The sequence below is a fragment of the Triticum urartu genome, chromosome 5A, assembly GCF_056163025.1.
Source record: "Triticum urartu cultivar PI428250 chromosome 5A, HENAU_Tu73, whole genome shotgun sequence".
NCBI classification, from domain to species: Eukaryota; Viridiplantae; Streptophyta; class Magnoliopsida; order Poales; family Poaceae; genus Triticum; species Triticum urartu.
The window spans coordinates 545,767,873-545,839,484 of NC_141877.1; the positions used below are offsets into that span (position 1 = coordinate 545,767,873).

At 44.4% G+C, this 71,612-nt stretch overlaps 3 protein-coding genes and 1 non-coding gene across 6 annotated transcripts; 2 read left to right on the top strand and 2 right to left on the bottom strand.

The window, feature by feature from the left end:
• The first annotated feature begins 6,727 nt into the window (after window positions 1-6,727).
• On the top strand, window positions 6,728-10,360 carry LOC125537885 (organic cation/carnitine transporter 7-like). The gene is made up of 6 exons (XM_048701211.2): window positions 6,728-6,870; window positions 7,499-7,767; window positions 8,500-8,737; window positions 8,903-9,440; window positions 9,534-9,736; window positions 9,815-10,360. Exons 2-6 carry the CDS (start codon window positions 7,499-7,501, stop codon window positions 10,037-10,039), a joined length of 1,473 nt encoding a protein of 490 aa, XP_048557168.1. The 5' UTR covers window positions 6,728-6,870; the 3' UTR covers window positions 10,040-10,360.
• Window positions 10,361-10,654: 294 nt separating this feature from the next.
• On the bottom strand, window positions 10,655-10,727 carry TRNAE-CUC (transfer RNA glutamic acid (anticodon CUC)). The gene has a single exon. It is a non-coding gene; the product is annotated as a tRNA-Glu (tRNA).
• Window positions 10,728-10,900: 173 nt separating this feature from the next.
• On the top strand, window positions 10,901-15,165 carry SRF5 (STRUBBELIG-receptor family 5). 3 transcript variants are annotated; one of them, XM_087521639.1, is made up of 16 exons: window positions 10,901-11,089; window positions 11,189-11,327; window positions 11,440-11,547; window positions 11,655-11,720; window positions 11,821-11,892; window positions 11,988-12,059; window positions 12,238-12,309; window positions 12,399-12,467; window positions 12,718-12,783; window positions 12,864-13,084; window positions 13,208-13,473; window positions 13,754-14,019; window positions 14,096-14,216; window positions 14,300-14,436; window positions 14,513-14,669; window positions 14,772-15,165. In XM_087521639.1, the coding sequence occupies exons 1-16, from the start codon at window positions 10,993-10,995 to the stop codon at window positions 14,904-14,906; spliced, it is 2,064 nt and encodes a 687-aa protein (XP_087377765.1). In that variant the 5' UTR covers window positions 10,901-10,992; the 3' UTR covers window positions 14,907-15,165. The 3 variants fall into 3 exon arrangements, with proteins under 3 accessions (XP_087377765.1, XP_087377766.1, XP_087377764.1); XM_087521640.1 differs by having other exon boundaries at window positions 11,476-11,547; XM_087521638.1 differs by having other exon boundaries at window positions 11,476-11,547; window positions 12,864-13,473.
• Window positions 15,166-15,269: 104 nt separating this feature from the next.
• LOC125510419 (ARM repeat superfamily protein) lies at window positions 15,270-20,371 on the bottom strand. Its single transcript, XM_048675589.2, has 8 exons — window positions 20,124-20,371; window positions 18,753-19,509; window positions 17,924-18,118; window positions 17,741-17,843; window positions 16,976-17,598; window positions 16,011-16,709; window positions 15,730-15,911; window positions 15,270-15,621 (listed from the first exon to the last, which is right to left on the bottom strand). Exons 2-8 carry the CDS (start codon window positions 19,377-19,379, stop codon window positions 15,561-15,563), a joined length of 2,490 nt encoding a protein of 829 aa, XP_048531546.2. The 5' UTR covers window positions 19,380-19,509; window positions 20,124-20,371; the 3' UTR covers window positions 15,270-15,560.
• Between the last annotated feature and the right edge of the window lie 51,241 nt (window positions 20,372-71,612).

A 71,612-nucleotide genomic window follows, 5' to 3' on the forward strand; every position in this document is an offset into this window, starting at 1 on the left:
CAAGTCTCCTAGGATATCAGCGACATAGTCCAGATTTCCAAAACGGATCTGGTGACCAGGGGCCTAGCTGTCGGTCTGCTCCAGGTGGCCAACTGAGTTGGCATGCAGTGCGAAGCCGCCGAATACAAAGATCTGGCCGGGGAGAAAAATCTCCCTTGCGGCAGCATTGTTGTAGATGATTGATGGAGCCATCGAGCCTTTCGATGACGGCACAGTAGAACTCTCAATGAAAGCACCAATGTCGGTGTCAAAACCGGCAGATCTCGGGTAGGGGGTCCCGACCTATGCATCTAAGGATCGATGGTAACAGGAGACAAGGGACACGATGTTTTACCCAGGTTCGGGCCCTCTTGATGGAGGCAATACCCTACGTCCTGCTTGATTGATTTTGATGAGTATAGGGGTTACAAGAGTTGATCTACCACGAGATCGTAATGGCTAAACCCTAATTGTCTAGCCTGTATGATTATGATTGTGTGTCTATGGACTAAACCCTCCAGTTTATATAGACACCGGAGGGGGCTAGGGTTGTACAGAGTCGGTTTACAGAGAGAGGAATATTCATATCCGCATGCTAAGCTTGCCTTCCACGCCAAGGAGAGTCCCATCCGGACACGAGGGAAGGCCTTCTATCTTGTATCTTCACGGTCCATCTGTCTGGCCCACATCACGTAGCCCGGACACCCGAGGACCCCATAATCCAGGACTCCCTCAACAGAAATGGTAGGTATTTCCCTTAGTGATGAGACAAAGTTTATCGAACCAGTAGGAGAACAACGCAACACTACCTGAACAGCACCTGCACACAAATAACAAATACTCGCAACCCGACGTATTAAAGGGGTTGTCAATACCTTTTGGGTAACGGCGCCAGAAATTGGCAAACAGACGTGATAAAAATATGATAGATGGAATAAATAGATCTCGAATAAAATAAAGTGCAGCAAGGTATTTTTGATTTAATAGATCTGAAAATAAAAGCAAATAAAAATATATTGCAAAGGCAAATATGATAAAGAAGAGACCCGGGGGCCGTAGGTTTCACTAGTGGCCTCTCTCGAGGAAAATACCAAATGGTGGGTAAAGGAATTACTGTTGGGAAATTGATAGAACTTCAAATAATAATGACGATATCCAGGCAATGATCATTTTATAGGCATCACGTCCAAGATTAGTAGACCGACTCCTGCCTGTATTACTCCACACATCGGCCGCTATCCAGCATGCATCTAGTGTATTAAGTTCATGGAGAAACGGAGTAATGCAATAAGAACGATGGCATGATGTAGACAAGATCTATTTATGTAGAAATAGACCCCATCTTGTTATCCTTAATGCCAATGATACATACGTGTCGGTTCCCCTTCTGTCACTGGGATCTAGCACCGTAAGATCGAACCCATCACAAAGCACATCTTCCCATTGCAAGATAAATAGATCAAGTTGGCCAAACAAAACCCAAATATCGGAGAAGAAATATGAGGCTATAAGCAATCATGCATAAAAGAGATCAAAGAAGACTCAAATAACTTTCATGGATAAAAAGATAGATCTGATCATAAAGTCAAAGTTCATCGGACCCCAACAAACACACCACAAAAAAGAATTACATCATATGCATCTCCAACAGACCATTGTATTGAGAATCAAAAGAGAGAGAGGAAGCCATCTAGCTACTAACTACGGACCTGTAGGTCTACAAAGAACTACTCACGCATCATCGGAGAGGCACCAATGGACATGATGAACCCCTCCGTGATGGAGTCTAGATTGGATCTGGTGGTTCTGGAACTTGCGGGGGCTGGAATTGATTTTTGTCGACTCCCCTAGGGTTTCTGGAATATTGGGGTATTTATAGAGCAAAGAGGCGGTTCGAGAGGCCACCGAGGTGGGCACAACCCACCAGGGCGCGCCTGGGCCTCCAGGCGTGCCTTGGTGTCTTGTGCTCACCTTGGGCTCCCTCTTCGGTACTTCTTTGGCCCACTGGATGTCTTCTGGTCCAAAAAATCCACAAAAAGGTTCGCTGCGTTTGGACTACGTTTGATATTGATTTCTTGTGATGTAAAAAACATGCAGAAAACAGCAACTGGCACTTGGCACTATGTCAATAGGTTAGTACCAAAAAATGATATAAAATGACTATAAAACATCCAAGAATGATAATATAACAGCATGGAACAATCAAAAATTATAGATATGTTGGAGACGTATCATTAATGCTAGTTGGTGTATCCGGTGGAAGATTATATTTTTAGATCCTTAATGATAATTAATAATCCTTTGATCTTGATCATGAATATGCTTTGTGAGTAGTTACGTTTGTTCCTGAGGTCATGGGAGAAGTCTTGTTATAAGTAATCATGTGAATTTGGTATTCGTTCGATATTTTGATGAGATGTATGTTGTCTCTCTTCTAGTGGTGTTATGTGAACGTCGACTACATGACACTTCACCATTATTTGGGCCTAGGGGGAGGCATTGAGAAGTAATAAGTAGATGATGGGTTGCTAGAGTGACAGAAGCATAAACCCTAGTTTATGCGTTGCTTCGTAAGGGGCTGATTTGGATCAATATGTTTCATGCTATGGTTAGGTGTACCTTAATTCTTCTTTTGTAATTGCGGATGCTTGCGAGAGGGGTTAATCATCAGTGGGAGGCTTGTCCAAGGAAGGGCAGCACCCAAGCACCGGTCCACCCACATATCAAATTATCAAAGTAACGAACGCGGATCATATGAGCATCATGAAAACTAACTTAACAACAATTCTCATGTGTCCTCGGGAGCACTTTGCTTTATATAAGAGTTTGTCCAGGCTTGTCCTTTGCTACAAAAAGGATTGGGCCACCTTGATGCACCTTGTTTACTTTTGTTACTTGTTACCCATTACGAATTATCTTATCACGCGAGTATCTGTTACCGATAATTTCAGTGCTTGCAGAGAATACCTTACTGAAAACCGCTTGTCATTTCCTTCTGCTCCTCGTTTGGTTCGACACTCTTAGTTATCGAAAGGACTACGATAGATCCCCTATACTTGTGGGTCATCAAGACTCTTTTCTGGCGCCGTTGCCGGGGAGTGAAGCACCTTTGGTAAGGAAACATATATATAGTGTGCTGAAATTTACTGTCACTTGTTACTATGGAAAACAATCCTTTGAGGGGCTTGTTCGGGGTATCTTCACCTCGACCGGAAGAGCAAAGAGTTTCTCCTCAACCTACTGCACCTACTAAGAATATTTATTATGAAATTCCTTCGGGTATGATAGAGAAACTGCTAGCTAATCCTTATGCAGGAGATGGAACATTACATCCCCATATGCACCTAATCTATGTGGATGAAGTTTGTGGATTATTTAAGCTTGCAGGTATGCCCGAGGATGTTGTCAAGAAGAAGGTCTTCCCTTTATCTTTGAAGGGAAAGGTATTGACATGGTATAGACTATGTGATGATATTGGATCATGGAACTACAACCGGTTGAAATTGGAATTTCATCAGAAGTTTTATCCTATGCATCTGGTTCATCGTGATCGGAATTATATATATAATTTTTGGCCTCGTGGAGGTGAAAGTATCGCTCAAGCTTGGGGGAGGCTTAATTCAATGTTATATTCATGCCCCAATCATTAGCTCTCAAGAGAAATTATTATTCGGAACTTTTATGCTCGGCTTTCTCATAATGATCGATCCATGCTCGATACTTCTTGTACTGGTTCTTTTATGAAGAAGGATATTGAATTCAAATGGGATTTATTGGAAAGAATTAAATGCAACCTTGAAGATTGGGAACTCGATGAAGGTAGGAATCAGGTATAAATCTTAGGTTTGATTGTGTTAAATCTTTTATGGATACTGCTACTTCTTGAGCTTGCATTGGTTTTTCTCTTGAAGAGGAAAGGGTGATGCAGCAAAGTAGAGTAAGTATTTCCCTCAGTTTTGAGAACCAAGGTATCAATCCAGTAGGAGACAACGAACAAAGTCACCGAATAACTGCACAAACAAACACCAGCTTGCACCCAACGCGATAAAGGGGTTGACAATCCCTTCACGGTTATTTGCAAAGTGAGATCTGATAGACATGGATAAACGGTATAGTAATATTTTTGGTTTATAGACCGGGAAGTAAAAAATTGCAAAAGAAATAGGAAACTAAAATTGTAGATTGAAAACTTATATGATGGAAAATAGACCCGGGGGCCATAGGTTTCACTAGAGGCTTCTCTCAAGATAGAAAATATTATGGTGGGTGAACAAATTACTGCTGAGCAATTGATAGAAAAGCGCAAAGTTATGACGATATCTAAGGCAATGATCATGAATATAGGCATCACTTCCATGTCAAGTAGACCGACTCCTGCCTGCATCTACTACTATTACTCCACACATCGACCGACTCCTACTTGCATCTAGAGTATGAAGTTCATAAGAACAGAGTAACGTTTTAAGTAAGATGACATGATGTAGCGGGATAAACTCAAGCAATATGATGAAAACCCCATCTTGCTATCTTCGATGGCAACAATACAATACGTGTCGGTTCCCCTTCTATCACTAGGATCGAGCACCGCAAGATTGAACCCAAAGCTAAGCACTTCTCCCATTGCAAGAAAAACCAATCTAGTTGGCCAAACCAAATCGATAGTTCGAAGAGACTTGCAAAGATATCAAATCATGCATATAAGAATTCAAAGGAGAATCAAATAATATTCATATATAAGCTGGTCATAAATCCACAATTCTATCGGATCTTGGCAAACACACCGCAAAAAGGTATTACATCGAATAGATCTCCAAGAACATCGAGAAGAACATGGTATTGAGAATCAAAGAGAGAGAAGAAGCCATCTAGCTACTAGCTATGGACCCGCAGGTCTGAGGTAAACTACTCACGCTTCATCGGAGAGGCAATGGTGTTGATGTAGAAGCCCTCCGTGATCGAATCCCCCTCCGGCAGGACGTTGGAAAAGGCCCTAGATGGGATCTCACTGTTACAGAAGGTTGCGTCGGTGGAAAGTGTTTTCGTGGCTCTCCTGGTAGGTTTTGAAACATTTGAGAATATATATGCGGAAGAAATAGGTCGGTGGAGTCATGAGGGTCCCACAAGGGTGGGGGCGCGCCCTCCGTCCTTGTGGGTGCCTCGTGGCTTCCCTGACGTGTACTCCAAGTCCTCTGGATGTCTTCTGGTCCAAGAAAAATTATCGTGAAAGTTCTTATTCTGTTTGGACTCCGATCGGTATTCCTTTTCTGCGAAACTCTAAAACAAAAAAACAGGAACTGGCACTGGGCTCTAGCTAGGTTAATAGGTTAGTCCCAAAAAATCATACAAAATTGCATAATAATGCATATAAAACATCCAAAACAGATAATATAATAGCATGGAAAACAATTAAAAATTATAGATACGTTGGAGACGTATGAGATACCGATGTTTTTCGTGAATTTAGTACTAAATATGGACTTGACTCTGAGATAGTAGCTTCTTTCTGTGAATCATTTGCTACTCGTGTTGATCTCCCTAAGGAGAAGTGGTTTAAGTACCATCCTCCCATTGAAGTTAAAGTAGTAGAACCTATTAAAGTTGAAGAAGAAACTATTACTTGTAATGTTGATCATATTGTTCCTACTGCTTATATTGAGAACCCACCTTTTTCTATTAGAATAAAGGATCATGCTAAAGTTTCAACTGTGGTTCGTAAGAGTTATACTAGAACACCTACACCCCCTGAACAAATTAAAGTTGAATCTAGTATTGCTATGGTTAAAGATCTCTTGGTCGATCATATTGAAGGGCATGTTATTTATTTCTGTGATGAAGCTGCTAGGATTGCTAAACCTGATACTAAAGATAAACATAGAGTTGTGGTTGGCATGCCTATTGTTTCTGTTAAAATTGGAGATCATTGTTATCATGGCTTATGTGATGTGGGTGCTAGTGTGAGTGCAATTCCTTATTCCTTATATAAAGAAATTATGAACGATATTACACCTCCACCAAGAGGGTCTGAACCTGGGTAAACATCGTCTCCCTTGTTCCTGCTACCTCCTACCCTGAGGTCTGACGATTTTGACACCGACACATGGATGGATCTCAGCCTTGCCTGCAGAGCTCATGCTTAGTTTTTAGGTATTTTTAGTCTGTTTAGGGTTTGTGTCCTGTTTAGGAAGGTGAGGCGGCGGCGACTCCCTGAAAATGGAATAAGGTTCTCCCCGCCTAGCCCCCGTCTTGTAGGCGTGTCTCGCGTAGTCGGAGGCGTGTGTGGCGGTGTATCTCACACAGAACTCATGAAATTCGATCGGTGTTTGTCTTCAGTGGATCTGGCCTTTGTTCGTGTGCGTTCGCTTGTCTACAATTTAGATCATTTCTATCTAAGCTTCTCTTCATCAGCGACCGCTGTTGTTTTGGTACGCTAGTCGTTTGGGGTCTTAGCACAAGGACTTCCCAACTGTCTACTACAACATTATTTTCCCTACACCGGTGAGGGAGTGTGATGACGACGATGCGCCTTCGGCTCGCTGCAATGCTTTTAGTCGTTGCTAGGTGACGGTGTACTATGATGGATGTAATTTTTGTTACTCCTTGATGAATATTACTAGATCAGAACTTTTAGCAAATTAAATAGAGGCATAGAGTTTTCTCTAATGAAATAAATTGATATTTTTTAGTCCTTTTGGGTACAATATCCTTAGGCGTAAAGCACACTCATGGTAACCGCTACTTAGGCGTAAAACGGACGTTTTCTTTCCATTTTCGTCGTCATCAGAAAAAAAAAGGAAAAATAACGAGCCGCCCACACCCGACCCGGTCGTCGCGTCCGTTCCCGGCGACTTGGAGGCCGCCGGCGCCGGCCCCCCTCCTACCTACCCCGACGAGGTACTCTCCCCAACGAGCTCCCTCCGCCCCTCCCCGTCTCCCACTCTCTCCGCCCCAGCCGCCGCGCTCCGTCCTTGTAACACGCTCGATTTGAGCCGGCTCCCGTCCGGCGACGCGCTGCCGGCCCCAGCGAGCAGTCCGGCCTGAATGCGTGACTTGTTCAGCCGAGGATCCGTCGCCCGGACGTGTGACCTAGGTTGCCTAGATTTATAAATCTGATCCGGTGGTCTGGTTATCTTTCTGTTAGCTGTTGACTGTTTGGCAATCTAACTGAAAATCGTTGGGTTAGTTTGTCAGCCATTGTATTCCTTTGGTAGTAGTACGTACAACTTTAGGTCTATTTCTGTGTTGAGCAAGGGGGCTGTCTACACTCTGACAGCATGAATCCCAGAGAGTAGAGTGCTGGTTGGTACTGTCTGGAATTTGCTGTCTTTTGGATTATCAAATCAGAGAAATATGGTCCTTGAGCTTATTTTTACTTCTGATGATGGAGGATCCCAGACTGCACGAATCCCATTTTACTTCTGATGCCGCCTTAATGGAAAAAGAAACTTCTCTGCCAATGCAGTATGATAGCAAACATGAAACCGATTAATCCATGTATCATGTCTGTTTGTTTATTTTTCAGATGGAGGACGGTGTGTCAACTTATACTGTCGATGAGGCGCTGGTGTCCATGGGGTTCGGAAAGTTCCAAGCGTTCGTGCTTGCCTATTCCGGGATGGCCAAGATCTCAGAGGCGATGGAAATGATGCTTCTGTCGTTTGTTGGGCAGTCGGTTCACGCTGAATGGGGCCTTTCTGCACAGGAAGAGAGTTTCATCACAAGTGTTGTATTTTTAGGGATGCTCGTAGGAGCATACTGTTGGGGCTTAGTTTCGGACAACTACGGGAGAAGGTAGGTCCTTTCCTGCTTTTCCATTGTTTATTTATTGGAAATTTGTCTTTCAAATACATCTACCCTAACAGCGGAATTTATGCTGTGGAATTTAGCTAGGCATACACAATTGAGCCAAGTAATGTTTTGGAATGATTCTTAATTAATACTATGGGCATAAAAATATATTCTTTCACTTGATAACTTTAGTCTAGTTTAGTTGAGTTTGACTAATTAAGATGTCTTCCAGGAAAGGCAGGCTGATATAATCCCTGTCTATGGTAGAGCTTGCCGGCACGATAGGATAACTCTCAAGTTGAGAGCCAAGAGGTTGCTATATATGGGATGTAGGTTGGGAATCTCCATACCAGACTAGTTACGTTGAATCTGCATACCAGACTAGCTAAGTGTAACTAATTAGGATGTCTTCCAGGAGGGGCAGGCTAATTAGGATGTCTTCCAGGAGAGGCAGGCTAATATAATCCCTGTCTATGGTAGAGCTTGCCGGCACGATAGGATAACTCTCAAGTTGAGAGCCAAGAGGTTGCTACATATGGGATGTAGGTTGGGAATCTTCATACCAGACTGGTTACGTTGAATCTGCATACCAGACTAGCTAAGTTTAACTAATTAGGATGTCTTCTGGGAGAGGCAAATAAATACATTTTTAGGATATCTATTTTTGTCTGTAGTTCATATTTTGCATGCTGTAAGTATATTCTTCCTCATTGTTGCTACTTCGTACTTCTCCAGGGTTGGGTTCAACTTCACAGCCCTTGTAACCGGTGGGGCAGGTCTTCTCAGTGCCTTCGCGCCAAACTATTCATCTTTGATTGTACTAAGATTTTTTGTTGGTGTTGGACTGGGTGGTGGACCAGTTCTATCTTCTTGGTTTCTAGAGTTTGTCCCTGCTCCTAACCGAGGAACTTGGATGGTCATCTTCTCAGCATTTTGGACCATTGGCACAATACTGGAAGCTTCGCTTGCTTGGGTAAGTTCCTGCATTTTTGCAAAAGTAATACCATTGTCTGAGTGATCTGGTGAATTCTTGTTGGCACAATAGATCAAACCACACGAACATTCACTCTAATTTGTAACTGTACTATTTAAAAAACAGACACGGCAATTTGCAGGCACTAATCCGCTTAATTTGCAGGCTGTGATGCCAGCTTTTGGCTGGAGGTGGCTGCTAGCGCTCTCATCATTGCCATCATTTGCCCTACTACTCTTCTACCCATTGACACTCGAGTCACCAAGATACCTATGCATGAAGGGCAGAATAGCTGATGCAGTGCATGTTATGGAAACAATGGCACGAGTAAACCGTGTAGCTCTCCCTTCTGGACGGCTTAGTGCTGGCAATCGAGTGGAGCTCCACGAGATGGCAGATTCTGCAGAATCTGCACAGTTGGTTTCAGCTAGGAAAACCAACTCTGTCGATCACGCCAGCAAACCTGGGATTGGGGGCCTGAATGCCATCTTAAGGCTTTTGTCCCCAAATCTAATTAGATCGACTCTTCTTCTTTGGACTGTATTCCTCGGTCTCGCCTTCTTGTACTACGGTCTTGTTCTGCTAACCTCAGAGCTGAGTCATGGAAATATGATCTGTGGCTCAGAAGGAGCAGTAACAGTTGAAACAACCCACTCAACTGATGTTAATCTCTACAGGAATGTATTCATCACTAGCTTTGGAGGTATATATGCTTTCTCCTATGGCCAATCATTTTTCCTTTGACCTATCCTTCCCTAGAGTATACTTCTCATTCACGGCATGTTGATCGACGCAGAGGTTCCTGGCCTTATTCTGTCAGCCGCCATCGTGGACAAGTTCGGACGCAAGCTCTCGATGTCCTTGATGCTTTACGTCAGTTGCCTGTGCATAGCTCCTCTCATGTTTGCTCAGACGGAATCCCTGACAACCGTCTTCCTGTTCGGAGCGCGCATCTGCATCTCCGCCAGCTTCATCGTCCTGCACATCTACGCCCCTGAGGTTTGTCCATGCCATAGCAGCACCCTGTATTCTGCTAAATCTCTTTTGTGAAACGTCTCACACCGTCGCCTCTTGCAGATATACCCAACTGCCGTGAGGGCGACAGGTGTGGGGTTCGCGAGCTCCATCGCCCGCTTCGGCGGGATCCTGTGCCCGCTTGTGGCCGTCGGCCTGGTGCACGCGTGCCACCAGACCGCGGCCATCGCGGTGTTCATCACGGTGATGCTCGTGTCGGCCGTGGCCGTGTCCTACTTCCCCCTGGAGACGAGCGGGCGGAAGCTGAGCGACCACATCGCGGCATAGGGCGGGATACCTGACAATGACATTGCTGCTGCTGCAGCAGGTGCTGCTGTGAGCATTTGACTCTCCAGATACACAGGGTACTACAGAGCTGGCGCCAGGGACGGAAGCCGTTCAGTTTCTTTCCTTTTTTTAGGCCATTGTTTCCCTCTGCAAGAGCATATACATATATAGAGAATAGAAAGGGAAGGAGTAAAGGTGATTTCGGGTTTCTGGATGTTATTGTTGAATTACCCTGGTTTTCAGTAGATGATAACTATGTACAATGATATTATGACTTCTTCGAGGGGGAGATACAATGCTGATGATATGTAATTTCCGTTTTGCCTGCGCCTGCATTTGATTTTATCCAAACCCACCTGCTTCATCTAGCAGAGAAATTAGTTTCTGCATTTTGGTCCATCAATCATTGTATTCCTCCATTATAATTTTTTTTCCTTAGTTTAATTTGTGCACACAATATGCTCTCTGACTCCTACCATTTGACGTATTTCCCTGCTTTGCAAAAAAAAAAAAACTTGTTAGCATGATTAAAATGTAGGAAAGAAAGATTACTAACATGGCTAAAAATGTTGCATTTCTACAGTAGCTAAAATGAGAAGGAAAAAATATTAAAAATTCCGTCGCCGGGACTTGAACCCGGGTCTCTCGGGTGAGAGCCGAGTATCCTAACCACCTAGACTACGACGGAGCTTGTTGACACTGATCTGGGTTAGCTCTTGTATCAATTGGACCATACAGGTCAGGTGAGACGCCCCATGGGAGAGAGATGGGACCTTCAAAACGAGGGGCTTCCCGCCACTCTCGCCGCCCGGCCGGCGCCATCTTCCCCACCCTCCTCCCGCCTCCCTCCCAATTTTAGAAACCCACATCCACATGCCCATGAGCGAGAGGAGGAGAGGTGACCTCCTCCTGCATGCTCCCCCCTGACAGGCCCGGTCCTCTGCCCACCCGCCATGGCCCGTCCACGGCGGCCGTTCGCCGCCCTCCTCCTCCTCCTCCTCCTCTCCGCGGTGGTCGCCGTCGCGGTGGCCAAGACCGACCGGGCCGACGGTGAGCGAGAGAGACCGGGAATTTCTCTCCCGTTTCCTGCCTTGTGAACATTACAATGCTGAAGAACATTTTGTGCGTTTTACCGCCATGTTTCACCAGTGGAGGCGCTGAACGTGCTCTTCACCAGCATGCACAAGCCGTCCAAGCTGGACAACTGGAAGGCCGACGGCGGCGACCCCTGCGACGACGACGACGGCTGGAGAGGGGTCGACTGCAGCGACAATTCCGTCACCAAAATGTAATAACCGCCAAACAAAGGGGATCAGGAAATTTCCTGCTCAAGACCATCGTGAAATCTCAAGCTTCCTTTGTCATCCATCCCCTTCTTCCTCACACAGAATGTTTAACAGCTTTGTTTTGTGGCTTGATCGCTCTGCATGGAGCAGTGACCTGTCGGGGCTCGACCTCACCGGCAACCTCGGCTTCCAGCTGTCCAGCCTCAAATCAGTAACCAAATTGTGAGTCATGCCCAACTGTGAACCCAAATCTTCTCTCCGGTTCATCGACCGCCGCCGCCGTTGGTTGCGCAACTTAGTTCAGCTTTCCCTTCTTTTGCGTAGCACAGCGATGTGAGCGACAACAAGCTCAGCGGCGAGATCCCCTACTCGCTCCCACCCAACCTGGTTCAGCTGTAAGTTCATTTTCCTGGGCTTTTTTCCTTCCATAGTTGCTGTTGGCACGGGTAATCCCAGTAGTTAAACCAGTGTGTTTTATGATATGTTGTGATACAGAAACCTGCAAGGGAATGCGTTTACCGGCGGGATTCCCTATTCGGTATCTCAGATGTCTGATCTAGAGACACTGTAAGAACCTATTTCATGCTGCCGTCTTTTTTTCCGATGATGATTGTTTTTCCTGAATGGATCGGTCACCAAACTGCCTTTTCAATGGACCGCAGAAACGTCGGAAGCAATCACTTAAGCGGGCAGTTGACGGACATGTTCACGCAACTTCCAAAGCTCTCGACAATGTAAGTTATGCATACCAAATTCAGTGTTCATTGTAGTATTAACCCCTTGATAAATTTACCACAACTCTACTAGTTTGTTGGTAATGTCGCGGTAACAGAGATTTAGCCTGTGATGCTTGATTTGACCAGAGCTCATTAATTTTCTTCTTACAGTAAGCAATTCTATTTGTGTCATCAGGGATCTCTCTGACAACCGCCTCTCCGGTAACCTGCCCCAGAGTTTCCAGCACCTGACAGGCCTCAAGACACTGTAAGGCAACTGGATTTTTAGGAACTTCGTTGGCTATTTCTCCTTTGGATCAACAAATGACTGTCAATCTTTTCAAAATATATATCCAGGAACTTGGAGAGCAACCAGTTCACTGGCCATGTCGACGTTCTGGCCAAACTTTCTTCTCTGGAGGATCTGTAAGTATACCCCGAGTAAATACTGCCACCTCAAACCAATTTTATCGCCATGGTTAAAAGTGTATGCTTCTGGTTAATTACTTCAACATGGAAATGCAAAAGAAGCAGTGTTGTTAATATAAATGCATGTAAAAATAATTCTTAATTTTGCTTACTTTACTTGAAAAGGTACTGATTCAAATCCATATATTTGCATGAGTGTGATGATTCAGAACTAAGCTAGAACGGTTTTCCTCCCTTTGTGCTCAAGGAATCTGCAGAACAACAAGTTCACCGGGTGGATTCCAAGTAAACTGAAAAAAATCGACAGCCTCAAGTAAGTGGTACCTGCACCCAACATTGCTCCTTTTGCACTACAATTTCATCAGTTCTGACAGTGCTAACTACATTCTCAAGGACTGGTGGGAACCAGTGGTCATCCGGGTCGGCTCCTCCTGGGATGGAGAAGGGGTCTTCGGCGGGAGCCTCATCGAGCGAAGAGAGTGACGTCGGGATCAACGGTTTCTTTATCGGAGCAATGATCATAGCTGTGCTCCTTGCAGCTGTTATTCTCTTGTCAGTGTTGCAGATGAAGCGATCCTCTCCCATCTCGTCTCATTACTACATGGACGAGTCAGGTCAGAACCGACAATTTACGTTCCTTTCGACAAGAGCACGTTTACTGATGCAAACACTAGTGTTTGCAGGTACTTCTACATTTTGGCTTGGGATAATAAGGGTTCTTGTCTTCCCTTTTGCAGGCCATTCTTCAATAGTCAGCATGAAGCCGCTGGAAAAATCGACGTCGATTGACAGTGTAACACTGCCTTCTGTGCCTTACAAGACGATGAACGACAATAAGTTTCAGATCATGCTAAACAATTCTAGGCGGATCTTGGAACCGATCAGCCTGCTGACCTACTCATCGTCAGAGCTACAAGCGGCCACTGGCAACTGGCACGGTAGCAGGATAATAGGCCAGGGAACGGTCGGCCGGGTTTACAAGGCAAAATATGCCAACGGACAGGTAGGTCCTCATGATTTCCCTCCAAATTCAGAGAAAAATAAACTATCCCACAATATCATCTCGAGAAGTCAACGTTGCCTAGAACTTATAGTTTCATCTACAAAATGGTGTCAGATATGCATATAAAACATGTTGCAGCAAAATGCTGTTGAACTGAATGTTTTTGGCAGTTTATTTCTGTCAAGTGGCCTGACGAAAAATGCTTGGAGAGTCAAGAGGCCTGAACATGATGACCATGTCCCGTAATCGAAGCTTATTGTTTACCGTGATGATTTTTCAGGTGCTGGCTATCAAGAAGTTTGACCCGCTGAGCTTCTCAGAGAGAAGCGACTTTGTGGAGCTTGTCACCTGCATTTCCAGGCTGCGCCAACCGAGCATCTGTGAGATTGTGGGCTACTGCGCGGAGCCCGGGCACTACATCATGGTGTATGAGCACCATATGAACGGGTCCCTCCATGAGTTCCTGCATTTGTCAGACGATTACAGCAAGCCTCTCACCTGGGATACCCGCGTTCGGATCGCTCTCGGTACAGCTCAGGCTCTGGAGTAAGTTGACAAGCAACACTGAAGCATAGTGAGTTCATAAGATAATTAGGATGCTAAAGGTTTTGTTTCTGTTTAGGTACCTGCATGAGATCTGCTCGCCTCCGATCATCCACAAGAACATAAAGTCATCCAATGTCTTGCTCGACGCCGACCTCAACCCTCACCTCTCCGACTGCGGCCTCGCATTCTTCTACGAGGTTTGCTTGTTTGCGCCATGAGATAACGATTTTCACTTGCTCGTAGAATGAGGGCAATCTTCTGACATGGAAATTCTCTGCAGGATCCAAACGAGAGCTTGGGGCCAGGGTACAGTCCCCCGGAGTGCACAAGGCCATCGGCTTACACGATGAAGAGCGACGTGTACAGTTTTGGTGTGGTCATGCTCGAGCTATTAACCGGCCGGAAGTCCTACGATAGGTAAAGCAAGCAGTTGTTTCCTGCAAAATTCCTGTGAACTGAAATGGTAATATGTGAGCTGTTGTCTGATCCCCAGCTCAAAGCCGATAAATGAGCAGTCCTTGGTCAAGTTTGTGACGCCGCAGCTCCACGACAGCGATGCCCTGGGATCGGTGGCAGACCCGGCCCTGCGCGGCCTGTACCCGCCCAAGGCGCTGTCCCGCTTCGCCGACGTGATCACCCGCTGCGTCCAGGTTCAGCGCTCTCACTGAAATCCTCAGAAAAACTGATCAATTCTCGCATGTAAAATTAAATCTGAAAACTGCTCTTTGTTGGTGGCTGCAAAATGCCTGCAGTCTGACCCACGGTTGCGGCCGCCCATGTCAGAGGTGTCACAGGAGCTCACCGGCTGCGTCCAGCGCAGCGCCAGCAGCAGGAGGGGCGGCGGCCTCTACAGCGCGTCAATGCGCAGCGACATCTCGGATTGGTGATGCCCGTCCATCTGAATATACTTACTAGAACAGCATATGAGGGTAAGCAACACTGGTTAAGCTAGACAATGTAAAAAGTGAGTGTATGTGAGTGTGGGTGCTACATTTTTCTACTGTAGTGAAATGTGTCATGTTTGAAAATGTAGTGAACATGTAACTGCACTGAGTTCTTCTTTCCCCGTGTGTTTACCCATGTAAAGAGAGCGCATGTAAGCAAGTCTGATACTTCACTGAAAAGAAAGCTTTTGGGCAAGCATAAGTAGGTAGTAACATCAAAGATCATCAGCACTGACATTTTGATCACAACATAAACTCACAAGCTCGTTGATCACCTCTCGCAAGAGAGCAAACACCACACAAGGCTAACACAGCAAGCGCCATCTCGGCATTCTTCTTCTAATACACAATGACACGCACTACGACGAGTGTTCGAGAAAAGAAAACGAAAAAGGCTACAACAACCACCACCTCTTCTGAGACCTAGTACACATATGATTAGCTAGCAAACCACTACTACTGACTTGCATACGGTAATCGAGACCTAGTATACATCGTCGCGACAAGAAAAGAAAACAATCTCACTAGAACACCACTGCAAGGACATTGTTTGATGCCTCGACACACATTAGGGTCACATCACAAGGAAGAAGTACTTCACATCACGGTGGCCATGACGACGGATTCGCTTCCCCTGGATACTCTGGTTGAGATTTTCCTGCAACAGCAGAATGGATGCATCCATCAGTAAAACAGGAAACCAAAATTGGGTGGCAGAAACTGGTGGAGCACTTGCTAGTCACTGTCCATGGACGATGTGGATTACCTGCATGGGGCGGCCTCACAAGCCTTGGTCAGTTTAAATGCAAGCTGCACGATGGCGATTCTGACGGCTGGTTCTGTGGATCCGCTGGTTGCTGCTTCCTCCAGTGCAGCAAGGAACTCCCTCTGTGCTCTCGCGGACACAAAGACTTGGCTCGGCTTGTAAACCGTGCTTAGATCCACCACCTGGGCGGACACACACAAATCAGCAAATGCACAACTGTAGTTCTTCAGACATGGAGATGATTGCAGGTATAAACAGATTGCTACTAGTACTTAGCTTACCTGCTGAATCCAAGGTAGGGCCAAGTCAAATAACTTTGTGCCAAGGAACTGGCCAGCAATAACCCTTAAAAGTTCATTTGCCGTTTCACGCGACAGCTTGTCAAGAACAGGCCCAGTTCTGTCCATCAGGTCAATCAGATCATCAGAATCACCATAGCTAAGGGCTTCAGCATATGCAGGCTCCATGCCGTCAGCACCGCGAAACTCGCCAGCCTGATTAGAAGCACACAATGCATTTTGCAGATCAGACTGATCACATGGACTCGTAAATGGAACCGGGAAGGTCCCCTTGACCCCAGATGCTCGACCCCTCACTAAACTTGGAATGTAACTTTCCTCTGAGCTCCCAGCCCCAGGCTTCATAACTCTGTTACGAGCATGGGCCTTCAGAAATTCATGACCCTCTTTTACACAAGTGCTCATGCCCTTAGATGGTAGATCGTGAGCCCACTTCTTCTCTTGTTTCAAATGAGGAATTGTTGGTGGCCTAAAGTTGGCATCAACGGATGATCTAGGTGTTGAATTAGAAAGCCTGGGTGAAGAAGAGACACTCTGGTTCTTAAAACCCTTGGAGCCAGGAAGTTGATAGCGGCTTTCACTCTGAGTAATTGTATACACAGTTTTGTCTACAGCATACTCCAAATTGTGTACTTTTGAGTTCAGCACTGACATGTTCTCCACAGAATTCGACATGAACTCCTACAAGAAACAGGTGAAAAAAAGTGAGTGCGCTTTTGCTCCACAGTAGTTAGTACAAAAAAGGTGCTTGGGAAGGCAATTCTTTGCAGTACATCTTTACATACGTGGTTTGTTCATAAGTATTTGTATACAGCACAGCATTTTTTCCATGTGAAGAATATGCATTATTTTTCTATAAATCATAGATAATGCTATCAGATCACATAGATAAACATTGTGTAAATTGGGCAAGTATAGAAAGGAGTTAATTCAACAAGATGACTCACCTGCAAAAGATCAAAAAGATTTGCTTGCTTCCTTTCCATCTCTTGTAGTTGCTTCCTAATAAGGGCTAGTTCTTTTGTCGCACTCAGACAACAAGTATGTGTGCCATGTGAAGTGACATCTGTAACAGTGGAGTCTATGCTCTTGGTCTCTCGGGCCCTAGGGCAAAGCTCAGTGACATCTTCAGTGACTTCCAGAGCAGAGGTGACATGCTTCGTCTCATAGCTCCTGCTGGCTACTTCTGATAAAGAGGAGCATTCTTGTTTATCATCCATAGGGTCATAGTCAGACTTGATGTCTTCATCTACAATTCCATAAGGACTTCCTTTTGCATATTTCAACATGCGGGTGCTGCCATATCCCTTTTTCACTAGATCTGGCACTGTATTCTGCTTAGGGACTGATATTTCCACATGCCAGTCACTTGACTTCAAATGCTGCTGATTTGAGGCATTGTTTTGAGGTATCTTGTTGACAGACAATGGGGATCTCTTCTTTACCGAAGTGATAGAACTGCCACTGACAACAGATGCTGAAGGTGTAGGCTCAACTCTCCTAAAAGAAGTCGCTCTTGATCCACCATCATGTACACTTCTGGCATCATTATGGTCGCCAAAAAAGTTTTCTGCCAGGGAAGAGAAGATTTCAGTACACATAATAGAAACAAATCTAATTATGTTAGTTGAGTTAATGCTTCAAAACAAAGTATTGCATCTGCTTTCCTGCACATTAGACAAACAGTGAGTTATTATTAAAGGAATATATACCTTTTGTGGATGATCCAGCTTCTGATGGTTCAGGAGTCTCAGACCCTGGAATAGCTTTCCACAACTGTATGGCATGGGTAATAGCATCACGCACCGGTTTTACCTATCATAGGAAGCACAAACATTACTATAGCATATGCAAAAAAAATGTCACTGCATCAATTTCACGATGTGTGTACCTACCTTGTCAAATTTACAGCGTTCAAGGGATCGAAGGCAGGAAGTTCTGAAAGACGCAACCAAATATCCAGAGCTGACAGCAATACTTGAAAGAGCTAGAGAAGCTGCTTTCCTTGTAGTCCAGTCACTACTCTTCAGGGAATCCATAATACTTGTTAGTGCTGATGATAAAGCCTGCTCTGTAGAAGCACCTTCAGCCTACAAAAATTAGAACATCAACAGAATGCTAAGGTCAATCTCAAGTTACAACTTACAACATAAAATTGAAGATGAAGATAAATAGATAATCACTCTGCTTCTAGAAAATATATATTGTCTGAATTTCCAGCAGAAATAGATGCCAAGCATACTAGCAGTGTGAAGCATACTCGGAGTGAACAAGCAGCAGCGACACCCGACTTTAAAAGGCAAGCTAGATGTATTTTGTGTGACAAGCTGCTGAGCAGCCATTATATCACAGGTGCTCTGTTATTACAAACTGCTGAGCAGCCATTAAACAACAGCTACCCTGTTATTACAATGCAGCATGCTTCCTTCCCATGATACTACTACTAATCACCAGTACTAATTTATGGCAATTAATGATGCATGCCATGACTACAAAATCGTTCAACTACCTAGACCATGTTCTGATAAAAATGATGGACCAGAATGGCTAAATACATACTAAGAAACTAAAGATGATAAAAGCAAAGCCCTCATCTCAGCTAAACAAGCAAGGTAATCATGCCAAAATAGAGAGAACATATATGCAGTAGTGCTGCTAGAGTGCTAGTGCATGAAGGGGTTCAATTACAATGCAAGTATTGATATAGGAGAGCAGGAGAGGGACCTGAACAATGCTTCTGAGCAGCTCGATCACGGCGGGCTTGGCCATGAAATGCGGGTTCTTGAGGATCTTAACAACACGGACAAGCATCTGCGGCAGAACAGGGCCAGGGAAGTAGCTGCTCTCATCGATGACCTTGGCCAGGCAGAGCGCGGCCCCGGCCTGGACATACCTGTTCTGCTCGCCCAGCGACTCGAACAGCGGCCGCACCAGCGCGACCAGCGCGGCGCCGCCGTCCCCGAACTCCCTGGCGCACGCCGAGAGGGTGCCGCAGGTGTCGACGCACGCGTCCCGGACGACGGAGTCGGCGTCCTTGAGGCGGCGGACGACGCTGGCGACCAGCTTGGGCATGTGCGGCGCCAGCAGGGCCCCGTGCGACCGCGCCAGCGCGCCGATGGCCTTGACGCACTCCTTGCGCACCGCGCTCTTCTGGTCCGCGTCGGTGTCGATGACGCAGGAGAGGAAGGGGCCGACCATGTCCGGGGCGAGGGCGTCGACGGTGGCGTGGAGCTCGCTGAGGCCGATCTGGTAGGTGTCCCTGTCGGCGATCTTGTTGAGGGCCTGGAGCAGCCTGTGCTTGAGCTCGAACGCCGCCTTGCCCTTGGACGGGGCGGCCGTGCTGGACTTCATTTCGGCGGCGGGGCGACGAACTGGCGGGGGTCGGTCTCAGTGGCGGGTGCAGAAGGGGGCGGATGTCTTCATCTTCCCCTGAGGCTGAGGGCTGGGGGTGGTAGCTCCAACGCCACCCATGGCTTGATCCCTGCAAAGCAATTTGAAATCGAGCACAGTGAGATTCAAAATTTTAACAAGTGACAACAAATCGTGCACCGGGATTCAGAAATCAACTGAAACTGAAACAGGGAGCAACTGAATGGAAACCAGCCGGACAGAGTACTAGACTAAATCGATACGGACTGAGCTGACAGAAATCGCAAATGCATCATCCAACCATCCATCGCCGGCACATGTATGTGGAGCTTGAGCTTGCTGCGGCGTACCAGCAGCAGAGCACCCGCCCACCCCACCCCCAAACGTACGGCTAAACCCCTAGAAAAGGCCACCATAGGGGTCGAACGAATCTCAGCAACGCCGCGTCAGAATCTGAACTGAACGCGCGGCAGCCCGCGAATCGGGGCACAAATCGGAGCCCCCCCAGTACTAGACTACCCCGAAGATGACAAGATGACGCCGCGCACGAACAGTGTCATTTTCCCTCCCTCGCCTCGGAGCAGAACCGCAGGGAGCAGCTAGAGCACGGCGCACGCGAGTCGCTCCGGATTCGAACTTCCTCTTAGCTTGGCTGGCACGGCAGCAGAGGGCGGCGAGAGGCCGCTGGCGAGGAGAGGATGGAGGCAGGAAGGGAGCGGCACTTACAGCGCGCTCCGCCCGTGGGTCTCCGCCGCGAGAGCTGCCTGCCTGTGCCTGGGGAGAGAAGCCTCCGATCCGGCCCCTTCTCCTTCCGCTTCCACCAGCAGCAGCGGGGATTTGAATTCGAACTGCGGTAGGTAACCAGGCCAGGCCAAGCCAAGCCAGCGAGCGGTGAAAATGGCAGCGTGCGTGCCGTGCCCTCTTTCTTTAACCTTTTTCCCTCTTTTACTTTCCCGTGCGCCCCTCTTTTTCGGCGAGGAGGGCGGCCGCCCCGAGGCAGGTGCTGCGGTGACGAGTGACGACCCGCTGGACTGGTCAGGGACGCGGGGGGAGGGGCGGCAGGCCGGGATTTCGAATTTCGCGGACGACGACGTGGCGGCTCCGTGCGGAACGGAACGTGCCCGCCGCTGCGACCGCGTCTGTCCGGAGAGACGACGCTCCCTCCCTCGGGGAGGCGGGGGCGGGGCCCGCGTGCAAGAGGCACAGCACAGTAGGTGGAACGGAAGGAAGACGCCAAAACTAGCGAGCAGTGGAACGGAGTGACGCCACTGGGTCACACGGCTTGCACAGCCTGCTTTGCCGGCCTAGGTAGGACCCGACCGCGCATTCAATTCAAATCTACATAAACGTCTGCTCCGGTCCAACTAAAAATGGTTAAATGGAGTGCTGACTACTGCTGATGAGTCACTCGTTTTTTGAAATCTCAATAGGGATTTGCTTGTATTCTGAAATATATATATATATATATATATATATATTTGGAATTTTTCAAGTGCCACGCCCCACTCCATAAAATTCCTAGGTCAGCCCCTGACCATAGGTTCAGGTTGAAAATGCATGGGATGTGCACGCTAAGAGCATCTACAGCCAGGCTTGATAAATCCGGTCCTTCATACGCCCTCAGGCGTGTCCACGGACATCGCCCACCGGCACCTCATATGTTTGGCCACACATCCAAATATCTCAAATGCCGATCCTCCAATACATGCGATCCATGCACGTCGATTATATCATACAAATTGTCTGAATTCAACCGTTCGAAACAAAGCAAAGCAAATCATAGTTCAACAAATTGGACATGCCAAAATAAAATCAATGTCCGGGCATGAGGGATGGCTTCGGATCACTGCCGGGCGCCATCCATGGCACCTGCTCCGAGCCCAGGCGAAATGTGTCTTGCTCCGCCTGCATCCTAGCCGCATGATCCGCTGCAGCCCTCGCCGCCTCGTACTCCCTACGGTCGTTGATCTCCTTCTTCTTGTCCGCAAGCCACTTCTTTTCATGTTCATCCAAGAGGGTTTCGTCCGTCAACATGATTTTCGCATCCTTCGCGTCCCGTGCGAGTTGCAACCTCTCCTTCTCAAGCTCAATCTCCCCAAATGTATTGGCCTTCTCGAGTTCCCATTTGATCGCCGCCTCTTGCTTCTCCAACTCGATCTTCTCCCTCTCAATTTCCAGCTTCTTCTCCGCCCTCTTCCGGCCCCACTCCATCCTCTCCTTTTGCACATCCAACATGAGCTTGTACCTCTCCTCTTTCTTGTTCTCCATTACCGAAAAAAATGTCTGTCCATGTGGACGACTTTTTTGTAGTCGTGGGGCTCATGCCTTCTCCCACTTGTTTTCCATGACTTGTCGGTTCTCCTTTGGCACGGTGGCTCTTCCATTCGTGATGACGACATCGTCCTCTTCATCGTCCAACCCAGTTGATTGATGGGAGCTTGAGCCATCATTCCTCTTCTTGGCAGACTTGAGATCGGCCACAAGTTTTGTCCACTTCGACTTGCCATTCAATATGATCCAACAATGGCTAAAAGGCAAACGGCTTCTTCTCCACATCGTGATACAAAGTGGCCACCACCACTATCTAGCAAACAACACATGTATGAGCATGAGAATGCAAACACAAGAAGCATATGCAAATGACGACAAGATGAGCTTATGTGAGTTGCCACTCCCATCCCACTTTGAGGGTGTTTGGTCACTTGTGAGTAGTACCCGACTTGTCCACTTGTCGTTGAATGATCCCCCATCGATGTTGGAGAGATGCCACATTGGAGTGCTCACGATAGGGTGCGGCTCCACATGCTCCTTTTGTTCGTGATACTCCTTCCAAATCTTCTCCAAATACGCGTTCCCCTTTTGCTCGGTGCCGCATATTGGATCCATTGCCGTGGCCAACCAAGCTTTGACCAACAAGATGTCCTCAAATCTTGAGATTGTCGGACCTCTTGCCTCTTCTACTCCTTCTTCTTCTTCTTCCTACTCGGATCGGGATCGCATGTTGTCCCAATTTCAAATCCGGTGGTGCCCTCCAATTCATACTCCATTTCGGTCGGATCTTTATTGTCATTGATCATGTTCGACAAGAACGGCTCCTACATGATCATGGTTTGCAAGAATTCATCATGTGTGAAATGAACTAGTGGTCTATGGAAAACATTGAACATGTCGTATGCAACTTTGATCGGATATGAGCAAATAAAACGTACCGACTCTTGTTCCGTCATTCCGTCAAACATGTTGAGGGGAGCCCGGGCGCCGCCGGTGCCCGTGCTCATCCGCACCCGAAAGCTTAGGCGAGTCACATACGTCCACCACCAGCATGTGCATGGGCGAAAAGCTCTCCGAAATGGCCCAGCAAGCCGTCAAATCCTCCTCTATCCCAACGGGATCGAACGGCATAATCCGTGTCGGCACTCGGATGGAAGGGGTGCAGGGTTCCGGGCGCGGAGGGGGAGGGAAGATAGCTCCTCGACCATGTCTGCACCTCCCTGCGATGCCGCCGCCCGCTGTCAGCGTCGTCGCATCTTCCAGGCGACGTTCTCCGCCTTGCAAGATGGAGCCGAGGAAGTGACGCCGACGGACGAGGCGGACTGCGTCTCCGTCGCCCGGCCAGGGACGGGCTGGACGACATCTATGGCGGTGGATCGGGACCGGCGGTGAGGATGGGGAGCAAGGGTGGCGGACAGCGACGGCTTGGGCACGGGAAAGGTTGGAGGGCGGCGGGAGGAGGAGGAAGGGTTTGGTGGATTTGGTCCAACTTTTGGTAGGGTCGGGTTGTCGTGTCCGACGTGGCGGGCGCTGATAACCCACAAGTATAGGGGATCGCAACAGCTTTCGAGGGTAGAGTATTCAGCCCAAATTTATTGATTCAACACAAGGGGGGCCAAAGAATATTCTCAAGTATTAGCAGCTAAGTTGTCAATTCAACCACACCTGGAAACTTAGTATCTGCAGCAAAGTGTTTAGTAGCAAAGTAATATGATAGTGGTGGTAACGGTAACAAAAGAGTAATGAAAGCAAAGTAATATTTTTGGTATTATGTAGTGATTGTAACAATAGCAACGGGAAAGTAAATAAGCGTAAACCAGTATATGGAAAGCTCGTAGGCATCGGATCAGTGATGGATAATTATGTCGGATGTGGTTCATCATGTAACAGCCATAACATAGGGTGACACAGAACTAGCTCCAATTCATCAATGTAATGTAGGCATGTATTCCGAATATAGTCATACGTGCTTATGGAAAAGAACTTGCATGACATCTTTTGTCCTACCCTCCCGTGGCAGCGGGGTCCTAATGGAAACTAAGGGATATTAAGGCCTCCTTTTAATAGAGAGCCGGAACAAAGCATTAGCACATAGTGAATACATGAACTCCTCAAACTATGGTCATCACCGGTAAGTATCCTGATTATTGTCACTTCGGGGTTAACGGATCATAACACATAATAGGTGACTATAGACTTGCAAGATAGGATCAAGACCTCTCATATATTGATGAAAACATAATAGGTTCAGATCTGAAATCATGGCACTCGGGCCCTAGTGACAAGCATTAAGCATAGCAAAGTCATAGCAACATCAATCTCAGAACATAGTGGATACTAGGGATCAAACCCTAACAAAACTAACTCGATTACATGGTAAATCTCATCCAACCCATCACCGTCCAGCAAGCCTACGATGGAATACTCACGCACGGCAGTGAGCATCATGAAATTGGTGATGGAGGATGGTTGATGATGACGACGGCGACGAATCCCCCTCTCCGGAGCCCCGAACGGACTCCAGGTCAGCCCTCCCGAGAGGTTTTAGGGCTTGGCAGCGGCTCCGTATCGTAAAACGCGATGAAATATTCTCTTCCATTTTTTCTCCCCGGAAGAAAATATATAGAGTTGGAGTTGGAGTCGGGAGGTCTCCAGGGGGCCCACGAGGTAGGGGGCGCGCCCTAGGGGGGGCGCCCCCCACCCTCGTGGACAGGGTGTGGGCCCCCTGGTCTTCATCTTTGGCGAGGATTTTTTTATTATTTATTGTAAGATATTCCATGGAGTTTCAGGTCATTCCGAGAATTTTTGTTTTCTGCACATAAAACAACATCATGGCAGTTCTGCTGAAAACAGCGTCAGTCCGGGTTAGTTCCATTCAAATCATACAAGTTAGAGTCCAAAACAAGGGCAAAAGTGTTTGGAAAAGTAGATACGACGGAGACGTATCAACTCCCCCAAGCTTAAACCCTTGCTTGTCCTCAAGCAATTCAGTTAACAAACTGAAAGAAATAAAGAAAAACTTTTACAAACTTTGTTCGCTCTTGTTGTTATAAATATGTCAAGCTAGCATTCAAGTTTTCAGCAAAGATTATAACTAACCACATTTGCAATAATTCTCAAGTCTCATGATTACCCATATCAATAGCATAATCAACTAGCAAGCCATAATAATAAATCTCGGATGACAACACTTCCTCAAAACAATCATAATATGATATAACAAGATGGTATCTCGCTAGCCCTTTCTGAGACCGCAAAACATAAATGCAGAGCACCTTTAAAGATCAAGGACTAACTAGACATTGTAATTCATGGTAAAAGAGATCCAATCATAGTCACACCCATATAAATTAACAGTGATGAATGCAAATGACAGCTGCGCTCTCCAGCTAGTGCTTTTAATAAGAGGGTGATGACTCAACATAAAAGTAAATAGATAGGCCCTTCGCAGAGGGAAACAGGGATTTGTAGAGGTGCCAGAGCTCGGTTTTGAAATAGAGGTGAATAATATCTTGAGCGTTATACTTTCATTGTCAACATAACAACCAAGAGATGGCGATATCTTCCATGCTACACACATTATAGGCGGTTCCCAAACAGAATGGTAAAGTTTATACTCCCCCTCCATCAACAAACATCAATCCATGGCTTGCTCAAAACAACGAGTGCCTCCAACTAACAATAGTCCCGGAGGAGTTTTGTTTTGCAATTATTTTGATTTAGTTTGCATAAAGCATGGGACTGGTGTAAGTGCATCTAGTGCCACCCCTAGTTGGTTTTGGAGTATTGACAACAAACCTAGTTGAGGGACTAATGTGTTTGTGAGAATTGCAGGATAACACAGGTAGAAGTCCCTCATTGATTCGGTTTTCCTACCAGAGATGACCCCTAAAAATGTATGAAGACATTGAAGTCAAAGGTGGTATATGAAGATATTCACATTGAAGACTATGACAAGAGAAGACACCACATGAAGCCTATGGAGCTCGAAGACTTAGATCTTTCGTAGTTCTTTTTCTTTTGTGTTGAGTCATAGGAACCACCGTACTGTTAAGTGGGGTCCAAGAGAACCAGTCAGACTGACTGAAGTGATGCCTAACCAAAAACCTATGTCTTCGAGTGAAGACTATGAGAGCGAATCTTGTCCAGAGTCGGACAAGTCAGCTTTGCTTGTAGCCCAAGTAAAGTTGCCGTGTGAGTTTGAAATCTGACCATTGGAACACGTGTCAGTTCCTTAGTGACCCAGGGTCATTTCGGACAAATCAGGTCGGGTTGCCAAGTGGCTATAAATAGCCCACCCCCCACAACCATAAACGGTTGGCTGCTCAGATTGAGAGTACGGCTTTTGTCGTTTGAGAGCAACCCACCTCGAAGCCTTTGAGAGAGAATTCCTTGCGAGGATAAAGCCCTAACCACCCGGAGCCAGAGCGAATTGGGCATCACTTAAGTCTTCTTGTCTGTGTGATCTGAAGACTTATTACACTTGAGGACTGTGCATCCTCCAGCCGGTTAGGCGTCGCGTTCTGAGCATCCAAGAGACATTGTGGATTGCCGGTGAACGAAGTATGTGAAGGTTTGGGAGTCTACCTTGAAGACTTACCAGAGTGATTGGGCGAGGTCTGTGTGACCTTAGCTCAAGGGGAATACGGTGAGGACTGGGTGTCCTGAGCTGCGTGTTCAGGACTGGGTGTCCGGGACTGTGTGTCCTAAGGTTTAAATACCTAGCCGCCCCAACCAGACGTACAGTTGTCACAGCAATTGGAACTGGTCCAATAAATCATTGTCTTCAAAGAGTCACTGGTTTCATCTTCCCTTCCCTTTACTTACTGTTGCTCCTTGTGAAGTCATTGTATGTTTGCACTATCTTTTGTCTTCACTGAGTGACTGCATGTTCTGTATGGCTTCATAATATCTTCCTACCTGATCCTTACTACATTGCTGCTATTAAGTCATTGTGCTTTCACTTCATTGAATACTTGACTATGGCTTGTCTAGTGTAGTCTACCTTCCGCTGCATGGTAATAGGTTTATTTTTATCGTTTGTCTTCATAACTTCCACGTTTTGAAGGCTTTCATAAAAATCGCCTATTCACCCCCCCTCTAGTCGATATAACGCACTCTCAATTGGTATTAGAGCAAGGTGCTCCCTTGTTCTGTGTGATTCGGTTTAACCACCTAGAGTTTTAGCTATGTAGACTGCAGGGATAATTAAAGTCTCCGCTGCGTGCCCCGTCTTCGATGGAACTGAATATCCCTACTGGAAGAATAAGATGTGCATGCATCTTGAAGCCATTGATGTCGACCTATCGTATGTCGTCGAAAACGGCGTTCCCAAGGCTGGAGAAGGTGTCACTGCTGCTGACGTCAAGAAATTTGTTCAACTGGACTCTACTGCCAAGAATATCATCTGTGGTCACCTGACCAAAGGACAGTATGGCCGTGTGAGTGCTTTGAAGACATCTAAGCTGGTCTGGGATTGGCTCTCCAAGGTCAATGAAGGCATCTCAACCCAGAGAGATCAGAGAATCAGTGTCCTTCGCAACCTCTTCAACCGCTTCAAGCGAAATGACAATGAGAATGTCTAGCACACATTTGACCGACTCACTGACATCACAAATGAGCTTCAAGCCCTCGGCACTACTGAGATCACCAAACATGAAGTCGTCAAGACGCTACTGAGATCACTTGATAGTTCGTTTGACATCCTAGCCCTGATGATTCAAGAACGTCCTAATTTCAAGACACTCGATCCATCTGACATACTTGAGAGGCTCAACACACATGAGTTTCAGCTTTCTGAGAAAAGAGATATCTACGGTCCAAACTATGGGCGAACTCGTGCCTTGAAGGCAAAAGCTGTCTCCTCATCTGAAGAAGAATCTGACAGCAATTCTGATGATCCTGAAGACATTGGAAGAGAACTTGCTATGCTTGTGAAGAAGTTCCAAAAATTCACTAAGAAGAAAGGCTTCAGAAAGTCTTCCCGATCAAGCTCAAGGAATGATGAAGCTTCTGCTCACGACTACAAGAAGAAAACATGTCACAAGTGCAAGAAACCTGGCCACTTCATCTCTGAGTGTCCACAGTGGGACAATGAGAACAAAAAGAAGAAGAAGAGCAAGGAATATGACTCTGACGACAAGAAGAAGAAGAAATACTCAAAGTCTTCGTCCAAGTCTTCATCACACAAGAATAGCTCATCTGGCAAGGCACGTGCGTTTGTTGGCAAGGAAATTGATTTAGAGGAGGAGTCCGCTTCTGAGGAGGCGGATGTGGAGTCTGAGGAGGAGTCCGATTCAGGCGTCGCAAGTCTGGCTACAGCATACGTTGCCAAGTCCATCTTCAATACTGAAGACAATGACCTTGTCACCGACACCGATGCAAATGAGAAGGACTACTCCGCTTCTACCTACTGCTTCATGGCACGCGGTGCCAAGGGTACGACACCAGCGTCTTCAGAATGGATTATTGATAGTGGGTGTACAAATCACATGACTGGCAAAAGAAGTCTTCTTATGGACTCAACCTTATGTCCATCCGACAAGAGCCACATCACATTTGCTGACACTGGTAAAAGTAAGGTATTGGGTCTAGGTAGAGTTGCAATCTCAAGGGATCAACACATGGACAAAGTCATGTTTGTTGAATCCCTTGGCTTCAACTTAATGTCTGTCACAATGCTTTGCGATTTGAACATGATCGTAATATTTGGAAAATATCGTTGCCTTGTACTAATGGAATCTGAAAAGTCTCTAGTGTTTGAAGGGTATCGAAAAGATGATCTGTACATAGTAGATTTCTCAGCAGGACCACAGCTTGCCGTATGTCTTCTAGCAAAAGCTTCAGAATGCTGGCTCTGGCATCGGAGGCTTGGGCATGCTGGCATGAGGAACCTCCACACCCTTGCGAAGAAGAAGCATGTCATAGGCATCGAGGGCGTCAAGTTCAAGAAAGACCACTTATGCAGTGCCTGTGAAGCAGGGAAGATGACGAGGGCCAAACATCCTTCGAAGACAATCATGACCACTACTCGACCCTTCGAACTACTTCACATGGATCTTTTCGGTCCCACTCATTACTCAACTCTTACTACTACTGCATGCCTCTATGGCTTCGTTATTGTTGATGATTACTCTAGATACACTTGGGTGCACATAATCCTTTACAAGACTGAAGTGCAGGATGTCTTCAGACGCTTCGCCAATCGAGCTATGAACAATTATGGCGCCAAGATAAAGCACATCAGAAGTGACAATGGCACTGAATTCAAGAACACTGGCCTTGATACATATCTTGATACCTTGGGCATCACACATGAATTCTCAGCCCCGTACACGCCACAGCAGAATGGCGTCGTCGAACGCAAGAACAGAACACTCATTGAGATGGCCGGAACGATGCTAGATGAATACAAGACCCCAAGAAAATTCTGGCCTGAAGCCATTGATACTGCATGCCATACAATCAATCATGTTTATCTTCACAAGCTTCTGAACAAGACATCTTATGAGCTCCTTACTGGCAAGAAGCCAAATGTCAGTTACTTCAGAGTATTTGGCGCAAGGTGCTGGATCAAGGACCCACATCACACCTCAAAGTTTGCACCAAAAGCACATGAGGGTTTTATGCTTGGATATGGAAAGGATTCGCACTCCTACAGAGTCTTCAATCTCTTTCATTACAAAGTGGTTGAAACAGTGGATGTGCGGTTCGATGAGACCAATGGTTCACAAAGAGAGCAACTGCCAAATGTGCTAGATGAAGTTCCATCCAGTGAATCAATCAAGCTAATGGGAACTGGAGAAATTATACCTTCTGAAGCTCATCCTGAAGAAGAACTTATCATCTCAACACCTGATCAACATGAAGACAATGCTCAGCCTGAAGACATTCCTTCTAACAACGACAATGATCAGCAAGAGCAAAGTCTTCGCCCTGTACATCCTCGCGTTGCCAATGAAGTGCAGATTGAAAGAATAATTGATAGCATCAATGCACCCGGTCCACTCACTCGTTCAAGGGCAACTCAGCTAGCAAATTTCTGTGGGCACTTCACATTCGTCTCAATAACAGAACCCAAGAAAGTTGAAGAAGCCTTCATGGAACCTGAATGGATTCAAGCTATGCAAGAAGAGCTTCAACAGTTTGAGCTGAATAATTTATGGGAACTAGTTAAGCGTCCTGATCCACGGAAGCACAATATAATAGGCACCAAATGGATATACCGCAACAAGCAAGATGAGCATGGTCTAGTTGTCAGAAACAAAGCTCGTCTCGTTGCTCAAGAATATACTCAAGTGGAAGGCATTGACTTCGATGAAACATTTGCTCCTGTGGCTAGACTTGAAGCTATACGCATACTGCTGGCCTATGCAAATCATCACAACATACTTCTATATCAAATGGATGTGAAGAGTGCTTTTCTCAATGGCAAGGTTGAAGAAGAAGTGTATGTTGCACAACCGCCTGGATTTGAAGATCCAAAACATCCTGACATGGTATACAAGCTCAACAAGGCACTGTATGGCCTCAAACAAGCCCCTCGGGCCTGAAGTACAGTGAAGAGTTTGGATATATGATGCAAGAGCAATATCAGATGTCCATGATGGGAGAGCTGAAGTTCTTTCTCGGTCTTCAAATATGACAACAACGCAACGGCATCTTCATATCTCAAGAGAAGTATCTCAAAGATTTCCTGAAGAAGTTCGGTATGCAAGACTGCAAAGGCTTCACAACACCAATGCCAGCCAAACATCATCTGGGTCCCGACGACAATGGTAAAGAGTTCGATCAAAAGGTATACCACTTCATGATTGGTTCTTTACTTTATCTATGTGCATCTAGGCCAGATATTATGCTTAGTGTTTGCATGTGTGCTCGATTTCAAGCGGCACCAAAGGAGTCGCATCACTTAGCTGTGAAGCGAATTCTTCGATATTTGGCTCACACCCCAACTCTAGGATTATGGTATCCAAAGGGCTCAGGGTTTGATCTGGTTGGATTCTCGGATGCTGATTATGCTGGTGACAAAGTTGATCGCAAGTCTACATCAGGCACATGTCACTTTCTGGGACGATCACTTGTATGTTGGTCTTCAAAGAAGCAGAACTATGTATCTCTCTCCACTGCTGAATCTGAATACATTGCTGCTGGATCTTGCTGCGCTTAGCTTCTGTGGATGAAGCAAACACTCAAGGACTATGGCATTCATCTGAAGCAAGTGCCACTTTACTGCGACAATGAAAGCGCCATCAAGATCGCCAACAACCCAGTTCAGCACTCGAAGACAAAGCACATTCAAATTTGTCATCACTTTCTCAGAGATCATGTTGCGAAGGAAGATATTGATATCATACACGTCAACACTGAAGAGCAATTGGCAGATATCTTCACCAAGCCCTTGGATGAGAAGAGATTTTGCAAGTTACGTTGTGAGCTAAATATCCTGGAATCCTCAAATGTCCTGTGATCAGGCACACATCCTAACCCTTATGCATATTGATGACTTAGATGTGCAACACACGAAGTAAAGTATATCTTCAATCAATGAAGACATACATTCTAAGTGTGAATACATTAATGTGGAATTTGACTTCGGAGCGCCACGATAATTGTGTGCCGTGTCTGGGTCTAATACTTCCTATACGGTGGGTAACGCCACCACCAAATGTTCTATTTTGAAGTGTTTCATGTTGGGGAACGTTGCAGAAAACAAAAATTTTCCTACTCGTTTCACCAAGATCATCTAGGAGTTCATCTAGCAACGAGTCATTGGATGCATCTACATACCTTTGTAGATCGCGCACGGAAGCGTTCAAAAAGAACGGTGATGATGTAGTCGTACTCGACGTGATCCAAATCACCGATGACCAGCGCCGAACGGACGGCACCTCCGCGTTCAACACACGTACGGGACGGGAGACGTCTCCTCCTTCTTGATCCAGCAAGGGGGGAGGAGAGGTTGATGAAGATCCAGCAATACGACGGCGTGGTGGTGGATGCAGGGCGTCACAGAAGCAGGGCTTCGCCAAGACTACGAGGGAGAGACGTAACGGGGGGAGATGGAGGCGCCAGGGGCTGGTCTCAAATCCCTCCTCTCCCCCCACTATATATAGGGGTGCCAGGGGGGTTGGTGCGCAGCCTAGGAGATCTGATCTCCTAGGTGCGGCGGCCAGGGGAGGGTTTCCCTCCCCCCCAAGGCACCTCGGGGTGCCTTCCACCACTTGGACTCCTCCTTGGTGGAAACCCTAGGCGCATGGGCCTAGTAGGGCTGGTGCCCTTGGCCCATGTAGGCCAAGGCGCACCCCTACAGCCCATGTGGCCCCCCGGGACAGGTGGCCCCACCCGGTGGGCCCACGAGACCCCTCCGGTGGTCCTGGTACAATACCGATAACCCCGAAACTTGTCCCGATGCCCGAAACAGCACTTCCTATATATAATTCTTTACCTCCGGACCATCCCGGAACTCCTCGTGACGTCCGGGATCTCATCCGGGACTCCGAACAACATTCGGGTTACTGCATATACATATCTTCACAACCCTAGCATCATCGAACCTTAAGTGTGTAGACCCTACGGGTTCGGGAGACAAGCAGACATGACCGAGACGACTCTCCGGTCAATAACCAACAGCGGGATCTAGATACCCATGTTGGCTCCCACATGCTCCACGATGATCTCATCGGATGAACCACGATGTCGAGGATTCAATCAACCCCGTACGCAATTCCCTTTGTCTATCGATATGTTACTTGCCCGAGATTCGATCGTCGGTATCCCAATACCTCGTTCAATCTCGTTACCGGCAAGTCACTTTACTCATACCGTAATGCATGATCCCGTGACCAGACACTTGGTCACTTTGAGCTCATTATGATGATGCATTACCGAGTGGGCCCAGTGATACCTCTCCGTCATACGGAGTGACAAATCCCAGTCTTGATCCATGTCACCCAACAGACACTTTCGGAGATACCCGTAGTCTAAGTTTATAGTCACCCAGTTACGTTGTGACGTTTGGCATACCCAAAGCACTCCTACGGTATCCGGGAGTTACACGATCTCATGGTCTAAGGAAAAGATACTTTGACATTGGAAAACTCTAGCAAACGAACTATACGATCTTGTGCTATGTTTAGGATTGGGTCTTGTCCATCACATCATTCTCCTAATGATGTGATCTCGTTACCAATGACATCTAATGTCCATAGTCAGGAAACCATGACTATCTATTGATCAACGAGCTAGTCAACTAGAGGCTCACTAGGGACATGTTGGTGTCTGTTATTCACACATGTATTACGATTTCCGGATAAGACAATTATAGCATGAATAAAGACAATTATCATGAACAAGGAAATATAATAATAATGCTTTTATTATTGCCTCTAGGGCATATTTCCAACAGTCTCCCACTTGCACTAGAGTCAATAATCTAGTTACATTGTGATGAATCGAACACCCATGGAATTCTGGTGTTGATCATGTTTTGCTCTGGGGAGAGGTTTAGTCAACGGATCTGCTACATTCAGGTCCGTATGTACTTTACAAATCTCTATGTCTCCATCTTGAACATTTTCACGAATGGAGTTGAAGCGACGCTTGATGTGCCTTGTCTTCTTGTGAAACCTGGGCTCCTTGGCAAGAGCAATAGCTCCAGTGTTGTCACAGAAGAGCTTGATCGGCCCCGACGCATTGGGTATGACTCCTAGGTCGGTGATGAACTCCTTCACCCATATTGCTTCATGTGCTGCCTCCGAGGCTGCCATGTACTCCACTTCACATGTAGATCCCGCCACGACGCTTTGCTTGCAACTGCACAAGCTTACTGCCCCACCATTCAAAATATACACGTATCCGGTTTGTGACTTTGAGTCATCCAGATCTGTGTCGAAGCTAGCGTCGACGTAACCCTTTACGACGAGCTCTTCGTCACCTCCATAAACGAGAAACATTTCCTTAGTCCTTTTCAGGTACTTCAGGATATTCTTGACCGCTGTCCAGTGTTCCTTGCCGGGATTACTTTGGTACCTTCCTACCAAACTTACGGCAAGGTTTACATCAGGTCTGGTACACAGCATGGCATACATAATAGAACCTATGGCTGATGCATAGGGGATGATGCTCATCTCTTCTATATCTTCTGCCGTGGTCGGACATTGAGCTGAGCTCAACTTCATACCTTGCAACACAGGCAAGAACCCTTTCTTAGACTGATCCATATTGAACTTCTTCAATATCTTATCAAGGTATGTGCTTTGTGAAAGACCTATGAGGCGTCTTGATCTATCTCTATAGATTTTGATGCCTAATATATAAGCAGCTTCTCCAAGGTCCTTCATTGAAAAACTTTTATTCAAGTAGGCCTTGATGCTGTCCAAGAGTTCTATATCATTTCCCATCAAAAGTATGTCATCTACATATAATATGAGAAATGCTACAGAGCTCCCACTCACTTTCTTGTAAACGCAGGCTTCTCCATAAGTCTGCGTAAACCCAAACGCTTTGATCATCTCATCAAAGCGAATGTTCCAACTCCGAGATGCTTGCACCAGCCCATAAATCGAGCGTTGGAGCTTGCACACCTTGTCAGCATTCTTAGGATCGACAAAACCTTCCGGCTGCATCATATACAATTCCTCCTTAAGGAAACCATTAAGGAATGCCGTTTTGACGTCCATTTGCCATATCTCATAATCGTAGAATGCGGCAATTGCTAACATGATTCGGACGGACTTCAGCTTCGCTACCGGTGAGAAAGTCTCATCGTAGTCAACCCCTTGAACTTGTCGATAACCCTTAGCGACAAGCCGAGCTTTATAGATGGTCACATTACCATCCGCGTCTGTCTTCTTCTTAAAGATCCATTTATTTTCTATGGCTCGCCGTTCAACGGGAAAGTCAGTCAAAGTCCATACTTCGTTTTCATACATGGATCCTATCTCGGATTTCATGGCTTCTAGCCATTTGTCGGAATCCGGGCCCGCCATCGCTTCTTCATAGTTTGAAGGTTCACCGTTGTCTAACAACATGATTTCCAAGACAGGGTTGCCGTACCACTCTGGTGCGGAACGTGTCCTTGTGGACCTTCGAATTTCAGTAGGAGCTTGATCAGAAGTATCTTGATCATTATCATTAACTTCCTCTCTAGTCGGTGCAGGCACCTCAGGAACATTTTCTTGAGTTGCGCCAGTTTCCGGTTCAAGAGGTAATACTTCATCAAGCTCTACTTTCCTCCTACTTACTTCTTTCGAGAGAAACTCTTTCTCTAGAAAGGACCCATTCTTGGCAACAAAGATCTTGCCTTCGGATCTTAGGTAGAAGGTATACCCAATCGTTTCTTTAGGGTATCCTATGAAGACCCATTTTTCCGACTTGGGTTCGAGCTTCTCAGGTTGAAGTTTCTTGACATAAGCATCGCATCCCCAAACTTTTAGAAACGACAGCTTAGGTTTCTTCCCAAACCATAATTCATACGGTGTCGTCTCAACGGATTTCGACGGAGCCCTATTTAAAGTGAATGCGGCAGTCTCTAAAGCATAGCCCCAAAAGGATAGCGGTAAATCGGTAAGAGACATCATAGATCGCACCATATCTAATAGAGTGCGATTACGACGTTCGGACACACCGTTACGCTGAGGTGTTCCAGGTGGCGTGAGTTGTGAAACTATTCCACATTTTCTTAAGTGTGTGCCAAACTCGTGACTCAAGTATTCTCCTCCACGATCTGATCGTAGAAACTTGATTTTCCTGTCACGTTGATTTTCAACCTCACTCTGAAATTCCTTGAACTTTTCAAAGGTTTCAGACTTGTGTTTCATTAAGTAGATATACCCATACCTACTTAAATCATCAGTGAGGGTGAGAACATAACGATAGCCACCGCGAGCCTCAACACTCATTGGACCGCACACATCAGTATGTATGATTTCCAATAAGTCGGTTGCTCGCTCCATTGTTCCTGAGAACGGAGTCTTGGTCATTTTACCCATAAGGCATGGTTCGCACGTGTCAAATGATTCATAATCAAGAGACTCTAAAAGTCCATCAGCATGGAGTTTCTTCATGCGTTTGACACCTATGTGACCAAGGCGGCAGTGCCACAAGTATGTGGGACTATCATTATCAACCTTACTTCTTTTGGTACTCACATTATGAACATGTGTAGCATCACGTTCGAGATTCATAAAGAATAAACCATTCACCATAGGAGCATGACCATAAAACATATCTCTCATAAAAATGGAACAACCATTATTCTCAGATTTAAAAGAGTAGCCATCTCGAATTAAACGAGATCCCGATACAATGTTCATGCTCAAAGCTGGCACTAAATAACAATTATTAAGGTTTAAAACTAATCCCGAAGGGAGATGCAGAGGCAGCGTGCCGACGGCGATCACATTGACCTTGGAACCATTCCCGACGCGCATCGTCACCTCGTCCTTTGCCAGTTTCCGCTTATTCCGCAGCCCCTGCTTTGAGTTACAAATGTGAGCAACTGCACCGGTATCAAATACCCAGGAGCTACTACGGGCACTAGTAAGGTACACATCAATTACATGTATATCACATATACCTTTTGTTTTGCCGGCCTTCTTATCCGCTAAGTACTTAGGGCAGTTCCGCTTCCAGTGACCGCTTCCCTTGCAATAAAAACACTCAGTCTCGGGCTTGGGTCCATTCTTTGGCTTCTTCCCGGCAGCTTGCTTGCCGGGCGCGGCAACCTCCTTGCCGTCCTTCTTGAAGTTCTTTTTACCCTTGCCTTTCTTAAACTTAGTGGTTTTATTGACCATCAACACTTGATGTTCCTTCTTGACTTCTACCTCCGCTGATTTTAGCATTGAGAACAACTCAGAAATGGTCTTTTGCATCCCCTGCATGTTGAAGTTCATCACGAAGCTCTTGTAGCTTGGTGGAAGCGACTGGAGGATTCTGTCAATGACCGCATCATCCGGGAGATTGACTCCCAGCTGAGACAAGCGGTTATGCAACCCAGACATAGTGAGTATGTGCTCACTGACAGAACTATTTTCCTCCATCTTACAGCTGAAGAACTTATCGGAGACTTCATATCTCTCGATCCGGGCATGAGCTTGAAAAACCATTTTCAGCTCTTCGAACATCTCGTATGCTCCATGTCTCTCAAAACGTTTTTGGAGCCCCGGCTCTAAGCTGTAAAGCATGCCGCACTGAACGAGGGAGTAGTCGTCAACACGTGTCTGCCAAGCGTTCATAACGTCTTGGTTCTGTGGGACGGGAGGATCACCTAGCGGTGCTTGTAGGACATAATCTTTCTTGGCAGCTATGAGGATGATCCTCAGGTTCCGGACCCAGTCCGTATAGTTGCTGCCATCGTCTTTCAGCTTGGTTTTCTCTAGGAACGCGTTGAAGTTGAGGACTACGTTGGCCATTTGATCTACAAGACATATTGCAAAGATTTTAGACTAAGTTCATGATAATTAAGTTCATCTAATCAAATTATTAATGAACTCCCACTTAGATTAGACATCCCTCTAGTCATCTAAGTATTACATGATCCGAGTTAACTAGACCGTGTCCGATCATCACGTGAGACGGACTAGTCAACGTCGGTGAACATCTTCATGTTGATCGTATCTTCTATACGACTCATGCTCGACCTTTCGGTCTCCTGTGTTCCGAGGCCATGTCTGTACATGCTAGGCTCGTCAAGTCAACCTAAGTGTTTGCATGTGTAAATCTGTCTTACACCCGCTGTATGTGAACGTCTGAATAAAACACCCGATCATCACGTGGTGTTTTGAAACAGCGAACTGTCGCAACGGTGCACAGTTAGGGGGAACACTTCTTGAAATTATTATGAGGGATCATCTTATTTACTACCGTCGTTCTAAGTAAACAAGATGCAAAACATGATAAACATCTCATGCAATCAAATAATAAACGTGACATGATATGGCCAATATCACATAGCTCCTTTGATCTCCATCTTGGGGCTCCATGATCATCTTGTCACCGGCTTGACACCATGATCTCCATCATCATGATCTCCATCATCGTGTCTCCATGAAGTTGCTCGCCAACTATTACTTCTACTACTATGGCTAACGCGTTTAGCAATAAAGTAAAGTAATTTACATGGCGTTTCTCGATGACACGCAGGTCATATAAAAGAATAAAGACAACTCCTATGGCTCCTGCCGGTTGTCATACTCATCGACATGCAAGTCGTGATTCCTATTACAATAGCATGAACATCTCATACATCACATATAGATCATTCATCATTCATCACAACTTTGGCCATATCATATCACAAACCACTTGCTGCAAAAACAAGTTAGACGTCCTCTAATTGTTGTTGCAAGTTTTACGTGGCTGAATTAGGGTTCTAGCAAGAACGTATTCTTACCTACGTTAAAGCCACAACGTGATTTGTCAACTTCTATTTACCCTTCATAAGGACCCTGTTCATCGAATCCGCTCCAACTAAAGTGGGAGAGACAGACACCCGCCAGCCACCTTATGCAACTAGTGCATGTTAGTCGGTGGAACCGGTCTCACGTAAGCGTACGTGTAAGGTTGGTCCGGGCCGCTTCATCCCACAATACCGCTGAAGCAAGAAAAGACTAGTAACGGCAAGAAAGTTGACAAATCCACGCCCACAACTAATTGTGTTCTACTCGCGCAAGAAGAACTACGCATAGACCTAGCTCATGATGCCACTGTTGGGGAACGTTGCAGAAAACAAAAATTTTCCTACTCGTTTCACCAAGATCATCTAGGAGTTCATCTAGCAACGAGTCATTGGATGCATCTACATACCTTTGTAGATCGCGCACGGAAGCGTTCAAAAAGAACGGTGATGATGTAGTCGTACTCGACGTGATCCAAATCACCGATGACCAGCGCCAAACGGACGGCACCTCCGCGTTCAACACACGTACGGGACGGGAGACGTCTCCTCCTTCTTGATCCAGCAAGGGGGGAGGAGAGGTTGATGAAGATCCAGCAATACGACGGCGTGGTGGTGGATGCAGGGCGTCACAGAAGCAGGGCTTCGCCAAGACTACGAGGGAGAGACGTAACGGGGGGAGATGGAGGCGCCAGGGGCTGGTCTCAAATCCCTCCTCTTCCCCCCACTATATATAGGGGTGCCAGGGGGGGTTGGTGTGCAGCCTAGGAGATCTGATCTCCTAGGTGCGGCGGCCAGGGGAGGGTTTCCCTCCCCCCCAAGGCACCTCGGGGTGCCTTCCACCACTTGGACTCCTCCTTGGTGGAAACCCTAGGCGCATGGGCCTAGTAGGGCTGGTGCCCTTGGCCCATGTAGGCCAAGGCGCACCCCTACAGCCCATGTGGCCCCCCGGGACAGGTGGCCCCACCTGGTGGGCCCACGGGACCCCTCCGGTGGTCCCGGTACAATACCGATAACCCCGAAACTTGTCCCGATGCCCGAAACAGCACTTCCTATATATAATTCTTTACCTCCGGACCATTCCGGAACTCCTCGTGACGTCCGGGATCTCATCCGGGACTCCGAACAACATTCGGGTTACTGCATATACATATCTTCACAACCCTAGCGTCATCGAACCTTAAGTGTGTAGACCCTACGGGTTCGGGAGACAAGCAGACATGACCGAGACGACTCTCCGGTCAATAACCAACAGCGGGATCCGGATACCCATGTTGGCTCCCACATGCTCCACGATGATCTCATCAGATGAACCACGATGTCGAGGATTCAATCAACCCCGTACGCAATTCCCTTTGTCTATCGATATGTTACTTGCCCGAGATTCGATCGTCGGTATCCCAATACCTCGTTCAATCTCGTTACCGGCAAGTCACTTTACTCGTACCGTAATGCATGATCCCGTGACCAGACACTTGGTCACTTTGAGCTCATTATGATGATGCATTACCGAGTGGGCCCAGTGATACCTCTCCGTCATACGGAGTGACAAATCCCAGTCTTGATCCATGTCACCCAACAGACACTTTCGGAGATACCCGTAGTCTAAGTTTATAGTCACCCAGTTACGTTGTGACGTTTGGCATACCCAAAGCACTCCTACGGTATCCGGGAGTTACACGATCTCATGGTCTAAGGAAAAGATACTTTGACATTGGAAAACTCTAGCAAACGAACTATACGATCTTGTGCTATGTTTAGGATTGGGTCTTGTCCATCACATCATTCTCCTAATGATGTGATCTCGTTACCAATGACATCTAATGTCCATAGTCAGGAAACCATGACTATCTATTGATCAACGAGCTAGTCAACTAGAGGCTCACTAGGGACATGTTGGTGTCTGTTATTCACACATGTATTACGATTTCCGGATAACACAATTATAGCATGAATAAAGACAATTATCATGAACAAGGAAATATAATAATAATGCTTTTATTATTGCCTCTAGGGCATATTTCCAACATTTCACTCATGACGTTACCTTGAAATGTCTTCACATTTGGTTTGGCTTCGATCTCAACATATCTTCATGATTATCTTCACTATGTTGATTATATATATATATATATTAGTGTTCTGTCCTCTACAGCATTCACTTATAGCTATGTCTTCATTGTTGAATCTTTTGAACTAAGTGAATGTGATCGGACCCTAACCTCTCTATGCTTTCTATCTCAAATTCTATCTCTCCAAATCATATGCATTCTATTGAAACTGTCGAATGTCTTCTCTGCGTCCTTGTCAGCAGAAGATACAAAGACAACCATTAAGTCCGTTTTCAATGCTCATTCCTCCACATGTAGGAACGACCACCCGGCAATCAAGGCATGCATGGGACGTGGAACAAACCCCAAAATTCCGCATAATGGCCACGTGTTCCTCAGATGCGAATCGCCAGGGGCACCTGTGTAATAGCGCAGTGCCGCCCATGTACCTATAAATACACACTTCACAACGGTCATTATCTCTTCTTCCACTCTCGCACGAACCCTAGCGCCACCACTAGCCTTCGATGACGCCGGTGACGAAGCGCTTCGCTGCCGCAACCTCTCCGACGCCGTCTTCACGCCGACCGCGGACATCGTCCTCTCCGCCGTCGCCGTAGGTGTCCTCCGTCGCCAAGTTAGGGCACGGAAGATCGAACTGCTCGGCCTCATCTTCCACTTCGTCTAGCAGTTCTTAATGTGGTAAATAAAACTTCCTTTTTATAGCACCGTTGATCCTATGGATTTGTCACTTTCTACCACAAGCAGTTTCTATTCACACAAGTTAGATCTCTCTCATACTGCATCTCATAACATGCCTAGTATATTCACTTATGCTTCACAAAGTAGTTAGATTCCTCACTTGTATTGATCTGTGGATTCGTACAAATCTGGAACCAACTCCTTATCTATGAGTGAATGTCTTCGCAAAATGAGGTCAATGTCTTCTAAACTGATTTATCTTCAAAATCTTCTGAGAATGCATATGACCTATTCCCCTTCCCTCGCACCTTAATGCTGTCACAGGTACATGTCCGTGGGAGAATCCTTTGGTTCTCATCGTCTGCATTCATTTGCAGAATTCTTACAGCATCACATTAATTCTCCCGAAGCCAGTTCCTGTTGGTCCAGCAAGCGAAAACCTTTGAAGCCTTTGAACGTGTTGAAGCCTTTCAAGTTAAAGTTTATGGCTTCATAGAAAGCAGCAAGGAAGGGTGGCAGAAAGCGTCATGGAGAAACATCCAGAGATCTGCCAGATGAACTCTCAGAACTGTACAAGACAGATCCTGAAGAGGATTACAATCAACGCAAGACCCGAATCCAATGGATTCGAAGATATTGGGCAGAACAATGGTTCAAATACCGATTTGTAACCCAAGAATATGCTGATTAAAATGCCATCAAGAGACCGTGGGGAGACATCCAATACAAGAATCTTCTACCCAGGTCCAGAGATGAAGCCATTGCTCAAGGCTTCTATCCCTGCATGGTCCGTGGGCCACAGCCAGCTGATGCACACCCATCGTCACTACTATGGTGTCGTGACGACAATCTGTTCAAGCGCAACTTCCAGTTTGCCCAGAACTCAGCGAAGCAGAACAAGAAGACTTTGGGGTTAGACTTCAACCCTGGTCCCTCAGCACCAAGGGCAGATGGCACACGAGATGCAGAACCCAATGTCATCGGTCCTTTCTACAACCTTGAAGGCCTCATCACCCGCATCTTAGTTCAAGGGACTGCAGTGAATGAGCCTGCAGCTGACGCTGAATCAGAAGAAGCTCCTACAGCGCCGAAGACAAAGAAGATGAAGGAGCCTAAAACTTCAAAGCCTGCCCCCTCACCAAAAATCTCAAGGGTGAAGCCACTGGCAACTGCACCTCCTGAAGACAGTGTGCAGTCCGAAGACTTATCTCGCATCTCCAAGCCCCAGAAAGTCAAGATGCCTCTGCCTCACACCAGACAAGAGCTAACTGCTGCTGCCATTCTGCGCAATGACGACATTGATCTGTCAAGTGATGAAGATCTAGCAGATGACGCTCTTGAGCAACTCATCAAGAGCAAAGAAGAAGCAGAAATCTTCAATGATCTGCCTCTCTTTGATGTGACCATCATCCACAACTTCATTGACGAGTGGTTTGACACGCCAAACATCAGCTTTGAAGATCTGCAGCTACCAATTGGCCTCAGTGTCGCCTTCCAAGGCGCCATTGCTTCAGAACTCGCTATTGCCCAGCGCATTGTTGAACTGAAGCAAAAGATTGACTATGAAAAGGCTCAGTTCAAGAAGCATATGGCCAAGCTCAGCGTGCAGGAAGTGAAGAACTTCAAGAGTATGATGCATGAGCTCAAGGAAGCCTTTGTAAAGAAACGTGCAGAAGCTCAGGGTTCGCGTGAGCGCATGAAGACTCTGGCTGACAGATGTGTGCAAGCCTACAATGAGGCTGAGAAGCGCAAGGCCCTTGGGCGTCCTGGCATCGACCCTAGGATGGCCGCAAAGAAGAAGAAGAAGCCTGCTACGGCTGAACCTGACGCACCAAGGCAGGAAGCAGCTCCTATTGTCTTCCCAACTAAAATGACTGGCTCGAAGCCAAAAAGCCGGTCAACAGCTTCAGAGCTCAAGAAGACAAGGACTGCTGAGGCTGAAGCTAGGAAGAGGAAACATTCTGAAGCCTCTCCAACTGCCCCCTCCAAGAAGAAGAGGAAGACCAAGAAAGATCGGGCTGCTTCCACAGAGCCCTTGATAGTTGAACCCATTTCTATGGTCTATCCTGAAGCTGAACGCCAACTGACCATCCATGAGCCTGCTTCCACAGAGGCTCATGAAGCTGAAGACTTTCTAGCAGCTGATCCCATCGCTGCTGAAGACATTGGTCAACATGACAATGTAGAAGATGGTGCAGTCCTTCCTCAAAACAGCGAACTCATCAGCATTGGTCGTCCACTGACGCCAATTGCACAGGATGCTTCATGGGCGGATCGCCCACAAGAGGAAGAAGACTTTGAGGCCCAGCCCACTCCAACTCCACAGGCGTCGCCCGCGTTGCGCAGGCTTCGCAAAGGTCCAAGGCCTCAAGTCTCTGCTGAAGACAATCCGGCTGCATCAGCCACGAAAGAAGAAGTCCCACAAGTTCCCACTCCCCTGTCCCAACAAGAAGCAGTTCTCAAGGAGAACGTGCCTGTGACCGACCCTCCAGCTCGTCAAGTGGAGGATGAAAATCTTGCGGCTGCCACAACCACCAATGAAGCTAATGTGGAGCCCTCCCCAACGGAAGAAGAAGACAGCGAAGCCACTGATCCCGTCACTTCTGTTCCTGAGTCTGCTGCCAGTCCCCAGTTCGACTATCATGTTGAGCACAGGCCTCAGGTACAGAAGCCAATCCCAAGACTGCCAAGGTTCCCAGGTCCTGCATCAGCACCTGGCTCCTTCAATATCAATGGCTTCAGGGCAGACAACACATTCTTTGATAGCTCCAGGAACCCCTACTCAAGGGAAAGGATATCATCTGATCGGTTCTGGAGCTATCCTCAGCGAAGCTATTACTCATGCATTCTTTACAACCAAGGTCGCATCTTCCCACACAAGCGCCTTGACATTGAAGCCATAGCTGGTCTGCCTTGTCTGGAAGAAGCTTTGGATTGCTTCAAGGAAGTTGGACTGCTGCCGTTCGTTACTGACCAAGAGCATTGGAATGAAGAACTGCTGCTCCAATTCTATGCCACACTTCACATCCGCGGGTACAACAGAGATCCGAAGACTTGGGTCCTGGAGTGGATGACCGGAATGTTCATCACGAAGCCAATGCATTTGACATCATTGAGCTCACTGGTTTGCCCACTCCTGGCGATCTCTACGAGCATGGCTGTCAGCTGCATAGTGAAGCTATTGAGAGCATCTTTAAGAGGCCAGAACCTGATATGAGTCAGATGCTCAGCATGATGAAGCCATTGCCCCAAGATGCTGCTTATCCAACAGAGTTCTTCGTTGAAGACCTTGAGTATCTGCCACGAACCATCTATCACATCATCAGGCGAACTCTCTGGCCCATCAAAGGGCACTCTCCAAATGCCAAGCTTGAGGGTGCAATGAAGACTTTGGTCTTCTATATTCTTCATGGAAAATGCTTCAATGCACAGGACTTATTCATCCGCCAACTTGCTGCATCGGGCTCTGATCTGTTTGGCTTGAAGTTCTACGCCCCATGGGTAATGCGGCTAATTAAACTTCACTCCGATATCTCATATCAGCCATCTGCTCGCAATCATAGGATTTTTCTGCCTGATGTGGATATCTCTACTGAAGCCATCTATCCTGAGCCTGCAAAGGAACCTCTAAGTCTTCAGAATGCAGAGCATCAGAGTTTCTCACAGAACATTGAAGGAGTTGAAGCAGTCACTCGGGTGTATCCTTTGGCTGGCACTACACGTGCACCACACCCTGCGTCTACTGAAGCCACTGATAGTACAACTGCACCAAGACCCAAGAAGCGCACTCGTGTTCTCAACGACCGAGAGCTTCTTGTGGCTCTTCATCAGAAACAGGATAGGCATCATGACTGGCTGAAGCGTCAGATGAAAAGCCTCTTGGTGGAAGTTAATCGCATTCACAATCTTGCCACCAAGAATGCTTTCGTTGCCCATGAAACCTGTCGCCGTACATGGAAAGGGCTAACGATGATGTGTTCTGAAGATGATCTCCAAGAGGATGGCTTCACTGAGCGATTCAAGTTTGACTCCACACCTCCTCGAAGAGCTGTGCTGCTAGGAACTCCACCCCTTGAAGACTCTAAGTTCTCTTCATCTGCTGCAACAGTGACTGCCAGAGTTATCGAGGATGAAGATGATACTACTTCACCACCACCTCCTTCAGCACGCGTCAACTCTGCTCCAAGATCTTCAGCACCGCCAAACACCACCAACGACCCTGCTACTTCACCTACTCCGCATGGGAACGAGTAGATGCTCTATGTCTTCAAACCTTTTTGGTCCTTACTGACAAAAGGGGGAGAAGCATATGAGGTTGATAGTCTTCAAGCGGGTCCATATGGGCGGGTGCTTTATATTTTGCTTCGTGCTTACAACTCTCATTTTGCTACATTTGGTTCTTTGAGTTGTAACACTTAAACTCGATGGTCGTCTGCTACTTATCTGCCACTTTGTTTTGCGATGATAAATTCCGCATGTGCGACGATAAATTCCGCACTTAGATCATTCTGCAGACGTCCATTTTCCATTATGCATGTCATTATCTTCATATACTTTCACATGCATAGTGGATTGTCATCATAAGTTGAAGTGGATCTCCACAAGTACAACCTGCCATGTGCATTTGCATTCCAAAAGCAAATTACCTGTATGCACATCTTCAGGGGCAGCCCTTGCAACTTATGAAGACAATTCCTTATCCTTTACAATTTCACAGATTATATTCCCCGTTGAAAACTTCAACTAGTTTGTCATCAATCACCAAAAAGGGGGAGATTGTAAGTGCATCTAGTGCCACCCCTAGTTGGTTTTGGAGTATTGACAACAAACCTAGTTGAGGGACTAATGTGTTTGTGAGAATTGCAGGATAACACAGGTAGAAGTCCCTCATTGATTCGGTTTTCCTACCAGAGATGACCCCTAAAAATGTATGAAGACATTGAAGTCAAAGGTGGTATATGAAGATATTCACATTGAAGACTATGACAAGAGAAGACACCACATGAAGCCTATGGAGCTCGAAGACTTAGATCTTTCGTAGTTCTTTTTCTTTTGTGTTGAGTCATAGGAACCACCGTACTGTTAAGTGGGGTCCAAGAGAACCAGTCAGACTGACTGAAGTGATGCCTAACCAAAAACCTATGTCTTCAAGTGAAGACTATGAGAGCGAATCTTGTCCAGAGTCGGACAAGTCAGCTTTGCTTGTAGCCCAAGTAAAGTTGCCGTGTGAGTTTGAAATCTGACCGTTGGAACACGTGTCAGTTCCTTAGTGACCCAGGGTCATTTCGGACAAATCAGGTCGGGTTGCCAAGTGGCTATAAATAGCCCACCCCCCACAACCATAAACGGTTGGCTGCTCAGATTGAGAGTACGGCTTTTGTCGTTTGAGAGCAACCCACCTCGAAGCCTTTGAGAGAGAATTCCTTGCGAGGATAAAGCCCTAACCACCCGGAGCCAGAGAGAATTGGGCATCACTTAGGTCTTCTTGTCTGTGTGATCTGAAGACTTATTACACTTGAGGACTGTGCATCCTCCAGCCGGTTAGGCGTCGCGTTCTGAGCATCCAAAAGACATTGTGGATTGCCGGTGAACGAAGTATGTGAAGGTTTGGGAGTCTACCTTGAAGACTTACCAGAGTGATTGGGCGAGGTCTGTGTGACCTTAGCTCAAGGGGAATACGGTGAGGACTGGGTGTCCTGAGCTGCGTGTTCAGGACTGGGTGTCCGGGACTGTGTGTCCTAAGGTTTAAATACCTAGCCGCCCCAACCAGACGTACAGTTGTCACAGCAACTGGAACTGGTCCAACAAATCATTGTCTTCAACAAGTCACTGGTTTCATCTTCCCTTCCCTTTACTTACTGTTGCTCCTTGTGAAGTCATTGTATGTTTGCACTATCTTTTGTCTTCACTGAGTGACTGCATGTTCTGTATGGCTTCATAATATCTTCCTACCTGATCCTTACTACATTGCTGCTATTAAGTCATTGTGCTTTCACTCCATTGAATACTTGACTATGGCTTGTCTAGTGTATTCTACCTTCCACTGCATGGTAATAGGTTTATTTCTATCGTTTGTCTTCATAACTTCCACGTTTTGAAGACTTTCATAAAAATCGCCTATTCACCCCCCCTCTAGTCGATATAACGCACTTTCAACTGGGCATCCCGGTGACCAGCCATTTTCTCGTGAGTGAGGAGCGGAGTCCACTCCTCTTGAGAATAACCCGCCTAGCGTGGAAGATACAGACAGCCTTAGTTGATACATGAGCTATTCGAGCATACAAGACAGGATGATTATTTGAAGGTTTAGAGTTTGGCACATACAAATTTACTTGGAACGGCAGGTAGATACCGCATATAGGAAGGTATAGTGGACTCGTCTGGAATAACTTTGGGGTTTAAGGGATTGGATGCACAAGCAGTATTCCCGCTTAGTACAGGTGAAGGCTAGCAAAAGACTGGGAAGCGACCAACTAGAGAGCGACAACAGCCATGTACATGCATTAAAATTAATAAACATTGGATGCAAGCATGAGTAGGATATAATCCACCATGAACATAAATATCGTGAAGGCTATGTTGATTTGTTTCAACTACATGCGTGAACATGTGCCAAGTCAAGTCACTTAAATCATTCAAAGGAGGATACCACCCCATCATACCACATCATAACCATCTCAATAGCATGTTGGCACGCAAGGTAAACCATTATAACTCATAGCTAATCAAGCATGGCACAAGCAACTATGATTTCTAATTGTCATTGCAAACATGTTTATTCGTAACAAGCTGAATCAAGAACGATGAACTCATCATATTTACAAAAACAAAAGAGGTCGAGTTCGTACCAGCTTTTCTCATCTCAGTCAATCCATCATATATTATCATAATTGCCTTTCACTTGCACGACCGAACGATGTGAATAATAATAAGAGTGCACGTGCATTGGACTAAGCTGGAATCTGCGAGCATTCAATAAACAGGAGAAGACAAAGCAATATGGGCTCTTGGTTAAATCAACAATAAAGCATATAAGAGCCACTTCAAGAATTTAATCATGGTCTTCTCCTACTGACCCCCAAAGAAAAGAAAAGAAATAAAACTATTTACATGGGAAAGCTCCCAACAAGCAAAAGAAGAACGGGAAATATTTTTGGGTTTTCTTTTTAATTATTACTACAGCAAGAAAAGTAAACTACTACTAATTTTTTTTCTTAAGGTTTATCAAACACACAAGAAGAAAGCATAAAAGGAAATAAACTAGTATGGATCATACAATGAAAAAGTATGAACACCGACATCTAGCAATGAGTGTGTGTGAACATAAATGTAATGTCGGTGGGAAATACATACTCCCCCAAGCTTAGGCTTTTGGCCTAAGTTGGTCTATGGCCACGGCTAGCCTAGCGGATATCCATAATAATAGTTGTTGGGGTCGTACTGTGATGAGGAAGAAGAGGGCTCAGATTGCCACTGGCTGACAATCATCTCCGGATCCCACTGGTAATTAGACTGTCTTGAAGGATCAAATTATGGTTCCGGCTTTGGCTCCTCGGCTGGTGCAGGGTTTCGGTAGGCGTGGATAGCCGTCAATGGAACAAGGTACGTGCCTACAGTCAAATCAAACAAAGAAGGAGCAGGCAAGGTAATAGTCTCAGGATGATGTTTATTAAAGAACAATTGATATTTAAGATCTCCTTCCCTATTCTTAACAATAAAATCATGTGCTACCATACTTTTATAATCTAAATAAACACGAGGCAGCACCTTTTCTTCCTTCTCATAATGCCTAATAGGTATGTTAAAATGTGCAGCGAGGCGTGAAGCATAAATGCCTCCAAAGATGGGACCCTTAGTACGGTTCATACTTAACCGTCTGGCAATAATGCTGCCCATACTAAAAGAGTTATCACCATATAAACTGTGGTGCAAAATAATAATATCAGGGACACTTAGGTTTTCACAGTTTCCGCGACCAATTAAGCAACGACTAGCAAATAATGCAAAGTAGCGTAAAACAGGAAAATGTATGCTAGTGATTCGTGCATCGGAAACCTTCCTTGTTTCCCCTACAGTGATAGTGTCAATAAATCCCTCCACATCATCACGATGTGGTTCTTCTGTCTTGCCCCCAAAAGGGACTAAACAAATCCAACAGAAATCATAAAGTGACATCTCCTTATGCTCATCATATAAATGAAATTCCACCGTAGGTGGTGAGTTCCTAGAATGAAAATGAAAGTTTTGCACAAAGGTATTTGTGAGCAAGAGATACTGATCGCATTGGTCGTGGAGGAAAGCGGTAAGGCCTGCAGTCTGAGCCAACTCATGAAAATCTTCATAAATCCCGGCTGCTCTTAAGAAATCCTGGGAAGGCCATTCACACGCCCGAACCTCCGCGGTGCGAGGCAAATTATACTTAGGCTTCGGTGCCTTCTCCTTCGAGCTTTGGCTCGATGAGCCCCTCAAAAGTCTCCTCATCATTTTCTGAAAAATTCTGAAATTTTTAGTAACTTCAAAATAAAAGTAAACCAAACTCAATAATATTGATAGCAACTACTCCTACAAGTGCCTAGGGCCTATATCATGCATCAAAACTACTTTTGACCATATAAATTTGACATGCAAGCTCAAGAACAGGGTCACCTAAGCAGCAAAAATTTGCAATGAATAAAGCACTAGAACAAAAACTAATTGGACCAATGGAGGAGTCACATACCAAGGAACAATCTCCCCAAGCAGTTTTGTGAGAGGTGCTCTAAGCAAAGAGATCGAAAATGGCAGCAAAGAGGGCTGGAACTCATGCTTGAGTTGGTTTTTCGTGTTTGTAGGAGGAAGAAGAAGAGGATGGGTGCAGGAATAAGTGGAGGAGGGCCACCGTGGGCCCACGAGGCAGGGGGCGCGCCCAGGGGGTAGGGCGCGCCCTCCTCCCTCGTGACCAGGTGGCAGCTCCCCCCGTGGTCATTTTTGCACCATAAATCCTTAAATATTCCCGAAAAAATCATATTAAATTAGCATGTCATTCTGAGGACTTTTATTTTCGGGACAATTTTATATTACACGGATAAATCAGGAAACAGACAGAAAAATACCATTTTTACTTTATTTCAACTAAATAACAGAAAGTATAGAGAGGGTACAGAAGGTTGTGCTTCTAGTTTCATCCATCTCATGCTCATCAAAAGGAATCCACTAACAAGGTTGATCAAGTCTTGTTAACAAACCATTCCGATTAACATGAAACCGGAGAAATTTCGAATAACACTAGGTTACCTCAACGGGGATATGCACATCCCCAATAATAAGTATATCATATTTCTTCTTGACAGTAGGAAGAGGAAATTCAAAACCTCCAAATATAATCGATGAAATTTTTCCGATAGAATTGATACTATGAACTTGAGGTTGTTTTCTCGGAAAGTGTACCGTATGCTCATTACCATTAACATGAAAAGTGACATTGCCTTTGTTGCAATCAATAACATCCCCTGCAGTATTAAGAAAAGGTCTTCCAAGAATAATAGACATACTATCGTCCTCGGGAATATCAAGAATAACAAAGTCCGTTAAAATAGTAACGTTTGCAACCACAACAGGCACATCCTCACAAATAACGACATGTATAGCAGTTGATTTATCAGCCATTTGCAAAGATATTTTAGTAGGTGTCAACTTATTCAAGTCAAGTCTACGATATAAAGAGAGAGGCATAACACTAACACCGGCTCCAAGATCACATAAAGCAGTTTTAACATAGTTTCTTTTAATGGAGCATGGTATAGTAGGTACTCCTGGATCTCCAAGTTTCTTTGATATTCCACCCTTAAAAGTATAATTAGCAAGCATGGTGGAAATTTCAGTTTCTGGTATCTTTCTTTTATTTGTAACAATATCTTTCATGTACTTAGCATAAGGATTCATTTTGAGCATATCAGTCAATCGCATACGCAAAAAGATAGGTCTAATCATTTCAGCAAAGTGCTCAAAATCCTCATCATCCTTTTTCTTGGATGGTTTGGGAGGAAAAGGCATGGGTTTCGGAACCCAAGGCTCTCTTTCTTTACCATGTTTCCTAGCAAAAAAGTCTTTCTTATCATAACGTTGATTCTTTGATTGTGGGTTATCAAGATCAACAGCAGGTTCAATTTCAATTTCTACATCATTATCATTACTAGGTTGAGCATCATCATGAACATCATCATTAACATTTTCATTAGGTTCATGTTCATTGTCAGATTGTGTTTCGGCATCAGACATAGATATACCATTTGGATTATCAGGTGGTTCAGCAATAGGTTCGCTAGAAGTTTGCACAGTTCTATCATTTTTCTTTTTCTTCTTTTTAGAAGAACTAGGTGCATCAATATTATTTCTCTGAGAATCTTGCTCAATTCTCTTAGGGTGGCCTTCAGGATACAAAGGTTCCTGAGTCATTCTACCAGTTCTAGTAGCCACTTTAACAACATAATCATTTTTCTTACTATTCATCTCATTGAGCAATTCCTTTTGAGCTTTATGTACTTGTTCTACTTGAGTGGTAACCATAGAAGCATGTTTGCTAACAAGTTTAAGTTCACCTCTAATATTAGCCATATAATCACCCAAGTATTTAATCATATCAGCATCTTGTTTTAATTGTCTACCAAAATAAGCATTGAAGTCTTCTTGCTTAAACATAAAATTATCAAACTCATCCAAGCACTGACTAGCAATTTTAGTAGGAGGGATTTCAGCTCTATCATATCTATAGAGAGAATTTACCTTTACTACCTGTGTCGGGTTATCGAGGTCTGGAGTTTCTTCAATAAGTAAAGGATCAAGATCATATGTTTCTTCGCCAGGTGTAAATTAAGACCATGTATTTCTTCAATAGGAGGTAAATTCTTAACATCTTCAGCTTTAATACATTTTTCTTTCATAGATTTCTTTGCCTCTTGCATATCTTCGGGACTGAGAAATAGAACACCTCTCTTCTTCGGAGTTGGTTTGGGAATAGGATCATTAATTGGAGCAGGAGCTGGCTTAGGAGGTGCCCAATTATTTTCATTTGTCAACATATTATTCAATAAGATTTCAACTTCATCCGGTGTTCTTTCCCTGAAAAGAGAACCAGCACAACTATCCAGGTAATCTCTGGAAGCATCGGTTAGTCCATTATAAAAGATATCAAGTATTTCATTTTTCTTAAGAGGATGATTAGGCAAAGCATTAAGTAACTTGAGAAGCCTCCCCCAAGCTTGTGGGAGACTCTCTTCTTTAATTTGCACAAAGTTGTATATTTCCTTTAAAGCAGCTTGTTTCTTATGAGTAGGGAAATATTTAGCAGAGAAGTAGTAAATCATATCCTGGGGGCTACGCACACAACCAGGATCAAGAGAATTAAACCATATATTAGCATGACCCTTTAATGAGAATGGAAATATTTTAAGGATATAAAAGTAGCGAGATCTCTCATCATTAGTGAACAGGGTGGCTATATCATTTAATTTAGTAAGATGTGCCACAACAGTTTCAGATTCATAGCCATGAAAAGTATCAGATTCAACTAAAGTAATTATATCAGGATCAATAGAGAATTCATAATCCTTATCAGTAACACAGATAGGTGAAGTAGCAAAAACAGGGTCAAGTTTCATCCTAGCATTTAGAGATTGCTTATTCCATTTAGCTAATAACCTTTTGAGTTTATATCTATCTTTGCAAGCTAAAATAGCTAAAGAAGCTTCTTGATCAAATAAATAACCCTCAGGAATAACAAGTGATTCTTCATCATCACTTTCATCATCATAATCAGATTCAATATTTTCAATCTCTCTAGCCCTAGCAAGTCGTTCCTCCCGAAAATCACCAAGTGGCACAGTAGTATCAAGCATAGAAGTAGTTTCATCATAAGTATCATGTATAGCAAAAGTAGCAGCATCAATAACATGTGACATATTAGAGCGAATAGCAGAAGCAGGTTTAGATGTCGCAAGCTTACTCATAACAGAAGGTGAATCAAGTGCAGAGCTAGATGGCAGTTCCTTACCTCCCCTCGTAGTTGAGGGATAAATTGTTGTCTTAGCGTCTTTCAAATTCTTCATAGTGTCCAGCAGATATAAATCCCAAGTGACTCAAAGAATAGAGCTATGCTCCCCGGCAACGGTGCCAGAAATTAGTCTTGATAACCCACAAGTATGGGGGATCGCAACAGCTTTCGAGGGTAGAGTATTCAACCCAAATTTGTTGATTCGACACAAGGGGAGCCAAAGAATATTCTCAAGTATTAGCAGCTGAGTTGTCAATTCAACCACACCTGGAAACTTAGTATCTGCATCAAAGTGTTTAGTAGCAAAGTAATATGATAGTGGTGGTAACGGTAACAAAAGAGTAATGAAAGCAAAGTAATATTTTTGGTATTATGTAGTGATTGTAACAATAGCAACGGGAAAGTAAATAAGCGTAAACTAGCATATGGAAAGCTCGTAGGCGTCGGATCAGTGATGGATAATTATGCCGGATGTGGTTCATCATGTAACAGTCATAACATAGGGTGACACAGAACTAGCTCCAATTCATCAATGTAATGTAGGCATGTATTCCGAATATAGTCATACGTGCTTATGGAAAAGAACTTGCATGACATCTTTTGTCCTACCCTCCCGTGGCAGCGGGGTCCTAATGGAAACTAAGGGATATTAAGGCCTCCTTTTAATAGAGAACCGGAACAAAGCATTAGCACATAGTGAATACATGAACTCCTTAAACTACGGTCATCACCGGTAAGTATCCCGATTATTGTCACTTCGGGGTTAACGGATCATAACACATAATAGGTGACTATAGACTTGCAAGATAGGATCAAGACCTCTCATATATTGATGAAAACATAATAGGTTCAGATCTGAAATCATGGCACTCGGGCCCTGGTGACAAGCATTAAGCATAGCAAAGTCATAGCAACATCAATCTCAGAACATAGTGGATACTAGGGATCAAACCCTAACAAAACTAACTCGATTACATGGTAAATCTCATCCAACCCATCACCGTCCAGCAAGCCTACGATGGAATACTCACGCACGGCAGTGAGCATCATGAAATTGGTGATGGAGGATGGTTGATGATGACGACGGCGACGAATTCCCCTCTCCGGAGCCCCGAACAGACTCCAGATCAGCCCTCCCGAGAGGTTTTAGGGCTTGGCGGCGGCTCCGTATCGTAACACGCGATGAAATCTTCTCTTCCATTTTTCTCCCCGAAAGCAAATATATAGAGTTGGAGTTGGAGTCGGGAGGTCTCTAGGGGGCCCACAAGGTAGAGGGGCATGGGGCGCGCCCCCCACCCTCGTGGACAGGGTGTGGGCCCCCTGGTCTTCATCTTTGGCGAGGATTTTTTATTATTTGTTGTAAGATATTCTGTGGAGTTTCAGGTCATTCCGAGAACTTTTGTTTTCTGCACATAAAACAACATCATGACAGTTCTGCTGAAAACAGCGTCAGTCCGGGTTAGTTCCATTCAAATCATACAAGTTAGAGTCCAAAACAAGGGCAAAAGTGTTTGGAAAAGTAGATACGACGGAGACATATCAGGCGCGCCCGGGTGCCCCCATATCTGCCCCATATTTGGGCTTGATATGAGGGTTGTCAGTCAGCCCAGGCATTTGAGGCCTGTTTAAGTGTTGGGAAACGTAGTATTTCAAAAAAAATCCTACGATCACGCAAGATCTATCTAGGAGAAGCATAGCAATGAGCAGGGAGAGTGTGTCCATGTACCCTCGTAGACCGAAAGCGGAAGCGTTTAGCAACATGGTTGATGTAGTCGAACGTCTTTGTGATCCAACCGATCCAAGCACCGAACGTACGGAATCTCTGCGTTCAGCACATGTTCAGCTCGATGACCTCCCTCAATCTCTTGATCCAGTTGCGGATGAGGGAGAGTTCCGTCATCATGACGGCGTGGCGACGGTGATGATGAAGTTACCGGCGCAGGGCTTCGCCTAAGCACTATGACGATATGACTGAAGTGTGTAACTGTGGAGGGGGGCACCGCAGACGGCTAAGAGAAGACTTGTTGTGCCCCCTCCCACGTATATAAAGGGGGGAGGAGAGGTGGCCGGCCCAAGGGAGGCGCGCCAGGTGTGGGGAGTCCTACTAGGACTCCCTAGTCCAGGTAGGATTCCCCTCTCCTTTCCCTTTTTCGGAATAGCAAAGAGGGAAAGAGAAGAGGACTAAGAGAGCGAAAGGGGGGCGCCGCCCCCACCCCTTGTACAATTCGGATTGGAAAGGGGGGCACGCTCCACCTCCCTGGCCGGCCCTCTCTCCTCCACTAAGGCCCATGTGTGGCCCATTAACTTCCCGGGGGGGTCTGGTAACCCCCGGTACTTCGAAACTTATCCGATACTTCCTGAAACCATTCCGGTGTCCGAATATAACCTTCCAATATATGAATCTTCACCTCTCGGCCATTTTGGGACTCCTCATCATGTCCGTGATCTCATCCGGGACTCCGAACAAACTTTGGTCATCAAATCACATAACTCATAATACAAATCATCATCGAACATTAAGCGTGCGGACCCTACGGGTTCGAGAACTATGTAGACATGACTGAGACACATCTCCGGTCAATAACCAATAGAGGAACCTGGATGCTCGTATTGGCTCCTACATATTCTACGAAGATCTTTATCGCTCAAACCGCATAACAACATACATTGTTCCCTTTGTCATCAGTATGTTACTTGCCCGATATTCGATCGTCGGTATCATCATACCTAGTTCAATCTCGTTACCGGCAGTCTCTTTACTCGTTCCGTAATGCATCATCCCGCAACTAACTCATTAGTCACATTGCTTGCAAGGCTCATAGTGATGTGCATTACCGAGAGGGCCCAGAGATACCTCTCTGATACATGGAGTGACAAATCCTAATCTTGATCTATGCCAACTCAACAAATGCCATCGGAGACACCTGTAGAGCATCTCTATAATCACCTAATTACGTTGTGACGTTTGATAGCACACAAGGTGTTCCTCCGGTATTTGAGAGTTGCATAATCTCATAGTCAGAGGAACATGTATAAGTCATGATGAAAGCAATAGCAATTAAACTAAATGATCATTTATGCTAAGCTAACGGATGGGTCTTGTCCATCACATCATTCTCTAATGATGTGATCCCGTTCATCAAATGACAACACATGTCTATGGTTAGGAAACTTAACCATCTTTGATTAACGAGCTAGTCTAGTAGAGGCATACTAGGGACACTCTGTTTATCTATTATTCACACATGTACTAAGTTTCCGATTAATACAATTCTAGCATGAATAATAAACATCTATCATGATATAAGGAGATAAATAACAACTTTATTATTGCCTCTAGGGCATATTTCCTTCAGTCTCCCACTTGCACTAGAGTCAATAATCTAGATTACATGGTAATGATTCTAACACCCATGGAGTCTTGGTGCTGATCATGTTTTGATCGTGAGAGAGGCTTAGTCAACGGGTCTGCAACATTCAGATCCGTATGTATCTTGCAAATCTCTATGTCTCCCTCCTTGAGTTGTCCGCGGATGGAATTGAAGCATCTCTTGATGTGTTTGGTTCTCTTGTGAAATCTGGATTCCTTCGCCAAGGCAATTGCTCCAGTATTGTCACAAAAGATTTTCATTGGTTCCGATGCACTAGGTATGACACATAGATCGGATATGAACTCCTTCATCCGGACTCCTTCATTTGCTGCTTCCGAAGCATCTATGTACTCCACTTCACACGTAGATCCCGCCACGAGGCTCTGCTTGGAACTGCACCAACTGACAACTCCACCATTCAATATAAATATGTATTCGGTTTGTGACTTAGAGTCATCCAGATCAGTGTCAAAGCTTGCATCGACGTAACAATTTACGACGAGCTCTTTGTCACCTCCATAAACGAGAAACATATCCTTAGTCCTTTTCAGGTATTTCAGGATGTTCTCGACCGTTCTCCAGTGATCCACTCCTGGATTACTTTGGTACATCCCTGCTAAACTAATAGCAAGGCACACATCAGGTCTGGTACACAACATTGCATACATGATAGAACCTATGGCTGAGGCATAGGGAATGACTTTCATTTTCTCTCTATCTTCTACAGTGATCGGGCATTGAGTCTGACTCAACTTCACACCTTGTAACATAGGAAAGAACCCTTTCTTTGACTAATCCATTTTGAACTTCTTCAAAACTTTATCAAGGTATGTGCTTTGTGAAAGTCGAATTAAGCGTCTTGATCTATCTCTATAAATCTTGATGCCCAACATATAAGCAGCTTCACTGAGGTCTTTCATTGAAAAATTCTTATTCAAATATCCTTTTATGCTATTCAGAAATTCAGTATCATTTCCAACCAACAATATGTCATCCACATATAATATCATAAATGCTACAGTGCTCCCACTCACTTTCTTGTAAATACAGGCTTCTCCAAAAGTCTGTATATAACCATATGCTTTGATCACACTATCAAAGCGTATATTCCAACTCTGAGAGGCTTGCACTAGTCCATAAATGGATCATTGGAGCTTGCACACTTTGTTAGCACCTTTTGGATTGACAAAACCTTCTAGTTGCATCATATACAACTCTTCTTTAAGATATCCATTAAGGAATGCAGTTTTGACATACATTTGCCAAATTTCATAATCATAAAATGTGGCAATTGCTAACATGATTCAGACAGACTTAAGCATCACTACGGGTGAGAAGGTCTCATCGTAGTCAGCTCCTTGAACTTGTCGAAAACCTTTCGCAACAAGTCGACCTTTGTAGACAGTAACATTACCGTCAGCGTCAGTCTTCTTCTTGAAGATCCATTTATTCTCTATTGCTTGCCGATCATCGGGCAAGTCAATCAAAGTCCACACTTTGTTCTCATACATGGATCCCATCCCAGATTTCATGGCCTCAAGCCATTTCGCGGAATCTGGGCTCATCATCACTTCCTCATAGTTCGTAGGTTCATCATGGTCAAGTAACATGACCTCCAGAATAGGATTACCGTACCACTCTGGTGCGGATCTTACTCTGGTTGACCTACGAGGTTCGGTAGTAACTTGATCAGAAGTTTCATGATCATAATCATTAGCTTCCTCACTAATTGGTGTAGGAATCACTGGAACTGATTTCTGTGATGAACTACTGTCCAATTCGCGAGAAGGTACAATTACCTCATCAAGTTCTACTTTCCTCCCACTCACTTCTTTCGAGAGAAACTCCTTCTCTAGAAAGGATCCATTCTTAGCAACAAATATCTTGCCTTTGGATCTGTGATAGAAGGTGTACCCAACAGTCTCCTTTGGGTATCCTATGAAGACACATTTCTCCGATTTGGGTTCGAGCTTATCAGGTTGAAGCTTTTTCACATAAGCATCGCAGCCCCAAACTTTAAGAAACGACAACTTGGGTTTCTTGCCAAACCACAGTTCATATGGTGTCGTCTCAACGGATTTAGATGGTGCCCTATTTAATGTGAATGCAGCCGTCTCTAAAGCATAACCCCAAAGCGATAGCAGTAAATTAGTAAGAGACATCATAGATCACACCATATCTAATAAAGTGCGGTTACGACGTTCGGACACACCATTACGATGTGGTGTTCCAGGTGGCGTGAGTTGTGAAACTATTCCGCATTGTTTCAAATGAAGACCAAACTCATAACTCAAATATTCACCTCCACGATCAGATCGTAGAAACTTTATTTTCTTGTTACAATGATTTTCCACTTCACTCTGAAATTCTTTGAACTTTTCAAATGTTTCAGACTTATGTTTCATCAAGTAGATATACCCATATCTGCTCAAATCATCTGTGAAGGTCAGAAAATGACGATACCCGCCACGAGCCTTAACACTCATTGGACTACATACATCAGTATGTATTATTTCCAACAAGTCTGTTGCTCGCCCCATTGTTCCGGAGAATAGAGTCTTAGTCATCTTGACCATGAGGCATGGTTCGCAAGCATCAGGTAATTCATAATCAAGTGATTCCAAAAATCCATTAATATGGCGTTTCTTCATGCGCTTTACACCAATATGACCTAAATGGCAGTGCCACAAATAAGTTGCACTATCATTATTAAACTTGTATCTTTTGGCTTCAATACTATGAATATGTGTATCACTACTATCGAGATTCAACAAAAATAGACCACTCATCAAGGGTGCATGACCATAAAAGATATTACTCATATAAATAGAATAACCATTATTCTCCGATTTAAATGAATAACCGTCTCGCATCAAACAAGATCCAGATATAATGTTCACACCAAATAACAATTATTTAGGACTAAAACTAATCCCGAAGGTAGATGTAGAGGTAGTGTGCCGACGGCGATCACATCGACTTTGGAACCATTTCCCACGTGCATCGTCACCTCGTCCTTAGCCAATCTTCGTTTAATCCGTAGCCCCTGTTTCGAGTTGCAAATATGAGCAACAGAACCAGTATCAAATACCCAGGTGCTACTACGAGCATTAGTAAGGTACACATCAATAACATGTATACCAATATACGTTTCACTTTGCCATCCTTCTTATCCGCCAAATACTTGGGGCAGTTCCGCTTCCAACGACCAGACCCTTTGTAATAGAAGCACTCAGCATCAGGCTTCCAGACTTGGGCTTCTTCACTTGTGCAGCAACTTGCTTACCATTCTTTTTGAAGTTCCCCTTCTTCCCTTTGCCCTTCTTCTTGAAACTAGTGGTCTTGTTAACCATCAACACTTGATGCTCCTTCTTGATTTCTACCTCCGCAGCCTTTAGCATTGAGAAGAGCTCGGGAATTTTTTTATTCATCCCTTGCATATTATAGTTCATCAGAAAGCTTTTGTAGCTTGGTGGCAGTGATTGAAGAACTCTGTCAATGACACTATCATCAGGAAGATTAACTCCCAGTTGAGTCAAGTGGTTGTGGTACCCAGACATTTTGAGTATATGTTCACTGACAGAACTACTCTCCTCCATCTTGCAGTTGTAGAACTTATTGGAGACTTCATATCTCTCAATCCGGGCATTTGCTTGAAATATTAACTTCAACTCCTGGAACATCTCATATGCTCCATGACGTTCAAAACGTCATTGAAGTCCCGGTTCTAAGCCGTAAAGCATGGCACACTGAATTATCGAGTAGTCATCAGCTTTGCTCTGCCAGACGTTCATAACGTCCGGAGTTGCTCCTGCAGCGGGTCTTGTACTTAGCAGTGCTTCCAGGACGTAATTCTTCCATGCAGCAATGAGGATAATCCTCAAGTTATGGACCCAGTCCGTGTAGTTGCTACCATCATCTTTCAATTTAGCTTTCTCTAGGAACGCATTAAAATTCAAAGGAACGGTAGCACGGGCCATTGATCTACAACAACATAGACATGCAAAATACTATCAGGTACTAAGTTCATGATAAATTAAAGTTCAATTTAATCATATTACTTAAGAACTCCCACTTAGATAGACATCTCGCTAGTCATCTAAATGATCACGTGATCCATTTCAACTAAACCATGTCCGGTCATCGCGTGAGATGGAGTAGTTTTCAATGGTGAACATCACTATGTTGATCATATCTACTACATGATTCACGTTCGACCTTTCGGTCTCAGTGTTCCGAGGCCATATCTACATATGCTAGGCTCGTCAAGTTTAACCCGAGTATTCTGCATGTGCAAAACTGGCTTGCACCCGTTGTATGTGAATGTAGAGCTTATCACACCCAATCATCACGTGGTGTCTCGGCACGACGAACTGTAGCAACGGTGCATACTCATGGAGAACACTTATACCTTGAAATTTAGTGAGAGATCATCTTATAATGCTACCGCCATACTAAGCAAAATAAGATGCATAAAAGATAAACATCACATGCAATCAAAATAAGTGATATGATATGGCCATCATCATCTTGTGCCTTTGATCTCCATCTCCAAAGCACCGTCATGATCACCATCGTCACCGGCTTGACACCTTGATCTCCATCGCAGCATCGTTGTCGTCTCGCCAACTATTGCTTCTACAACTATCGCTACCGCTTAGTGATAAAGTAAAGCAATTACATGGCGATTGCATTTCATACAATAAAGCAACAACCATAAGGCTCCTACCAGTTGCCGATAATGGTTACAAAACATGATCATCTCATACAACAATTTATATCTCACCACGTCTTGACCATATCACATCACAACATGCCCTGAAAAAATAAGTTAGACGTCCTCTACTTTGTTGTTGCAAGTTTTACGTGGCTGCTACGGGCTTCCAGCAAGAACCGTTCTTACCTACGCATCAAAACCACAACGATTTTTCATCAAGTGTACCGTTTTAACCTTCAACAAGGACCGGGCATAGTCAAACTCGATTCAACTAAAGTTGGAGAAACAGACACCCGCTAGCCACCTGTATGCGAAGCACGTCAGTAGAACCAGTCTCATGAACGCGGTCATGTAATGTCGGTCCAGGCTGCTTCATCCAACAATACCGCTGAATCAAAGTAAGACGTTGCTAGTAAGCAGTATGACTATTATCGCCCACAACTCATTGTGTTCTACTCGTGCATATAACATCTACGCATAGACCTGGCTCGGATGCCACTGTTTGGGAACGTAGTATTTCAAAAAAATTCCTACGATCACGCAAGATCTATCCAGGAGAAGCATAGAAATGAGCGGGGAGAGTGTGTCCACGTACCCTCATAGACCGAAAGCAGAAGCGTTTAGTAACGCGGTTGATGTAGTCGGACGTCTTCGCGATCCAACCGATCCAAGCACCGAACGTACGGCACCTCCGCATTCAACACACGTTCAGCTCAATGACGTCCCTCGATCTCTTGATCCAGTTGAGGACAAGGGAGAGTTCCGTCAGCACGATGGCGTGGCGACGGTGATGATGAAGTTACCGGCGCAGGGATTCGCCTAAGCACTACGACGATATGACCGAGGTGTGTAACTATGCAGGGGACACCGCACACGGCTAAGAGAAGACTTGTTTTGCCCCCCTCCCACGTATATAAAGGGGGGAGGAGAGGTGGCCGGCCCAAGGGGGGCGCGCCAAGTGTGGGGAGTCCTACTAGTTATCCGTAGTCCAAGAAGGATTCCCCTCTCCTTTTTCCTTTTTCGGAATAGCAAAGAGGGGAACAGAGGAGGAGTAGGAGAGGGAAAGGGGGCCCACCCCTTGTCCAATTTGGATTGGCAAGGGGGGCACCTGCCACCTCCCTGGCCGACCCTCTCTCCTCCACTAAGGCCCATGTGTGGCCCATTAACTTCTAGGGGGGTTCTAGTAACCCCCGGTAGTCCGAAACTTATTCGATACTTCCCGAAACCATTTCGGTGTCCGAATATAACCTTCCAATATATGAATCTTCACCTCTCGACCATTTCGAGACTCCTCGTCATGTCCATGATCTCATCCGGGACTGATGACCCACAAGTATAGGGGATCTATCGTAGTCCTTTCGATAAGTAAGAGTGTCAAACCCAACGAGGAGCAGAAGGAAATGATAAGCGGTTTTCAGCAAGGTATTCTCTGCAAGTACTGAAATAAGTGGTAACATATAGTTTTGTGATAGGATAAATTGTAAAGCAACAAGTAACAAAAGTAAATAAAGTGCAGCAAGATGGCCCAATCCTTTTGTAGCAAAGGACAAGCCGAAACAAACTCTTATAATAGGAAAAGCGCTCCCGAGGACACATGGGAATATCGTCAAGCTAGTTTTCATCGCGTTCATATGATTCGCGTTCGATACTTTGATAATTTGATATGTGGGTGGACCGGTGCTTGGGTGCTGTTCTTACTTGAACAAGCATCCCACTTATGATTAACCTCTATTGCAAGCATCCGCAACTACAACAAAAGTATTAAGGTAAACCTAACCATAGCATGAAACATATGGATCCAAATCAGCCCCTTATGAAGCAACGCATAAACTAGGGTTTAAGCTTCTGTCACTCTAGCAACCCATCATCTACTTATTACTTCCCAATGCCTTCCTCTAGGCCCAAATAATGGTGAAGTGTTATGTAGTCGACGTTCACATAACACCACTAGAGGCTAGACAACATACATCTTATCAAAATATCAAACGAATACCAAATTCACATGACTACTCATAGCAAGACTTCTCCCTTGTCCTCAGGAACGAACGTAATTACTCACAAAGCATATTCATGTTCATAATCAGAGGGGTAATAATATGCATATAGGATCTGAACATATGATCTTCCACTAAATAAACCAATTAACATCAACTACAAGGAGTAATCAACACTACTAGCAACCTACTAGCACCAATCCCGGACTTTGAGACAAGAATTGGATACAAGAGATGAACTAGGGTTTGGATATGAGATGGTGCTGGTGAAGATGTTGATGGAGATTGCCCTCTCCCGATGAGAGGAGCGTTGGTGATGATGATGGTGATGATTTCCCCCTCCCGGAGGGAAGTTTCCCCGGCAGAACAGCTCTGCCGGAGCTCTAGATTGGATCCGCCAAGGTTTTGCCTCATGGCGGCGGAGTCTCGTCCCGAAAAGTTCCTTTTTTCTCATCGAAAGACCTCGTATAGGAGAAGATGGGCGTCGGAGAGCCACCAGGGGGCCCACGAGGTAGGGGGCGCCCTAGGGGGGGCCCACCCTCGTGAGCAGGGTGTGGGCCCCCTGGCCTTCATCTTTGGCGTGGATTTTTCTTTATTTCTTTTAAGACGTTCCATGGAGTTTCAGGACTTTTGGAGTTGCACAGAATAGGTCTCTAATATTTGCTCCTTTTCCAGACCAGAATTCCAGCTGCCGGCATTCTCCCTCCTTATGTAAACCTTGTAAAATAAGAGAGAATAACCATAAGTATTGTGATACAAAGTGAAATAACGGCCCATAATGCAATAAATATTGATATAAAAGCATGATGCAAAATGGACGTGTCAACTCCCCCAAGCTTAGACCTCGCTTGTCCTCAAGCGAAAAGCCGATAACAATAAATATGTCCTCATGTTTAGAGGTAGAGGCGTCGATAAAAATAAAATACGGACATGAAGGCATCATGATTATTCTCATACAACAACATATATAGATTTTGTCATATGATTACTTATGTTCAAGTGATGATCTATTCACAATGCAAAAGTATAAATCATAAACCTTATTGGGCTCCAACAAACTATAATCTCAGTCATTGAAGCAATTGCAATTTATCATAACATCGGAAAGAGTCTATATCTGAGCTAAAAAGCAAGTCCACATACTCAACTATCATTTAGTCCTCCATAATTGCTAACACTCACGCGATACTTGTGGTTACGGAGTTTTAATCGGACACAGAGAAACATAGGGGCTTATAGTTTTGCCCCACAACCTTTTACCTCAAGGGTAATGTCAACAATAATGGTTCATGCTCCCCTACATCCAATTAGATATATATATATATATATATATATATATCATGTTCTTTCCAACATGCTGAGCTTGCCAAAGGATAAAATGAAAAAGAAAAGGTGAAGATCACCATGACTCTTGCAGAAGGTAGAAGATAATAATAAAGGATAGGCCCTTCGCAGAGGGAAGCAGAGGTTGCCATGCGCTTTTATGGTTGGATATGTAAAATCTCAATGCGAAAGAATGTCACTTTATATTGCCCCTTGTGATATGAACCTTTATTATGCAGTCCGTCGCTTTTATTACTTCCACATCACAAGATCGTATAAAGCTTATTTCTCCCACACCAATCAATCATACATATTTAGAGCAATTTTTATTTCTTTGCACTGATGACAACTTACTTGAAGGATCTTACTCAATCCATAGGTAGATATGGTGGACTCTCATGGCAAAACTGGTTTAGGGATTTTGGAAGCACAAGTAGTATTTCTACTTAGTGCTGAGGATTTGGCTAGCATGAGGGGGAAAGGCAAGCTCAACAAGTTAGAGGATCCATGACAACATACTTTATCTCAGATATAAGAAATACATAACTCATTACGTTGTCTTCCTTGTCCAACATCAACTCTTTAGCATGTCATATTTTAATGAGTGCTCCCAATCATAAAAGATGTCAATGATAATATATCTATATGTGAAAACCTCTCTTTCCTTATTACTTCCTATTAATTGCAACAATGACCAAAGCTATGTCTGCCAACTCCCAACAACTTTTAATCATCATACTCTTTCTATGTCAAGTCATTACTCTCAATAAGATCAATATGAACTTTTTGTTTCTTTTTATTCTTTTCCCTTTTCTTTTATTCACCCAAGATCATGGCAAAATAATCAAGCCCTTGACTCAACACTAATCTTTATTATATATAGCTCACGGACTCGATTACATAGAGAGATCATAAAGCGAAACTCAAAACTAGATCATGCCATAAACTTTATTCTACTAGATCAAGATACTACTAATAAGATCGAACTAAGAAAAATGGTAAAGATAAGAGTTGTGATTGTGATACGATACCGGGGCACCTCCCCCAAGCTTGGCAGTTGCCAAGGGGAGTGCCCATACCCATGTGATTATGTCTCCTTGGTTGGTGAAGAAGGTGGAGGTGTCGGATAATCGCACATCGAGCGTAAGAGGTCCTCCAGCTTGCGAATAATGCCCTTGAGTGCGACAATATGCTCCTTCAACAAAATATTTTCTTGTGTGAGATACTTGTTTTGTATACGAGCTAACTCAATCATCTTGAAAGCTTCGATCTCAGTTGGGGTAAGAAGGTCATGATCAAGTTGGAGGGTGTCTTTTGCTGCGGGAGCTTGATCCTCCGTGGCCTTCTTGATCCTTTCATCCTTGTTGACCCTCGTGGGTTCTTCCCTCTTCAGATATATCTTCATTAGCCAAGCATCGTTGTCACCATTGTTGGAGGAGGGAGACGACATGATGCCTAGCCTGGAAAACCCTGACAGAAAACAGCCCAAAACAAGAACAGAGGAGGTTTGCATGATACGGGAGTCAAAACCTCCGGGAGATTATATAATGAATTTTTACCGACCAAAATATGTATCGTGCAAGAAAACGGAGTCCGGAGGGCACACGAGGTGCTCACGAGGTAGGGGCGCGCCAATGGGGGTAGGGCGCGCCCACCACCCTCGTGGGGCCCTCGTGTCCTTCCCTGACTGCTACTTATTTTTCTATTTTTCTAAATATTTCGAAACGGAGAAATATTGCCTTCAAAATTGTTTTGGAGTCGGTTTACTTACCGTACCACATACCTATTCCTTTTTGGAGTCTGAAACGTTCTGGAAAGTGTTCCTTATGTATTCCTCCGGGGTTACGGTTTCAATAATACTGGTTTCAACATTTATGGGATTACCTGAGATATAATGTTTGATTCTTTGACCGTTAACCACCTTCGGATTTGTGCATTCGAAGTTGTTGATTTTTATGGCACCGGAACGATAGACCTCTTCGATAACATATGGGCCTTCCCATTTAGCGAGAAGTTTTCCTGCAAAAAATCTTAAACGAGAGTTGTATAGCAATACATAATCACCTACATTAAACTCACGCTTTTGTATCCTTTTGTCATGCCATCTTTTAACTTTTTCTTTAAACAACTTGGCATTTTCATAATCTTGGGTTCTCCATTTATCAAGTGAGCTAATATCAAATAACCTCTTCTCACCGGCAAGTTTAAAATCATAATTAAGCTCTTTAATAGCCCAATATGCCTTATGTTCTAGTTCGAGAGGTAAGTGACATGCTTTTCCATAAAGCATTTTATACGGAGACATACCCATAGGGTTTTTGTATGCAGTTCTATAAGCCCATAATGCATCATCAAGTTTCTTGGACCAATTCTTTCTAGACCTATTAAAAGTCTTTTGCAAAATTAATTTGAGCTCTCTATTGCTCAACTCTACTTGACCACTAGACTGTGGGTGATAAGGAGATGCAATTCTATGATTAACATCATATTTAGCAAGCATTTTACGGAAAGCACCATGAATAAAGTGTGAACCACCATCAGTCATTAAATATCTAGGGACTCCAAACCTCGGGAAAATAACTTCTTTAAGCATTTTAATAGAAGTGTTATGATCAGCACTACTAGTTGGAATAGCTTCTACCCACTTAGTAACATAATCAACAACAACTAGAATATGTGTGTATCCATTAGAGGCAGGAAAAGGTCCCATATAATCAAAGCCCCAAACATCAAACGGTTCAATGACAAGAGAATAATTCATAGGCATTTCTTGACGGCTACTAATATTACCAATTCTTTGACATTCATCACAAGACAAGACAAACTTACGGGCATCCTTGCAGAGAGTAGGCCAATAAAAACTAGATTGCAATACCTTATGTGCAGTTCTATCTCCAGCGTGGTGTCCTCCATAAGACTCGGAGTGACACTTGCGTAGGATCTGTTCCTGTTCATGCTCAGGTACACAATGTCTAATAACACCATCTACTCCTTCTTTATAAAGATGTGGGTCATCCCAAAAGTAATGTCTCAAATCATAGAAGAACTTTTTCTTTTGTTGGTATGTGAAGCTAGGTGGTATAAATTTAGCAACAATATAATTAGCATAATCAGCATACCATGGAGTACTGCGAGAAGTACTTATAACATTTAATTGTTCATCAGGAAAGCTATCATTAATAGGTAGTGGGTCATCAAGAATATTTTCTAACCTAGACAAGTTGTCTGCAACGGGGTTCTCAGCTCCCTTTCTGTCAACAATATGCAAATCAAATTCTTGTAGCAAGAGAACCCATCTAATAAGTCTAGGTTTAGCATCTTTCTTTTCCATAAGATATTTAATAGCAGCATGATCAGTTTGAATAGTTACTTTAGAATCAACAATATAAGATCTAAACTTATCACAAGCAAATACAACTGCTAAAAGCTCTTTTTCAGTAGTAGCATAATTTCTTTGAGCATTGTCTAGAGTCTTACTAGCTTAATGAATAACATTTAATTTCTTATCAACTCTTTGCCCTAGAACAGAACCTACATCATAATCACTAGCATCACACATAATTTCAAAGGGTAGGTCCCAATCAGGTGGCTGAACAACAGGTGCAGAGACTAATGCTTTCTTAAGTATTTCAAATGCTTCTACACAATCATTATCAAAGACAAATGGTATATCTTTTTGCAATAAATTAGTCAAAGGCCGAGAAATTTTTGAGAAGTCCTTAATGAACCTCCTGTAAAATCTGGCATGACCAAGGAAACTTCTTATACCTTTGATGTCCTTGGGACATGGCATCTTTTCAATAGCATCAACCTTGGCTTTATCAACTTCAATACCTCTTTCAGAAACTTTGTGCCCCAAGACAATACCTTCATTAACCATAAAGTGGCACTTTTCCTAATTCAAGACAAGATTAGTTTCTTCACATCTCTACAAAACTCGATCAAGATTGCTCAAGCAATCATCAAAAGAGGAACCATAGAACGAAAGTCGTCCATGAAAACCTCACAAATCTTTTCACAAAAGTCAGAGAATATAGCCATCATGCATCTTTGAAAGGTAGCAGGTGCATTACATAAACCAAAAGGCATATGTCTATAAGAAAAAGTACCAAAAGGGCATCTAAAAGTAGTCTTTGATTGATCTCTAGACGACACAGGTATTTGAGAGAAACCAGAATAACCATCTAGAAAGCAATAGTGTGTATGTTTGCATAATCTTTCTAGCCTTTGATGAATAAAAGGTAAGGGGTAATGATCTTTCTTAGTAGCTTTATTTAATTTGCGGAAATCAATTATCATCCTATAACCTGTGATAATTCTTTGTGGAATCAATTCATCTTTATCATTAGGAACAACAGTAATACCTCCCTTCTTAGGGACACAATGGACATGACTTACCCACTCACTATCAGCAACAAGATAGATTATACCTGCCTCCAGAAGCTTTAGTATTTCTTTTCTTACCACTTCTTTCATTTTAGGATTCAGACGTCGTTGAGGATCACAAACTGGTTTGGCATCTTCCTCCAAATTTATTTTATGTTGACATAGAGTGGGACTAATGCCCTTAATATCATCAAGAGTATATCCAATAGCAGCACGATGCTTCTTCGGAGTTTTCAATAATCTTTCTTCTTCATGCTCTGAAAGGTTAGCACTAATAATAACAGGATATATCTTCTTTTCATCAAGATAAACATATTTAAGATTATCAAGCAAAGGTTTAAGCTCAAACACGGGATCACCCTTGGGTGGAGGAGGATCCCCTAAGATTTCAACAGGCAAATTGTGTTGCAGAATAGGTTCCTGTTTAAAGAATACTTCATCTATTTCCCTTCTTTCATTCATGAACATATCATTTTCATGGTCTAGCAAATAGTGTTCTAAAGGATCACTAGGAGGTACGGCAATAGAAGCAAGACCAATAATTTCATCCTTACTAGGTAAATCTTCCTCATGATGTTGTTTACTGAATTTAGAGAAATTAAACTCATGAACCATATCATCCAAGCTAATAGTAACAACATTCTTAGTGCAATATATGGTAGCATTGACAGTATTTAAGAAGGGTCTACCAAATATAATGGGACAAAAGCTATCTTGCGGAGAGGTACGAACAAGAAAATCAGCAGGATATTTAGTTTTCCCACACAAGACTTCAACATCTCTAACAATTCCCATCATTGAAATAGTATCTCTATTGGCAAGTTTAATTGTGACATCAATATCTTCTAACTCAGCAGGTGCAATTTCATTCTTAATTTCTTCATACAAGTCATAAGGTATAACACTAGCACTAGAACCCATATCACATAAGCCATGATAACAATGATCTCCTATTTTAACAGAAATAACAGGCATGCCTACCACAGGTCTATGTTTATCTTTATCACAAGGTTTAGCAATTCTAGCAGTTTCACCTTCGAACTGAATAACATGCCCATCAATATTATCAGACAAGAGATCTTTAACAATAGCAATATTAAGTTCTATTTTAACTTGCTCAGGAGGTGTATAAGTTCTAATATTGCTTTTACAAACAATAGTTGAAGCTTTGGCATGATCCTTTATTCTAACAGGGAAAGGTGGTTTCTCAATATAAGAAGTAGGAACAATAGGATCATTATAAGTGACAGTCTTTTCTTCAACTTTAATAGGTGCAGCTACTTTTACTTCTATGGGAGGATGATATTTAAACCACTTCTCCTTAGGGAGATCAACATAAGTAGCAAAAGATTCACAGAAAGAAGCTACTATCTCAGAGTCAAATCCATATTTAGTGCTAAACTTACGGAAAATATCGGTGTCCATAAAAGATTTAACACAATCAAACTTAGGTGTCATACCTGACTCCTTACCTTCGTCGAGGTCCCAATCTTCAAAGTTGCGTTTAATTCTATCCAATAAATTCCATCTGAATTCAATAGTCTTCATCATAAAAGAGCCAGCACAAGAAGTATCGAGCATGGTGCGATTGTTATCAGAAAGCCGAGCATATAAATTTTGAATAATTATTTCTCTCGGGAGCTCATGATTGGGGCATGAATATAACATTGATTTAAGCCTCCCCCAAGCTTGAGCGATGCTTTCTCCTTCGCGAGGCCAGAAATTATATATATAATTGCGATCACGATGAACAAGATGCATAGGGTAATACTTTTGATGAAATTCCAACTTCAATCTTTTATAGTCCCATGATCTCATATCATCACATAGCCTATACCATATCAATGCGTCTCCCTTCAAAGATAAAGGGAAGACCTTCTTCTTAGCAACATCATCGGGTATACCTGCAAGCTTAAATAATCCACAAACTTCATCCACATATATTAAGTGCTCATCAGGATGCTTTGTTCCATCTCCTGTGAAAGGATTAGCTAGCAGTTTTTCTATCATACCCGAAGGATACTCATAAGGAATTTCATTTTCAATAGGTTCAGTAGGCTGAGGAGCAACTCTTTGCTCTACTGGACGGGGTGAAGATACCCCGAACAAGCCCCTCAGAGAATTACTTTCCATAGTAACAAGTGATAGTAAATTTCAGCACACTATATAAATTTTTCCTTACCAAATTCCACCTACCAAAGGCGCTACACTCCCCGGCAACGGCGCCAGAAAAGAGTCTTGATGACCCACAAGTATAGGGGATCTATCGTAGTCCTTTCGATAAGTAAGAGTGTCGAACCCAACAAGGAGCAGAAGGAAATGATAAGCGGTTTTCAGCAAGGTATTCTCTGCAAGTACTGAAATAAGTGGTAACAGATAGTTTTGTGATAGGATAAATTGTAACGAGCAACAAGTAACAAAAGTAAATAAAGTGCAGCAAGATGGCCCAATCCTTTTGTAGCAAAGGACAAGCCGAAACAAACTCTTATAATATGAAAAGCGCTCCCGAGGACACATGGGAATATCATCAAGCTAGTTTTCATCACGTTCATATGATTCGCGTTTGATACTTTGATAATTTGATATGTGGGTGGACCGGTGCTTGGGTGCTGTTCTTACTTGAACAAGCATCCCACTTATGATTAACCTCTATTGCAAGCATCTGCAACTACAACAAAAGTATTAAGGTAAACCTAACCATAGCATGAAACATATGGATCCAAATCAGCCCCTTACGAAGCAACGCATAAACTAGGGTTTAAGCTTCTGTCACTCTAGCAACCCATCATCTACTTATTACTTCCCAATGCCTTCCTCTAGGCCCAAATAATGGTGAAGTGTTATGTAGTCGACGTTCACATAACACCACTAGAGGCTAGACAACATACATCTTATCAAAATATCAAACGAATACCAAATTCACATGACTACTCATAGCAAGACTTCTCCCTTGTCCTCAGGAATGAACGTAATTAC

What these genes read in the sequence shown, in the direction of transcription:
- LOC125537885 (XM_048701211.2), top strand. Translation starts at nt 7,499, where the DNA reads ATGGAGGACGGTGTGTCAACTTATACTGTCGATGAGGCGCTGGTGTCC. An exon ending in TGGAAGCTTCGCTTGCTTGG is followed by an intron (nt 8,738 to 8,902) that starts GTAAGTTCCTGC and finishes CTTAATTTGCAG; the next exon opens with GCTGTGATGCCAGCTTTTGG. An exon ending in ATTCATCACTAGCTTTGGAG is followed by an intron (nt 9,441 to 9,533) that starts GTATATATGCTT and finishes TGATCGACGCAG; the next exon opens with AGGTTCCTGGCCTTATTCTG.
- SRF5 (XM_087521638.1), top strand. Translation starts at nt 10,993, where the DNA reads ATGGCCCGTCCACGGCGGCCGTTCGCCGCCCTCCTCCTCCTCCTCCTC. An exon ending in CCACCCAACCTGGTTCAGCT is followed by an intron (nt 11,721 to 11,820) that starts GTAAGTTCATTT and finishes GTTGTGATACAG; the next exon opens with AAACCTGCAAGGGAATGCGT. An exon ending in GGCCGGAAGTCCTACGATAG is followed by an intron (nt 14,437 to 14,512) that starts GTAAAGCAAGCA and finishes TCTGATCCCCAG; the next exon opens with CTCAAAGCCGATAAATGAGC.
- LOC125510419 (XM_048675589.2), bottom strand. Translation starts at nt 19,379, where the DNA reads ATGAAGTCCAGCACGGCCGCCCCGTCCAAGGGCAAGGCGGCGTTCGAG. An exon ending in AGCTGGATCATCCACAAAAG is followed by an intron (nt 17,599 to 17,740) that starts GTATATATTCCT and finishes CTTCCCTGGCAG; the next exon opens with AAAACTTTTTTGGCGACCAT. An exon ending in ATCTTTTTGATCTTTTGCAG is followed by an intron (nt 16,710 to 16,975) that starts GTGAGTCATCTT and finishes TGTTTCTTGTAG; the next exon opens with GAGTTCATGTCGAATTCTGT.